This window comes from Triticum urartu, chromosome 2A (genome assembly GCF_056163025.1).
Source record: "Triticum urartu cultivar PI428250 chromosome 2A, HENAU_Tu73, whole genome shotgun sequence".
NCBI lineage: Eukaryota > Viridiplantae > Streptophyta > Magnoliopsida > Poales > Poaceae > Triticum > Triticum urartu.
Genome location: NC_141874.1, coordinates 529,519,362 through 529,591,450, shown reverse-complemented (window position 1 = coordinate 529,591,450; position 72,089 = coordinate 529,519,362). Strand labels below are relative to the sequence as shown.

Genomic DNA, 72,089 nt, shown 5'->3' with positions numbered 1-72,089 from the left:
GAAGACGTGGACGAGCCTCCCAAGCAAGACACTGGGGAACAAAAGAAATTTCCACCAGAAGTCAAAATAGTAAACGTGTTACATGTGATCAAGGGAAAAAATAACGCGGCACTCCCAGGAAAATATACCCAAGTGCCTGTCACCGTGAAGTCTTGCCACTGGTCGTCTCAACCGATCACTTTCGACCATCACGATTACTCAGCAAGTATCCGAGGCGCAGGATGGGCTGCCCTGGTATTAGACCCAGTAATTGGCGAATATCACTTCACACGAGTCTTGATGGACGGTGGCAGCAATCTAAACCTAATATATCAGGATACAATCCGCGGGATGGGGTTAGACCCAACAAAAATTAGCCATAGCAATACTACCTTTAAAGGAGTAACGCTAGGCCCAGGGGATCGTTATACGGGCTCCCTCCTACTACAAGTTATATTCGGCTCCCCCGATAACTTCCGTCGCGACCATTTAACCTTCCACATCGCTCCGTTCCAAAGTGGCTATCAAGCACTGCTCGGAGCGAAGCTTTCGCTCGCTTTAATGCAATACCACACTACGCCTCCCTCACACTCAAGATGCCCGGTCCACATGGCATCATTTCAGTGAACGGAAATATCAAGCGATCTCTGCGCGCCGAAGAGAGTGCGGCTGCCTTGGCAGCCGCACACTAAAGGCGCCCGGACCAGCGAAAGCATCCAATAGGTCGTCAAGACCTCAGACGCAACTAATCAAGTCCGGTGCCGCTACTTATACCGAATAAATGGTCACACCCACATTTGTCAATACAAGGGGCTCAACGCGCGCAAACAAGTGGCAATTTCTTCTCATCTTGAGTTATACATGGTTTCTTTAGAAACTATCTTTTTGCATGACAACTTTTTCACCTAAATTCCTCTCTTTTACACACGATCATCGTGCTACACCCATCCAGGATACGGCGCAACAGAGACACAGGCGCAGACGTGCAGCAGGGACCCGATCCAAGGATTCTTTTTAGATTAAGACCTTGCGTAAACCTTTTTTACTGTCTCTTGTTGATACATATCCACCATTGAGAAGGATGCTGACGTCTTGGCATGTGGCCATGCCAGAACAATGCACGTACCTGGACACAAGGGGCTTCTTACAAAGGCCATTATTTAGGCCCGGTTTATACCACAAAGACCGAACACCTTAGGGAGTGTTCGGCGTCACGAGTTTGGCCCTATATGCATCAACTCCGAATCATTGTCTTTGGTCAAATGTTGGGTTTGCCCGGCTCCTGTGTTTTGGTGCCTTACGTTCCGCTTTACTGGCTAAGGTAGCACCAGGAGAACTACTGCAATTGTGCCCTGGTTCTTCCGGACGAGCACCTCAGTAGAGAAAGCCGAAAACTTACTGTCATGATATAGCGTGAGACTGGTCAACCACTCGATGACCTGTTGGAATGTTAGAATTCCTCCGCCTTAACGAAGGGCCATTTCCCGGCCAGGCATGTACGCACCCCGGGATAGGGAGAGTGCGGAGCCACCAGGGGCTATCTAGTAGCCCCACTGTCAAACTCCTATGGCTAAGTGAAAGTGCTAAAGCATTATAGTCCGGTTGCCACGCTCGCTCCGCTATCACCTCCTTAATAGGACCAAGACGTTGGGTTAAGTGTGAACGCATGTTTTTTGCGAGCACCTTCGCATTATATGCGTGGGGGTTCAAGCCGACGGCTGCAATCTTTCAGGTTATACACATGTATACATAAACGGCCGCCCAGGAGGCATCATATTACTTTCAGGAAAAAGTATAAAAATAGCCTTATAAAAATTTATAACAGCATTTCGCTTACAATGAGATTACATATCACTCAAACATAATATCTTTTTAGCACTGGGTCTCTATCAAACGAGCACCCTCAAGAACTTCTTCAAAGTAGTGCTCAGCAGCCGTTCGACCTATGGCCGAATCCCGCGCTGCAACAGTGGTAGCATCCATCTCTGCCCAGTATGCTTTAACACGGACAAAGGCCATCCATGAGCCCTGTATGCACGCGGACCTCTTCATCGCATTAATGCGCGGCACCACGTCAAGGAGCTGCTGCACCAAGCTGAAATAGCTGTTTGGTTTTGGCCTTTCCGGCCATACAACCTATTCAGTTTGGCCCATTCGGCTAACTGGTCAGTCAATGAAAGCGAACGCTCGGGAGAATGGAATTCTGTCCAAAACAGCTGGTCAACTTCACGGTCCGTCTGACCCTGGAAGTACTTGGCCGCATCGGCAACGCTCCCCGCCAAATCCATATACACATCCTCCGAACTCCACAGCCGATCTAGAGAGGCATACCGTGGATCTCCGAACTTCCTCCGCAACATAAAGGATTTCCCAGCTACAATATCCCCGGCTTCCCGCAGCTCCTCCTTCTTTGCCCTCATAGCAGAGCGGATGTCTTTTCTCGTCGCAGCAGCCTTCTCAAGGTCTGATGCCTTCGCTAGGTTTTCCTTTTCAATAACCCGGCAACGGTCGGCGGCGGCTTTTAATTCTATGGCCATCTTGGCCATCTTATCTCGGCTCTCGCCATGCGCGGCCTTCTCGGCTTTCAACTCTTCGGCCGCCTTCAAAGCAGCCGCATCACCAAACCTCGCTTGTTCCTTGGCTCGGGCAAGTTCTGCCCGCAAGGCTTCAACAGTGGCAGCTCCATCTGTAGTCACAACATATTAAAGATACTGGCATCATGCTGCTCTTACTATGTGGCGTTTACCAGATAATGACACTTACCCTGTGCCTCGTCAAGCCTTTTGTCAACAAGCTCGATGTCGGCGTCCGCCACATCCAACTGCTATTTTAAATGGGAAAACTCGCTAGTCCGGCTAGCCACCGGAGCTTCCATCACCTGCACATCGAGGCAGTATGGTTATTACCTGGGAATATGATCTTCTGTTCGTCGTCGTTTTCGACGACAACCAGAGTCTTAGGGGCTACTATCTACACAGGGCACACCTAGCATGTGCAGGACTATCATACATTATTTTACGTACCTCAAAGCCTGTCAGTAGACTCATAAAATCTTCATGCAATCCGCTTTCGGCGGACGAGATTCTCTTGATCACCGTATTCATCAGCACATGGTGTTCATCTGAGATGGCCGCTCGCCTCACCAGACGGAGCCGGACTCTTTTGTTCGCTCTCTTCGGGAGCCGGACACTGGGGCTTTGGGCGTCAATAGGATTATCTTCTGGCCTCGCCGGACTCGAAGAGGCCCTCCGCGACGACACTTCGGGGTCGCCCGCTTCCGGAGCGGAGGAGTCCGGAGGAGGCGTTTTTCTCTCCATCATCTCTGGAAGAAGATCCCCCGAAGACGAGCTCATTTGATAGGGGCTAAGGCCCGAACTGCAAAGATATATGCAGTGGTTATTTTCTCAGAAGAAAAAGACAGCATACCTGTACTATTAAAGTATTACGGGTCAATTACGACTCGTTGGAGAATCGATCCCCCCGCGGACTTTGTGCGGCAAAGGCACCCCCCAAGGTAGGACCCTCTGTGGGAGACTTCTTCTCCCGTTTGGAAGCTTCGGCTTCCGAATCCCCGGGCGCAGTCCTTTTCCTCCTTCAGTCGTCTTGCTTCATGGAGACGCTCTCTCCCTCGGTTAGAATGGGCAGCATTGGGGGCCCGTGTCCGCCCGCATTATCCTCCCCAGTATCTTCCTTCAAGGGCTCCGGCAAGGTGCGACCTGGAGCCTCTTTTCCAATACCGGATTGTCCAAACCCTTAGGGAGGGGGGCCGAACATCGAATCAAATTCTCCTTTGCTAGTCAGTCCTGGTCAAAAAAGCGAACTCTCAGAAATAACTTCGTAACAAATGAGAGATAGTATCTTTGTCGGCGTTCTGGGAACGGGGGTCCCCAGACTTGCCTGCCTGCGGCCTGCGGCATGGCTCAAAGGGGGCCCAGCACGGCCCATCTTCATCAACACAAGACTCAAGACCCTCGCAAGGGGCCAAGCCTCGCAGGGCGGACGACGTGGAGCTTCCTCAGGCATGGCCTTGTCAGGCTGGCTCGCGAGGAGGCAGAGAAATCAAGGTGGGGTACCTCGCGAGGTGCCCGTGACGCAAGCCATGACGACTCAGGGCGCCAGGCGGGTGCCAGCCCGCGCAACGTCCTCCTTTCCTCTTTGGTGCAAAGGGGGCAAGCGCAGCCGCGGAGTACCGAGACATCAGGCAAAGGTTGCCCTTTTGGTGCAACGAGACCAAGACCAGGAGGACTACGAGACAGAGGTCACCATGGAGCCCAAGACGGCGTCATCACCAGAGCTTTGCGCATGCGAAGACTACTTTTGTCAGGATAGCTGATACTTGTTGTCCCCCTTCAAATTAGCCCACCAATGTTGGCTCCCTTCCCGCTCGATATTTGGGAAGAGGACCAGGGCCTCTATAAATAGGACCAGCCACCCACATAACAAGGGGGTCGAAAAGAGAGGAAGGGGAGGCTCGATAGAGAGGTTGGAAGCATAGAGAGAGAGAGAGAGAGAAAGGTGGCTGAACCCCTCCCAGCAGTTCATCGCCCCAGCCAAGAACAGACCCTCGCGGGGCTGTTCTTCCTTGTATTGTTCATCATCATCAGCACCAAGAGGCAATCCACCCACCACACACTGGAGTAGGGTATTACACCACAACGGTGGCCCGAACCAGTATAAACCCTGTCTCTCTTGTGCAGTTCTTTCAGTAGTATAGATCTTTGCGAGACGGTACGGTAGAAGGCGTAATCTCCGCATGCACCCCAGAGTTCGAACCTTAAGGGTCTGCGGGAACCCGAAATCCGACATTTGGCGCGCCAGGCAGGGGTGCGCTGGAATTCGCCTTCCACCGCTCCGTTCTCCTCCGACCATCGCGCTCATGTCTGACGCTCGTCGAGCCCGCGCGGAGCGCCGGGCCGCCCCCGAGCTCGTCCGCGCCGCAGGGGGCTCTCCTGCGCCGTCCCATCGTGCTACACCAACACCCCCAGTCGTCGCGGCCCTCCTGGGCGGCTCGCAGGCGCCGCCCACAAGTCACCATGTCAAGCCGTTCGTCCGCCGGGTCAGCGCCACTTCCACGCGGCAGAGGGCTCCCCTGGATCGGGTGGCGCCCTAGACCGGCCTGACCTTCAGCTCGGAGGCCACCGCTCGAACTCGGCCTGCTCGAGCGCGCTCCCCATGTTGTGCACCCCCACCATCTGCCAGGTGGCCGTCACCAGAACCCTCGTTGATGGCGACGCGGGCCTCAGCGTGCTCTCGGTCGAGGCCTTCAACCTCCTCCGCATACCCCTGGAACGGTTGCAAGCCAGCTGGCCCTTCTCAGGCATTGGGGGCAAGTCGTCCAGTTGCTTGGGGCAGATCCGGCTCCCAGTGACCTTCAGCACCTACGACAACTTCCTCACGGAGCTGGGTGACTTCGACATCGCCCCCATCGGCCTCCCCTACAACGCCATCCTCGGCTACCCAGCGCTGGCCCGATTCATGGCCGCGACGCACCCGTGGTACAACATCATGAAGATGCCCGGGAGCAGCGGTGTCCTCACTATGCAGGGAGACACCGCGGACGCGCTCCGGGCGCTCAAGCTCGCCTTCAAGACGGCGGCGTCGGCACAGCCCGCCAACTCAGGGACCCCCGAGCCCAAGGGGGCTGCGCCCGCCAAGAAGAAACAGTTGTTCACCCAGGACAAGGCAGAAACCAAGCAGATACCTGTCGACGAGGACGGGTCCTCCAGTGCCACTTTCACCATAGGCTCCAACCTCGAGCCTGGGCAGGAGGAGGCCCTGATCGGGTTCCTACGCGCAAACAAGAAGGTATTCGCTTGGGAACCTGATCAGTTGGCAGGGATCCCCAGGAGCGTAATCGAGCATCACCTCAACGTGTGCCCAAACATGCGCCCTGTGAAGCAGAAGGCTAGGCGGCAGTCCACAGAAAAGCAGGCCTTCATCGTCCAAGAGGCCCGCAAATTAGAGACCGCTGGGGTCATCCGCGAGGTCCGATACCCAGATTGGTTGGCCAACCCTGTCGTTGTGCCAAAGAATGGAGGGAAGGAGCGTATGTGTGTCGATATCACCAACCTCAACAAAGCATGCCCGCAAGATCCATTCCCGCTCCCCCGCATCGACCAGATCATCGATTCCACTGCGGGATGCGACCTGCTATGCTTCCTGGATGCCTTCTCTGGGTATCACCAGATCAAGATGGCGGTAGAAGACATCGAGAAGACAGCCTTCCTAACCCCGTGTGGGGTATACTGCTACACGTGCATGCCCTTCGGGCTGCATAACGCAGTTGTGACCTTTCAGTGGCTGATGCACATCACCTTGGGCCCATAGCTTGGGAAGAATGTTGAAGCTTACGTCGATGACATTGTGGTAAAGTCTCGGGAGGCCGGGACCTTGATACAAGACTTGGAGGAAACCTTCGCGAGCCTCAACGCAGTGAACCTACGGCTCAACCCAGAGAAGTGTGTGTTCAGAGTCCCCTCGGGCAAGTTCTTGGGTTTCCTCGTGTCCCACCGAGGCATCGAGGCTAACCCAGAGAAGGTCAAGGCGGTGGAAGACATGAGCCCGCCAAAGACCCTCAGAGAAATGCAGAAGCTCACGGGGCACGTGACCGCGCTAGGGCGCTTCATCTCCAAGTTGGGAGAGCGAGCCCTGCCCTTCTTCCAGCTAATGAAGAAGAAGCGGCCCTTCGAGTGGACTGAAGAGGCCGAGGAGGCATTCCAGGATCTCAAGAGATACCTGACCAGCCCACCGGTCATGGTGGCTCCGCGCCCTCAGGAGCCCCTGGTGCTTTACCTCGCCACCACTCCCTACTCCGCCAGCGCAGCCTTGGTGGCAGTCAGAGAGGAGCGCTGAATCAAAACCATGGCAGCAGCCCGGGACAAGGCAGAACAGGGACAAGGAAGGCCTACAGAAACCGCCACCGCGGCTGAGGAGGATCAGCCGCCGCAGAGGGGCGCACCAGAGGCGGAAGAGGCCCCTCTTCCACATGGCCAGTCTCAGGAGGTCTCATTGCCTCAAGAGGCGCCACGGTCTCCGGAAGGAGCCACCAGCACTGACGCACTCCGCCTCGTTGAGCACCCAGTGTACTTCGTCAGCACAGTGCTGCGGGATGCAAGAGCATGGTACCCCATGCCTCAGAAACTCCTCCTCGCGCTACTGGTGGCTTCGCGCAAGCTGCGGCACTATTTTCAGGGTCACCCCATCAAGGTCGTCTCGTCATAACCCCTGGAGAGAGTGCTCAGGAGCCCTAATTCAGCTGGAAGGGTTGCTGAGTGGAACATAGAACTGCAAGCGTTTCGGCTCGAATTCAGCACGACCAGGGTCATCAAGGGAGCAGCGTTGGCGGATTTTGTGGCAGAATGGACGGAGGCGCCAGGCCTCAAGGCCGATGAGGATTGGCCCCTATCCCCGGGAAGCAAGGCGCCAGAAGGCTGGGTCATGTACTTCGATGGGGCGTTCTCCAGGCATGGTGCAGGAGCTAGGGCGGAGCTTATATCGCCCACACAGGACAAGCTCTATTACGCCGTGCAACTCTGTTTCCAGCAAGGCGAAAAGGTCTCCAACAACATAGCGGAGTATGAAGGTTTAATAGCGGGCTTGAAGGCCGCGGCTGCCCTGGGAGTGAAACGCCTCACCATCAAGGGCGATTCGCAGCTCCTTGTCAATTTCTCCAACTAGGTGTACGAGCCGAAGGATGAGCACATGGAAGCCTACCTTGCGGAAGTCCGCAGGATGGAGAAGCAATTCTGGGGGTTGGAGTTGCAGCATGTGCCCCATGGCACCAATCAGGAGGCCGACGACATCGCCAAACGTGCGTCCAGATGGTTGCGCTAGGAGCCTGGCGTTTTCGAGGAGCGGCTCTTGAAGCCCTCAGCTCTGCCGTCATTATCAAACATGGCTCAGCCCTGGGAGGAGCTCCCCCAGCCACCTGCCTCAGGAGCTCCGACCTGTGGTCCAGCCTCAGGAGCGCACCTGCTCCTGACGATGGAACCTCAAGAGGGATGTTGGATCACGGAGCTCCGAAGCTACTTAGCGCAAGGGACCTTGCCGGAGAAGGAGGAGGAAGAGGAGCGAGTGGCACGCCAGGCCACGGCATACTGCATCAAAGACGGCGAGCTCTACCGGAAGCGACCAAACAATGTATCCCTGCACTGCATCTCCAGGGAGCAAGGGAAGGAACTACTGGAAGATATACACGGCGGAGACTGCGGACATCATTCATCATCGCGGACCCTCGTCGGCAAGGCGTTCCGCAGTGGGTTTTATTGGCCCACCGCGCTCAATGACGCCGTGGAACTAGTGAAAGCTTGTGAAGCCTGCCAGTTCCATGCCAAGCAGATCCATCAGCCAGCAGGAGGCTTGCAGACTATCCCCCTTTCGTGGCCATTCACAGTCTGGGGGCTGGACATCGTGGGCCCGTTTCCTCGGGCGCCGGGGGGCTACCGCTACCTCTACGTTGCCATGGACAAATTCACCAAGTGGGCTGAAGTAGAGGTTGTCCGCACCATTCCCGCGGGTTCCACGATCAAGTTCATCAAGGGCATCGTGAGCCAGTTCGGGGTGCCGAATCGCATCATCACGGACAACGGTTAACAGTTCACCAGTAACCTCTTCAAAACATACTGTGCTAACCTTGGAATGCAGATATGCTACACCTCAGTGGCGCAGCCCCGAAGCAACGGCCAGGCTGAGCGAGCCAACGCGGAGGTCCTGAGGGGCCTCAAGACCAGGACGTTCAAGAAGAAGCTGGAGGCCTATGGCAGAGGTTGGTACGACGAGCTCCAGTCCATGCTGTGGTCCATCCGCACCACCGCGACCAAACCGACTAGAGAGACCCCGTTCTTCCTGGTCTACGGAGCGAAAGCGGTCCTCCCTCATGAGGTTAGACATCGCTCCGCATGGGTCCTGGCGTTCGACGAGGCGTAGTAGGACGCCATGCGGGGGATGGACCTCGTGCTGGGGGAGGAACGTCACCGAGAAGCCGCGCTGCGAGCGGCGAGGTACCAGCAAGCGCTGCGGCGATATCACTCCCGCAACATCCGTCCCAGGACTCTTGAGGTAGGAGACCTCGTGCTCAGGCGGGTTCTCTCTAGGGAGGGACTGCACAAGCTCTCTCCCATGTGGGAGGGCCCGTTCAAGGTTGTTCATGTTTCCAGGCCCAGCTCCGCGCGCTTGGAGACTCAGGAGCGAGTGCCGGTCCAGAATGCATGGAACATCCAGCACCTCCGGAGGTTCTACCCCTGAAAAGGCCCAGAGCCTGTGAAGCAAGGCGAGTGCCTGTGAAGCTATCGCGTTTTGGAAAAGACCCAGAGCCTGTGAAGCAAGGTGAGTGCCTGTGAAGCTATCGCGTTTTGGAAAAGGCCCAGAGCCTGTGAAGCAAGGCAAGTGCCTGTGAAGCTATCGCGTTTTGGAAAAGGCCCAGAGCCTGTGAAGCAAGGCGAGTGCCTGTGAAGCTATCGCGTTTTGGAAAAGGCTCAGAGCCTGTGAAGCAAGGCAAGTGCCTGTGAAGCTATCGCGTTTTGGAAAAGGCCCGGAGCCTGTGAAGAAGGCCAATGCCTGTGAAGCTCGCCGCCCGTGACACTCTCACGTAATAATGAGTTGGGGCTGTACACGCCCCGGAGTCTCAGGAGCGCCGGCCTCAGGCCCTGGGGCTCCCTCCCACGCTAGTGGCAGCTCTTAGCTCTACGCTGGTGAGAAGACGTCGAAGACTAGATTAGGTGCCGGACGCGGCTTTCTCATTTGCTTTCCGCAGTTGGCTTGTTGTTCGCATTTGAAGTCTTATTGAAGTTATCGCCGTTGTTGGTTTGTGGTTTGTCGATTTTTGCTCCCCCGTTTTGATTTCTCTTGCGCAAGGCCTCATGAGGGGGCAGCTGAACGCCCTCATGAGCGTTCCTATCCAGGTCATTCAAAGAGTTCGCGACCTGGGCCCCTTACAGGAGCACCCCTCCAGTCCGTGCCCCACGGGCACGCGGCACAAACAAAGGGCCTGGGTCGGTCGCCCCCCTCCCCCCCCCCCACGGCTGGGGTCGGGAACTATCCACGCACAGACACACAGCCGAAAGGCACGAAAACGGAATCAAGGTAATGGTTAATAGCAATAACCCTGAACACACCCCCGCGGGGCTCCATGCAGCTGTTTTCTTTTACGCAAGAAACAAAAGGAGAGAAAGGACAAGCCCGGCGCGGCTCACCTCGCACCGGCCTGCAGAGGAAACTCGGGCTGTCTCCGAGGATCAAGCAGACTCCCTCTCGCGCTTCACCAGGGCGCGACGGCGGGCGGACGTACTGCCGCCTCCCAAGCAAGCGCGACGACGTGGGGGCTGACTGCGGCCACCGCTGGAAGAGTGTCTTGAAGAAGAGTCGATGAAGCTTGGGGAGCCTTGAGCGCCGCCAACCACGCGGGCGCTGTCTCCTCCGTCATCGTCGAGGCTGGGTCCTCGGGCACGGTCGTCGTCCCCAGGGCAACACCCTGCGCGGCGACCATCTTCCCCAAACACCCTCACATAGAGGGTGGCATCACCGTCAAACTTAAAGTGCAGGGTGCACCGGCGCACCAGGCCGTGAGCGCAGGAAAACGCCTGCCAACCACGGGTCGGGGCCAAGCTCCCAGTGGCGGAGACCTCTAGTGCAGCCCATGAGGCCCAGCTGCAGCAGCCATCCGCCTGAAGCCAGAGGCCGCCCGGGGCACATGCCGGGAGCTCACCAAGGAGGAAGCGAGGGAGTTGGAGCCGGGCGCTAGTCAGCTCCGCCGACCATGCGACGAACTCCGGCAGCACCTCCGGAACGCGAGAGCGTGGCCTAGGGGAGCGCGCAACCAAGGCGCGTCCTCCGGCCACAGCAGCTTGCCCGTCACCACGCTGGGAACCATCTCCACGACCGCGGGAAGCTGCTGTGGCGACCACGGGATGCTTCCGGGGGCGCCCTCGGCCGCGCTTGGGTGCGGGAGAGGTAGGCTCGACCTGGTAGGCCTTTCCCTTCTCCGCTGCAGAGAACCGGCGAATCGGAGCCATCGCGGCAAGACGGAGCAAGGATCGGGAAGAAGGAGAAGCAAGGAGGGATGGACTGGAAGGGCACGCACAGTTCCGTACTTATAGCCGGCGAAGGCCAACCGCCGGCCTCCACGATCGCAGATAATCATGACACGATTTGCATGCAGGGACTTGTCCAACCCGTCCGACCACGGAGGTGTCGTGGGGAAGCGGAGACGCCCACGTCCCATCAACCGCCACGTGGCGCCCAAGGCCGCAGGCTGTTAGGGCCCATGGCGCTTCGCCCTTGCCCTTTTGCCTCTCAGCACGGCCAAGTCCGGGCGCGCCTTGGGCCCGGGGGCTACTGTCGGCGTTCTGGGAACGGGGGTCCCCAGACTTGCCTGCCTGCGGCCTGCGGCGTGGCTCAAAGGGGGCCCAGCACGGCCCATCTTCATCGACACAAGAGTCAAGACCCTCGCGAGGGGCCAAGCCTCGCGGGGCGGACGACGTGGAGCTTCCTTAGGCGCGGCCTCGTCAGACTGGCTCGCGAGGAGGCAGAGAAATCAAGGCGGGGTACCTCGCGAGGTGCCCGTGATGCAAGCCATGACGACTCAGGGTGCCAGGCGGGTGCCAGCCCGCGCAGCGTCCTCCTTTCCTCTTTGGTGCAAAGGGGGCAAGCGCAGCCGCGGAGTACCGAGGCATCAGGCAAAGGTTGTCGTTTCGGTGCAACGAGACCAAGACCAGGAGGACTACGAGATGGAGGTCACCGTGGAGCCCAAGACGGCGTCATCACCAGAGCTTTGCACAGGCGAAGACTACTTTTGTCAGGATACCTGATACTTGCTGTCCCCCTTCAAATTAGCCCGCCAATGTTGGCTCCCTTCCTGCTCAATATTTGGGAAGAGGAGTAGGGCCTCTATAAATAGGACCAGCCACCCACATAACAAGGGGGTCGAAAAGAGAGGAAGGGGAGGCTCGATAGAGAGGTTGGAAGCATAGAGAGAGAGAGAGAGAAAGGTGGCTGAACCCCTCCCAGCAGTTCATCGCCCCAGCCAAGAACAGACCCTCGCGGGGCTATTCTTCCTTGTATTGTTCATCATCATATGCCCCAAGAGGCAATCCACCCACCACACACTGGAGTAGGGTATTACACCACAACGGTGGCCCGAACCAGTATAAACCATGTGTCTCTTGTGTAGTTCTTTCAGTAGTCTAGATCTTTGCGAGACGGTATGGTAGAAGGCGTAATCTCAGTGCGCACCCCAGAGTTCGAACCTTAAGGGTCTGCCGGAACCCGAAATCCGACAATGTTCGGCCGGAAGATTCCTTACCTGTTCGGCGGCGTGGTTACTACTCAGGCCCATGTCCTTGGTGATTTCCGGACACTCTACCTGAGGTCCGAAGAATGACTTGTACATCTCCTCGTGTGTCAGGCCGAGGAAATTTTGAATGACGCGCGGTCCCTCAGGATTGAACTCCCACAAGAGAAGGGGCCGGCGTTTGCAAGGCTGGACTTGACGAACCAGCATAACTTGTATTACCGCAACCAAACTAAGATCTCCATTGGAGAGATCTCGAATGCGGCTTTGCAGTATAGGTACGTCCTTGGCTGGACCCTGGCTCAGACCTCTGCTGATCCATGACATTAGTTGTGGTGGAGGGCCCGAGCGGAAAACAGGGGCGGCCGCCCACTTGGCACTTCTAGGAGCCGTGATGTAGAACCACTCCCGTTGCCACAATTCAGACACCTCTAGAATGGAACCTTTAAGCCATGGAGCTCCCATCATCTTGCGTATTGAAGCACCTCCACACGTTGCATGTTGCCCCCCGATCATCTTCGGCTTTACTTCGAAGGTCTTGAGCCACAGGACAAAGTGAGGGGTAACCCGGAGGAAGGCCTCACACACGACAATAAATGTCGAAATATGAAGAAAGGAGTCCGGAGATAGATCATGGAAATCTGGCCCGTAGTAAAACATAAAACCCCTGACGAAAGGATCCAGAGCAAGGCCTAGACTTCAGAGGAAGTGGGAGATGAACACGACGTTCTCGTTGGGTTCGGGGGAGGGGACGGTCTGCCCTCGGGCAGGTAGCCGATGCAAAACCTCGGCGGTCAGATATCTGGCCTCCCTCAACTTTTTCATGTCTTCTTCTGTGACGGAGGAAGGCACCTATTGTCCTTGAGGGCTAGATCCGGACAGGATTGAAGGTTTGGAGCACCTGACCTGAACTTTGGGCGTTTGAGCTTGAGGTGGGGGAAGGATTCGATAGAGCACGGGAGGGAAAAAAATAAAAGCCTCGTCCCATTATAAAGAGGGTGAATATCAAGCGTCCTCTCCGTGGCCGTTTGGACTTGCCTATAGTCTAGGAGTCCTAAAAGCGGTTGGGTTACCCACACCCGTATGGATGAGATGTCGGCCAGTCAAGTGTTCCGAGCAGTAGTGCTGGGCTAGCAGGACTCCGGTGAACCGGGCTGTAGCAGACTACTATCGCTCAGAAAGCACTAGACTACATTTCCCCATAAGAGAGGCTGCCAAGGATGAACAACTAGATTGTCGGATCCCACACATACCAAGCATTTCAATCATACACACAATATGCTCGATATGTGCAAATACAACATGGCATCACAAAAAGACTCTACGACTCAAAGTATTTATTTATTAGGCTCCGAGGAGCGAGATATTACAAGCATGGGTCTCATGACCCCACATTCAGAGCATACAAGTCAAAGCACATGCGGAAGCTTAACATATCTGGGTACAGACATCTACAAATGGAAAAGGCTGAGAAGCCTGACTATCTACCAAATCTTGCCGAGGGCACAAGATCGTAGCTGAGGTAACAAGCTAAACGTCGAAGTCGAAGCGGAACTACTAGCGGGACTGAAGTCTCTCTGCAAAACATAAATTAAGCAAACGTGAGTACAAATGTACCCAGCAAGACTTACAACAGAACTATCTACATATGCATCGGTATCAACAAAGGGGGTGGTGGAGTTTAACTGCAGCAAGCCAGCTTTGACTCGGTGGCTATCCTAAACTACGACTGCATGCAACTCTTTTGAGGTGGCGCACACGAGTCCACATGTTCACCATATCAATACACCACTATGGATCCGCTCCCGTCTCCCTACGAGAAGGCCATCCATAGCACTCACGCTTATCTTGCGAGTTTTAGAGTATCTAGTTTCACTTGTCGATGAACTATGCAAGGGGTCCAAGTTTCCATATCTGAGGATTTTGGCTATTCGAATAGATAATGATAACCCTGCAGGGGTGTACTTCTTCACACACGCTCTCGCCACTTATAGCCCTGTACGCGTCATGTACCTCGGCAACCTTCAAGCGGAAGCCGGGCGAGGGAGTCGGCCACGACCTGACTAACCAACAAGTCTCTAGTCCAGGTTTATCGCCTATTCGGGTTCCATCCGCAAGGAGATCCGGCCGGGGTGTCGCTCACGGCCCCAAACGATGTGAGCAGGGTTCCCAAGCCCACCATCCGGGTGCCACATGGTACACCGTGCCACGGTGCCTAGTCTGTCCCAAGCCCACCTGTACCGGGTGCCACTTGGTAGACCACTAACACTACCTACAAACACCAGAAACTAGTTGCAACTCCTGGACAGAGGTCGAGTTGATTAATAAGCCGAGAGGGGCCGAGTTACCGGAACCCAATGTGTGGTAGTAACTATTCATGGATCACAAACATAGAACTCAGTTCCTAAGGACGGCTGTAATGAGACAACCCACCATGTACTCCTACATGGCCTCTCACCGCTACCTTTACCAAATCGTGTTCACACACTTAGCTCTCAACGGTTGCACATGTTCACCACGTTCCAATTCATTCCCGATGAATCAGACCAGACTCAACTCTAAGCAGTAGCAGGCATGACAAACAAGCATGAATGAGTAGGCACATCAGGCCTCAAACAATTCCTACTCATGCTAGTGGGTTTCATCTATTTCCTGTGGCAATGACAGGTCATGCAGAGGAAAGGGTTCAACTACCGCAGCATGTAACAGTTGAATCGGTGTTGCCCTAATGCAGTAAAAGAGAGCAGGAGCGAGAGAGGGGGATTGTATCGGAATGAACAAGGGGGTTTTGCTTGCCTGGCACTTTTGAAGATAGTATAGTTCTTCATCGGTGTCATCGAACTCATCGTCGGAACATACGTCTACTGATGGGGAACAAACACCGGCAAACACAAAAGGAACCACAATCAATGCAATGCACATACATGTGAATGAGATGTCATATTAAGGTACTTAATTGACCTAGTGCAACAGTTAGCCATATTAATTGAAGTGGAATTCATACCTATACAAATTCCAAATCCAAAACTAATTACCATTTATTCCATAATCATGAATTGTCTCTATTCAGTGAGGTTAACTTGTTCAAACATGCATGAAAATGGTACAGATGGATTCCTTGAATTTTTCTGATAATTTTTCATATATAAATTATTTCATTTGGAGTTACGGTTGAATTTCTATGATTTTTGGAAGTTTTGGACATTTTCTGAATTAAATAAATCATTTAGAAATAGAAATAATCCAGGAAAATGATTACTGCGTCATCAATGCGTCATGCTGACGTCAGCTAGTCAATAGCGTCAGCCCAGGTCAAACCTGACGCTGGGACCCACTGGTCAGTGACTAGCCTAATTAACAGAGACTATTAGTGCTAATTAAATCCTAACTAAAAGTGTCAGTGGGGCAGGGGCCCACATGTCAGTGGCAGTGAGGTGGTAATTAGGTGAAGGGGTTAATCCTAACGACAGACATGTTGGCAGTCGCCGGAGTTTTGCCGGCGGCGAGCAAAACGACGGCGGCGCGGCTCGGGATTGCGCTACGGGCGGTGGTTTGGCGCGCTGGGGGCACTAGGGAGGAGCTCTTGCTCGTCCGCATCCAAAGGAACGGACGGGAGGCCGCGAGGTGGCCGGAGTTGAGCACGGCGTCGACCTCGGCGGCGGCCAGAGTTCGGCAAAGATGGGTTCGGTGTTGCAGCTCGCAAACGAACCAACTAACGCGTTGGCTAAGCTCTACGTGCGGCCACGAGCTCATTGGAGTCGCCAGGGTGACCAAATGGTCATCGGAGCTACATCGACGGCGAGCTCAGGTGGCGGCGTGCTTCGATCAGCAAGGGGCGACGGCTATGGCGATAAAAGGGCAGCGGAGTTAGGGGGGTTAGATGCAGGAGCTCACAGTGAGTCGAACGGGAGGGTCAGCGAGCTCGGGGAGGCACCGGAGGCAGCTACTCGACGGCGACGATCTTCTGTGGCCGACGAGGGGAACGACGGTGCAGGCAGCATCCAGGGGCTTCCGGCATCAGGCAGCTCGGTGAGGAGGAGGAGAGGGACGCGGCGGAGCTCGTGGGTAGCTCCAGGGGACGAGGGAGAGGCGATGGCCGCGGTGATGCTCATCGGCAGCGGCGGGCGCGTCCGGTGGGGAGAACAGAGGAGGGGGAGGCGTTCGGGGGAGAGAGAGGAACGAACGAGGGGGTCGAGGTGGCGCCGAGGAGAGGACGCGAGGCATCGCGGTGGCAGGGGAGGGCAGGCAGGCAGCTCGAGTGGCACGCGGAGCACGCGCGCGCGTCGGGCACGCGCCCTGTCCGACTGGTGGGAGGACGGCGACGACTGGCACAGGCCAGTGGGCTGGGCCGCACAGTGCTGGGCTAAGTGGGCACCAGGTAAGCCACAGGTAACCTCTCTCTCTCCTTTCAGTTTCTGTTTTCTATTTCTGACATTTGTTTTAATTTGATTCTTGAACCAAACTAATTTTTTTGCTTCTGACAATTTTTGCAGAGACTAAATGGATTATTCCAAAGCCCCTCAACAATTATCAGAATTATTGGACATATAGTTAATATATCACCTATATAAATCCAATGCAATAATTATTGGATTAACTCAAATGCCCAAAATAAATATTTCTATGAATCCAAAAATATTGGTTTGAATTTTACTTCTTGCCAATATTTTTATAGCTTAACAGGAACATTTTATTGGGTTTAATTGAAAAAAAATTTAATGTTGATCATTTTTTTGAAATGATTTCTGAGGCTTTCAGCTTTCCCCAATTCAACTTTCAGAAATTTAAACATGATGCAACAAGATGCAAACACTAGGCAGCACCAAAAGCTAGGGATGTGACAGCTCACCCCTACTAAACAAGAATCTCGTCCCGAGATTCAAGACGTGAGGTAAGAAGACAGAGGGGATACAAAGCTAACACGACCTTCACGATCCGACTGTCCTCCTCGAAGATGTTGATTCATTGCTCCAATTGATCTCGACATCTTTGCTTTCGAGATCTTCACCCAGCATGACAACGAGAAGAATGGGAGAATTTAAGAAGAATCGATCTTCTTGGGGTTCGAGAAACTTAGGATGATCTTAATGATCACAAGATCAATTCATGGAATGAGACATAGAAACATCTCTGGAGCTGAGAGGCAAGATATGCATCAGGAGGGACGGAAGAAACAATTTGACGAGGGTTTCAAAGTAGTAGGGAAAAATTGCCATGATTTCATAACGGAGCACTTTAGGGAAAGGTGACTCGTAGAGCATTTCCCTTAAGTGGCAAAAAGAATTACTTTTGATTCAAAGATCATTGAAAACCCTTCTCACCAGCCTGAGGCAATCACAAATGATCGCGTGAAGGAGCTTGAAGAAATGGCATACTCCTACTAGAATGGATGATGTGGACTACCTTGTTGAAGACAACACAATGGATGATTTTTGCTTATCACCGGAAATGGAAGGGACCCATGGTAAGTCCACTTTTGAAGATGATCCTGAACCACAACTACTGAGGTGCAAGCTGGGAACAAGATGCAAATGTTGGGAATGATTCTGGTAACTGGGGAAGAACTCAATAGTTAAGAGTGAGTCCACTATTTGAAACGGTTATAACACAACCGAGGAAACTAGAAGCAAATCCCAGTTAACGCCAACGGTAAAACCTAGTTCTTGTGCGTGCTCTCAAGAACATGAGCATCTCCATATTCATCAAGGTTTTACCAATATCCGTGTCAAGGATCCTGGCAACACAACATACCACCATGATGAATGGTGATGGATGATGCAGATGCAAAGGAAGATAACACTTTCTCAGATTTCACCTTAGCGAGGCCAAGGGAACAAAATCTGGATGATCGACCGAGGGACATTTATCACTCCACTTCTAATCTTCTCCTTGATGTGCTAGGATAACCCATTTATTGATATGGTTTGGTATCTAGGACATCAAGTAAAAGGTCGGACTTCGGGAGCACAAGAATCCATAAGGAATAACTACGGAGGCAGATCCTGCGAGATCCTTATGGGGAGGTGACTAACTTCTTCAACCAGGATACTACGATAGTAGGCATTCCGACTGGATGTGTTGGCCACGACATCCACTTTATCGGTTACCGAGGGACCAATATTATAGTTCTTGGAAAATGCTCCAACCATCATATCTGCCTGAGATTCAGATCTGGTGGGTGTCAGGATATTCCAGACTCATCGAGTCTAGAAACAAAATGAAAGTTTGCAACACAAATCGACGAGATGACATTGCGAGATTCTCAGGAAATGGACAATGGTAGTAAGCTCCAAAACATGAGCTGGTTCTGCTACAAGCATGTGAACACGTTCTCCTAGACAAGCATGGTCACATGGTAGTCTTAAAATGAAACACTACCGAGTTCGGGTGGGGAACCATCATCAAGGATATTGAAGTCTTTACGCGTGCTAGACTCCTTTTCCATGAACAAGTCAATCAGTGGCTTGGGTGCTAGGAATTCATATGGAACGAAGATGACCAGTCTAACATACCACAGAATACTTTGCACGTGCATGGCTGGCTTGGGGTGATTCCAGGGGAAGCAAAAACAAGCTTTCTCGAATTCACGGCGGCAACTTACATCAGATGCACATGAATTAGAGGAAGTCACATCTTTCAACCGGACATATGCTTCATGATCGGGACATGAGGGCAATGCTTATAAAGTTTCCAACACTAGCTGGATGTTCAACACAATCATGGAGGAGACAAAATGCCGCTGATGGGCTCAACAGCAACTCATCGGAATTTCCATATCACTGGACTTCCACCACTATGTGAACAATGTGATAGTATTGGTCAGACCAAAGATATAATGGTGTATGCTCGAGGGACAACCGCAAGTAGGACAACATTACGAACATCGTTGGTTCTGATTTGATTTGACGATAGCCCACACTCAAATCAAGGTTTGGGCAAGATAATAGATCCAACAACCGATCACGAGGACCAATCGATGGAGATATCATCTTTCTTCAATACACACACACAAAAAGATATCCCTTAACATGAACTAAGTCAGAAAAGCTTTTATCTTCCAACTCTCCAAGTTGTTGTTTAGCTCAACCAACTAGCTCAGGGGTATCCAACACAGATTCTTGGAGAAGGGGTGGTTTATAGGAAACCAACTTGATCACAAACTCAACATAGCGGTCAGGTAAAAACTTGGTAATACTTCCGAGAAGATATTCGAAACATCAAGAACCACCGATATGTTACTAAGCTTGGGAACAATCTTGTTTTTCAGGGCAAGACGAAATGATCAAATAAGCAAGGGATTGAATAATCCTAACTCATTGATCGAAGAGTGCACCAGAAATAAGGACTAGGTAGCACAATCAATCTTAGAGTGCTGATTCAATAACCAACACACTAAGAATGAGAATAGTGTCCATTAACTACCAAGCAACGGAGTTGCTAGGAGTATTGATTTCGCACATCACAGTTCACATGCCCGTGTTCCGGTTACAAACACGGGGACCGAGGAATGAATAATGATGGCGAGAAGTATCACTATATCAAGAATCCATAAGACGATGTGCAATTCCCATGGCATTCTTGACGTAAATATGGTAACACTCCAAGGTAGATCAGAATCAAAAGCTGGATTGGCATTTTGATCTACGGGATACAACTACTTTGACCCAATCCTAGAAATGGATGAGGTACTGGAGTTCGTTTCTCCTAGTCATTCTGGAATAGAATGGCTTGACGGACCACAAGAATAGCAGGCATCGATGAACACGATCGCACAACTACTCCTGACTATCAATTGATAGACGGGGTCAGAATACAACTAAAGAGCGACAACTCAAGGGAACATATAATTTTCTGAGTTGTGGATGCATAGGTTAGCATGTTATTTCTTCCAGATAACCCATGCAGAAATGTTGAACTAGCAGAGTCACAATATAGAATGGAGAACTCATCTGGAGCACTCTGTCGTGACCTTTTGGTTGAAAAGAACTCCTTCCAAGAATGGTCCATGATAATTGGAAGAAGGATGTACCACGAACCTCAAGGACTATCGCAAAGGTTACTACTATCCTAAAGGAACTAGCAACACTATCAACATGAGATAAGCAGGGTGAATCTCGGGTTCAAGAACCCATGAATAGGATACCTACCACTACATGGCATCACACGATGCTTTCGAGAACGATGGCCAGAATCATCACACTGGGAACACAAGACATGGCTGGATTACTAGGTGATCCTCTAAGACACCTAGGGTCATAATACTAGCTCCAACCTATATGCCGAGGCAACAGAGTGCCTCAACTCACCGATTAGTGTGGTTAATCTGGCCCAAAAAGGATATCAGAAATGGAAAGAAAGGATTTGCAAATGCATCAAACTATTTAGAGACCTGGGATGACTCGGACAGCATAACAGCTGTAATTGCTCAAAAGATTTGAGACAACCTGCAAAAATGGTGGCATAACCACTTAACAACATCATAATATCAAGCTTCTGAGGCCAGCTATGAACATATGGAAGTAGTAGGAACTGAACTGAGGCTTGAACTCAACAATCCTAGGCAACTACGGTTAGTAACACGTCATCCTGAGAGATAGAAGAGAAGCCTAGTTCTTAACCCCGTAGAAAAGATAAGATGACTCAGATCAGAAGGCCATGAGGTATAAGAAGTAAAAAGAGCCTTACGTTCCCTTCCACAATCAATTCCCTTATATAACTAAAGCATTTCTAGACACGACTTCGACCAGAATGGCTTGGTAATCCTACAGGCAGTCAGGCTCTGATACCAACGCTGTCAGGACCCCGATCCTAAGCCACATTGATCTAGCATGTAACACATCATATCACTTTGCGGCCTCACGCACGGTATTCCCACGGGTGCCACCTTACCTGGCCCGAGACCGTTTGCGCCTTTTAGCTCACGTATATGATCGTGTCGCTAGCATCCATATGATAGAGAACCCGGGCCGGCATGGCTAGTCGTGAACCCAAAGCGGCGCTAACCCATGAGGACAGGCATACATGAATCACAACGAGCATGTCGGTCATCAACGTGTGAATCCGGGCTGTAGCACTGGGCTAACAGGACTCCAGAAGTCACCGCGTGACATTTCCCCGAAGGGACAGACACGGGAACAAAGTGAAACACATGCCGGCCAGTCAAGTGTTCCGAGCAGTAGTGCTGGGCTAGCAGGACTCCGGTGAACCGGGCTATAGCAGACTACTATCGCTCAGAAAGCACTAGACTACATTTCCCCATAAGAGAGGCTGCCAAGGATGAACAACTAGATTGTCGGATCCCACACATACCAAGCATTTCAATCATACAGACAATATGCTCGATATGTGCAAATACAACATGGCATCACAACAAGACTCTACGACTCAAAGTATTTATTTATTAGGCTCCGAGGAGCGAGATATTACAAGCATGGGTCTCATGACCCCACATTCAGAGCATACAAGTCAAAGCACATGCGGAAGCTTAACATATCTGGGTACAGACATCTACAAATGGAAAAGGCTGAGAAGCCTGACTATCTACCAAATCCTGCCGAGGGAACAAGATCGTAGCTGAGGTAACAAGCTAAACGTCGAAGTCGAAGCGGAACTACTAGCGGGACTGAAGTCTCTCTGCAAAACATAAATTAAGCAAACGTGAGTACAAATGTACCCAGCAAGACTTACATCAAAACTATCTACATATGCATCGGTATCAACAAAGGGGGTGGTGGAGTTTAACTGCAGCAAGCCAGCTTTGACTTGGTGGCTATCCTAAACTACGACTGCATGCAACTCTTTTGAGGTGGCGCACACGAGTCCACATGTTCACCATGTCAATACACCACTATGGATCCGCTCCCGTCTCCCTACGAGAAGGCCATCCATAGCACTCACGCTTATCTGGCGAGTTTTAGAGTATCCAGTTTCACTTGTCGATGAACTATGCAAGGGGTCCAAGTTTCCATATCCGAGGATTTTGGCTATTCGAATAGATAATGATAACCCTGCAGGGGTGTACTTCTTCACACACGCTCTCGCCACTTATAGCCCTGTACACGTCATGTACCTCGGCAACCTTCAAGCGGAAGCCGGGCGAGGGAGTCGGCCACAACCTGACTAACCAACAAGTCTCTAGTCCAGGTTTATCGCCTATTCGGGTTCCATCCGCAAGGAGATCCGGCCGGGGTGTCGCTCATGGCCCCAAACGACGTGAGCAGGGTTCCCAAGCCCACCATCCGGGTGCCACTTGGTACACCGTGCCACGGTGCCTAGTCTGTCCCAAGCCCACCTGTACCGGGTGCCACTTGGTAGACCACTAACACTACCTACAAACACCAGAAACTAGTTGCAACTCCTGGACAGAGGTCGAGTTGATTAATAAGCCGAGAGGGGCCGAGTTACCGGAACCCAATGTGTGGTAGTAACTATTCATGGATCACAAACACAAAACTCAGTTCCTAAGGACGGCTGCAATGAGACAACCCACCATGTACTCCTACATGGCCTCTCACCGCTACCTTTACCAAATCGTGTTCACACACTTAGCTCTCAACGGTTGCACATGTTCACCACGTTCCAATTCATTCCTGATGAATCAGACCAGACTCAACTCTAAGCAGTAGCAGGCATGACAAACAAGCATGAATGAGTAGGCACATCAGGGCTCAAACAATTCCTACTCATGGTAGTGGGTTTCATCTATTTCCTGTGGCAATGACAGGTCATGCAGAGGAAAGGGTTCAACTACCGCAGCATGTAACAGTTGAATCGGTGTTGCCCTAATGTAGTAAAAGAGAGCAGGAGCGAGAGAGGGGGATTGTATCGGAATGAACAAGGGGGTTTTGCTTGCCTGGCACTTCTGAAGATAGTATAGTTCTTCATCGGTGTCATCGAACTCATCGTCGGAACATACGTCTACTGAGGGGGAACAAACACCGGCAAACACAAAAGGAACCACAATCAATGCAATGCACATACATGAGAATGAAATGTCATATTAAGGTACTTAATTGACCTAGTGCAACAGTTAGCCATATTAATTGAAGTGGAATTCAAACCTATAGCAAATTCCAACTTCAAAACTAATTACCATTTATTCCATAATCATGAATTGTCCTATTCAGTGAGGTTAACTTGTTCAAACATGCACGAAAATGGTACAGATGGATTCCTTGAAATTTTCTGATAATTTTTCATATATAAATTATTTCATTTGGAGTTACGGTTGAATTTCTATGATTTTTGGAAGTTTTGGACATTTTCTGAATTAAATAAATCATTTAGAAATAGAAATAATCCAGGAAAATGATTACTGCATCATCAATGCGTCATGCTGACGTCAGCTAGTCAACAGCGTCAGCCCAGGTCAAACCTGACGCTGGGACCCACTGGTCAGTGACTAGTCTAATTAACAGAGACTATTAGTGCTAATTAAATCCTAACTAAAAGTGTCAGTGGGGCAGGGGCCCACATGTCAGTGGCAATGAGGTGGTAATTAGGTGAAGGGGTTAATCCTAACGACAGACACGTCGGCAGTCGCCGGAGTTTTGCCGGCGGCTAGCAAAACGATGGCGGCGCGGCTCGGGATTGCGCTACGGGCGGTGGTTTGGCGCGCTGGGGGCACTAGGGAGGAGCTCTTGCTCGTCCGCATCCAAAGGAACGGACGGGAGGCCGCGAGGTGGCCGGAGTTGAGCACGGCGTCGACCTCGGCGGCGGCCGGAGTTCGGCAAAGATGGGTTCGGCGTTGCAGCTCGCAAACGAACCAACTAACGTGTTGGCTAAGCTCTACGTGCGGCCACGAGCTCGTTGGAGTCGCCCGGGTGACCAAATGGTCATCGGAGCTGCGTCGACGGCGAGCTCGGGCGGCGGCGTGCTTCGGTCAGCAAGGGGCGACGGCTACGGTGATAAAAGGGCAGCGGAGTTAGGGGGGTTAGATGGAGGAGCTCACAGTGAGTCGAACGGGAGGGTCAGCGAGCTCGGGGAGGCACCGGAGGCAGCTACTCGACGGCAACGATCTTCTGTGGCCGACCAGGGGAACGGCGGTGCAGGCAGCATCCAGGGGCTTCCAGCATCAGGCGGCTCGGTGAGGAGGAGGAGAGGGACGCGGCGCAGCTCGTGGGTAGCTCCAGGGGACGAGGGAGAGGCGATGGCCGCGGTGATGCTCATCGGCAGCGGCGGGCGCGTCCGATGGGGAGAACAGAGGAGGGGGAGGCGTTCGGGGGAGAGAGAGGAACGAACGAGGGGGTCGAGGTGGCGCCGAGGAGAGGACGCGAGGCATCGCGGTGGCAGGGGAGGGCAGGCAGGCAGCTCGCGTGGCACAAGGAGCACGCGCGCGCGTCGGGCACGTGCCCTGTCCGACTGGCGGGAGGACGGCGACGACTGGCATAGGCCAGTGGGCTGGGCCGCACAGTGCTGGGCTAAGTGGGCACCAGGTAAGCCACAGGTAACCTCTCTCTCTCCTTTCAGTTTCTATTTTCTATTTCTGACATTTGTTTTAATTTGATTCTTGAACCAAACTAATTTTTTTGCTTCTGACAATTTTTGCAGAGACTAAATGGATTATTCCAAAGCCCCTCAACAATTATCAGAATTATTGGACATATAGTTAATATATCACCTATATAAATCCAATGCAATAATTATTGGATTAACTCAAATGCCCAAAATAAATATTTCTGTGAATCCAAAAATATTGGTTTGAATTTAGTTCTTGCCAATATTTTTATAGCTTAACAGGAACATTTTATTGGGTTTAATTGAAACAATTTTTAATGTTGATCATTTTTTGAAATGATTTCTGAGGCTTTCAGCTTTCCCCAATTCAACTTTCAGAAATTTAAACATGATGCAACAAGATGCAAACACTAGGCAGCACCAAAAGCTAGGGATGTGACATGAGAATCCCGGAATAAGGGGACACGATCTCTGCTTCGACGAGACGTGCCAAGGAAACCGCCTCGCATGACACGTTGAGGTGGAACAATAAAGGCTTGGCCGTTGTCGGTGTCAAAACCGGCGGATCTTGGGTAGGTGGTCCCGAACTGTGCGTCTAGGCCGGATGGTAACAGGAGGCAAGGGACACGAAGTTTTACCCAGGTTCGGGCCCTCTCGATGGAGGTAAAACCCTACGTCCTACTTGATTAATATTGATGATATGGGTAGTACAAGAGTAGATCTACCACGAGATCGGAGAGGCTAAACCCTAGAAGCTAGCCTATGGTACGATTCTTGTTGTGTATGTTGTTCTACGGACTAAAACCCCCCGGTTTATATAGACACCGGAGAGGGTTAGGGTTACACAAAGTAGGTTACAATGGTAGGAGATCTGCATATCCGTATCTCCAAGATTGCCTTCCACGCCAAGGAAAGTCCCTTCCGGACACGGGACGAAGTCTTCAATCTTGTATATTCATAGTCCAGGAGTCCGGCTGAAGGTATAGTCCGGCTATCCGAACACCCCCTAATCCAGGACTCCCTCAGTAGCCCCTGAACCAGGCTTCAATGACGATGAGTCCGGCGCACAGATTGTCTTCGGCATTGCAAGGCGGGTTCCTCCTCCAAGTACATCATAGAAGATTTTGAACACAAAGATAGTGTCTGGCTCTGCAAAATAAGTTTCCACATATTGCCATAGAGAGAATAATATTTACGCAAATCTAATCCGCTGACGTATTCCGTAGTGTGACACACCAAGGCCAAGACTTTATCCGAGTCGTTTCATTATCCCACCTCAGCGCGTCATGCGAGGCGGTTTCCTTGGCATGTCTTGTTAAAGCAGAGATCGTGTCCCCTTATTTCGGTATTCTCATCAATACGGGCATGGGTAACCCAACCGCTTCTAGCAGACGGATATGGAGAGGACGCTTGATATTCACCCTCTTTATAAAGGGACAAGGCTTTTATTTTTCCCTCCTGTGCTCAATCGAATCCTTCCCCCACCTCAAGCTCAAACGCCCAAAGTTGAGGTCAGGTGCTCCGAACCTTCAGGCATGTCCGGATCTGGCCTTCAAGGCCGATGGGTGCCTTCCTCCGTCACGGAAGAAGACATCAAAAAGTTTAGGGAGGCCAGATATCTAACCGCCGAGATTTTGCATCGGCTGCCTCCCTGGGGGCAGGCCGTCCCCTCCCCTGAACCCAACGAGAGCGTCTTGTTCGTCTCCAACTTCCTCCGAGGTCTAGGCCTTGCTCTAGATCCTTTCGTCAGGGGCTTGATGTTTTATTACGGGCTAGATTTCCATGATCTAGCTCCGGACTCTTTTCTTCATATCACGACATTTATTGTCGTGTGCGAGGCCTTCCTCCGGGTTACCCCTCACTCTGGCCTATGGCTCAAGACCTTTGAAGTAAAGCCGAAGATAATCGAGGGGCAACATGCGGTGTGTGGAGGTGCCTCAATACGCAAAATGAAGGGAGCTTCATGGCCCAAAGGTTCCATTCCAGAGGTGTCTGAATTGTGGCAACAGGAGTGGTTGTACATCACGACTCCTAGAAGTGCGAAGTGGGCGGCCGCCCCCGTTTTCTGCTCGGGCCCTCCACCACAACTGATGTCATGGATTAGCAGAGGACTGAGCTGGGGTCCAGCCAAGGACGTGCCTATACTGCAAAGCCGCATTCGAGATCTCTTCAATGGAGATTTCAGTTTGGTTGTGGTAACACAAGTTATGCTGGTTTGTCAAGTCCAGCCTTGCAAACGCCGGCCCCTTTGCTTGTGGGAGTTCAATCCCGAGGGACCGCGTGCCATTCAAAATTTCCTCAGCCTGACGCATGAGGAGATGTACAAGTCATTCTTCGGACCTCAGGTAGAGTGTCCAGAAATCACCGAGGACGTGGGCCTGAGCAGTAACCGCGCCGCCGAACAGGTAAGAAATCTTCCGGCCGAACATACTATCTCTCATTTGTTACGAAGTTATTTCTGAGAGTTCGTTTTTTGATCAGGACTAGCTAACAAAGGCGAAGTTGATTCGGTGTTTGGCCCCCCTCCCTGAGGGTTTGGAAAATCCGGTACTGGAAAAGGTGCTCCAGATCGCACCTTGCCCGGAGCCCTTGAAGGAAGATACTGTGGAGGATAATAAGGGCGGACGCGGGCCCCCAATGCTGCCCATTCTAACCGAGGGAGCGAGCGTCTCCATCAAGGAAGACGACCGGAAGAGGAAAAGGACCGCGCCCGGGGATTCGGAAGTCGAAGTTTCCAAACGGGAGAAGTCTCCCACAGAGGGTCCTACCTAGGGGGTGCTGTTACCGCACAAAGTCCGCGGGGGGATCAATTCTCCCACGAGTCGTAAGTGACCCGAAATACTTTAACAGTACAGATATGCCATCTTTTTCTTCTGAGAAAATAACCACCGCATGTACCTTTGCAGTTCGGGCCTTAGCCCCTCTCAAATGAGCTCGTCTTCGGGGGATCTTCTTCCAGAGATGATGGAGAGCGAAACGCCTCCTCTGGACTCCTCCGCTCCGGAAGCAGGCGACCCTGAAGTGTCGTCGCGGAGGGCCTCTCCGAGTCCGGCGAGGCTAGAAGATAATCACGTTGACCCCCGAAGCTCCCAATGTCCGGCTCCCGAAGAGAGCAGACAAAAGAGTCCGGCACCGTCTAGTGTGCGATCGGATGTTCTGAGGGAGTTGGTGGGGCGAGCGGCCATCTCAGATGAACACCATGTGCTGATGAATACAATGATGGAGAGAATCTCGTCCGCCGAAAGCGGATTGCATAAAGCTTTTATGATCTACTGATAGGCTTTGAGGTACGTAAAATAGTGTATGATAGTCCTGCACATGCTAGGTGTGCCCTATGTAGATACTGCCTCTATGTGCAGGTGGTGGAAGCTCCGGTGGCTAGCCGGACTAGCGAGTTTGCCCATTTAAAACGGCAGTTGGATGCGGCAGACACCGACATCGAGCTTGTTAACAAAAGGCTTGACGAGGCACAGGGTAAGTGTCATTATCTGGTAAACGCCACATAGTAAGAGCTGCATGATGCCAGTATCTTTAATATGTTGTGACTGCAGATGGAGCTACCACTGTTGAAGCCTTGCGGGTAGAACTTGCCCGAGCCAAGGAACAAGCAAGGGTTGGTAATGCGGCTGCTTTGAAGGCGGCCGAAGAGTTGCAAGCCGAGAAGGCCGCGCATGGCGAGAGCCGAGATGAGATGGCCAACATGGCCATAGAATTAAAAGCCACCGCCGACCGCTGCCGGGTTCTTGAAAAGGAAAACCAGGCGTAGGCATCGGACCTTGAGAAGGCTGCTGCGACGGGAAAAGACCTCTGCTCTGCTATGAGGGCAAAGAAGGAGGAGCTGCGGGAAGCCGGGGATATTGTAGCTGGGAAATCCTTTATGTTGCGGAGGAAGTTCGGAGATCCATGGTATGCCCCTCTAGATCGGCTATGGAGTTCGGAGGATGTGTATATGGATTTGGCAGCGAGCCCTGCCGATGCGGCCAAGTACTTCCAGGGTCAGACGGACCATGAAGTAGACCAGCTGTTTTGGAGACAATTCCATTCTCCTGAGCGTTCGCTTTCATTGACTGACCAATTAGCCGAATGGGCCAAACTAAATAGGTTGTCCGGACTCTCCATGAGGTTTGTTGTGGATCAGCTATGGCCGGGAAGGTCAAAACTGAACAGCTATTTCAGCTTGGTGCAGCAGTTTCTTGACGTGGTGCCGCACATTAATGCGATGAAGAGGTCGGCGTGCATAGAGGGCGCACGGATGGCCTTTGCCCGTGTTAAAGCATACTGGGCGGAGATGGATGCTACCACTGTTGCAGCGCGGGATTCGGCCATAGGTCGAAGGGCTGCTGAGCACTACTTTGAAGAAGTTCTTGAGGGTGCTCGTTTGATAGAGACCAAGTGCTCAAAAAATATTATGTTTGAGTGATGTGTAATCTCATTGTAAGCGAAATGCTTTTATAGATTTTTATAAGGCTATTTTTATACTTTTGCCTGAAAGTAATATGATGCCTCCTGGGCGGCCGTTTTATGTATAGATGTGTATAACCTAAAAGATTGTAGTCGTCGGCTTCAACCCCACGCATATAATGCGGAGGTGCTTGCAAAAACACGCGTTCACACTTAACCCAACGTCTTGGTCCTATTAAGGAGGTGATAGCGGAGCGAGCGAGGCAACCGGACTATAATGCTTTAGCACTTTCACTTAGCCATAGGAGTTTGACAGTGGGGCTACTAGATAGCCCCTGGTGGCTTCACACTCTCCCGATCCCGGGGTGCGTACATTCCTGGCCGGAAAACAACACTTTGTTAAGGCAGAGGAATTCTAACATTCCAACAGGTCATCGAGTGGTTGACCAGTCTCACGCTATATCATGATAGTCAGTTTTCGGCTTTCTTTACTGAGGTGCTCGTCCAGATGAACTAGAGCACAATCGCAGTAGTTCTCCTGGTGCTACCTTAGCCGGTAAAGCGGAACGTAAGGCACCAAAACACAGGAGCCGGGCAAACCCAACATTTGACCAAAGACAATGATTCGGAGCTGATGCATATAGGGCCAAACTCGCGACGCCGAACACTCCCTAAGGTATTCGGTCATTGTGGTATAAACCGGGCCTAAGTAATGGCCTTTGTAAGAAGCCCCTTGTGTCCAGGTACGTGCATTGTTCTGGCGTGGCCACATACCAAGACGTCAGCATCCTTCTCAACGGTGGATGTGTATCAACAAGAGACAGTAAAAAGGTTTACGCAGGGTCTTAATCTAAAAAGAATCCTTGGAGCGGGTCCCTGCTGCACGTCTGCGCCTGTGTCTCCGTTGTGCCGTATCCTGGACGGGTGTAGCACGATGATCATCTGTAAACGAGAGGAATTTAGGTGAAAAAGGTTGTCGTCTAAAAAGATAGTTTTTTAAAGAAACATGTATAATTCAAGATGAGAAGAAATTGCCACTTGTCTGCGCGCGTTGAGCCCCTTGTATTGACAAATAGGGGTGTGACCATTTATTCGGTATAAGTAGCGGCGCCGAACTCGATTAGTTGTGTCTGAGGTCTTGACGACCTATTGGATGCTTTCGCTAGTCCGGGCGCCTTTAGTGTGCGGCTGCCAAGGCAGCCTCACTCTCTTCGGCGCGCAGAGATCGCTTGATATTTCCGTGCACTGAATTGATGCCACGTGGACCGGGCATCTTGAGTGTGACGGAGGCTTAGTGTGCATTAAAGCGAGCGAAAGCTTCGCGTCCGAGCAGTGCTTGATAGCCACTTTGAAACAGAGCGATGTGGAAGGTTAAATGCTCGCGACGGAAGTTATCGGGGGAGCCGAATATAACTTGTAGTAGTAGGGAGCCCGTACAACGATCCCCTGGGCCTGGCGTTACTCCTTTAAAGGTAGTATTGCTATGGCGAATTTGTGTTGGGTCTAACCCCATCCAGCGGATTGTATCCTGATATATTAGGTTTAGGCTGATGCCGCCGTCCATCAAGACTCGTGTGAAGTGATATCCGCCAATTACTGGGTCTAATACCATTGCAGCCCATCCTGCGTGTCGGATACTTGCTGAGTAATCGCGATGGTCGAAAGTGATCAGTTGAGACGACCAGTGGCAGGACTTCGCGGTGACAGGCACATGGGTATATTTTCCTAGGAGTGCCGCATTGTTTTTTCCCTTGATCACGTGTGACAAGTTTACTGTTTTGACTTCTGGTGGAAATTTCTTTTGTTCCCCCGTGTCTTGCTTGGGAGGATCATCCTCGTCTTCACTTGGTGTATCCTCCCCCTTGTGTACGGCGTTGAGCTTGCCGGACTGCTTGAAGACCCAACATTCTCTGTGGGTATGATTAGTAGGTTTACCAGGGGTACTATGGATCTGACATACTTGGTCCAGAATTTTGTTGAGGCTGGACAGTTCATCCCTAGTGCCTTTAGTGGGCAGCTTTTGACCAGGCCGAGAGCTTTTGAATCCGGCATTTACTGGCATGCCCTTCATGTTGTCTTCTTTATTCCGGCGTTTGTTATTGCTGTTGCGCCATGATTTCCAGTTTCCATCTCTAACTTTAGATGTACTGGGGTCGCTGGTGGTGCATCTGGCTAGCCAGCTGTTCTCACCCGCGCAAAAGCGGGTCATGAGGTTTGTAAATGCGGCCATCGTTCTCGGCTTATTTTGGCCGATGTGTCTGGCGACCCATTCGTCATGGACGCTATGCTTGAAAGCTGCCAAGGCTTCGGCGTCCAGACAGTCGACAATCTGGTTCTTTTTAGTAAGAAACCTGTTTCAAAGCTTTCGGGCTGACTCTCCGGGTTGTTGAGTTATATGACTCAAATCGTCCGCATCCGGAGGTCGAACATAAGTCCCTTGAAAAATTGCCCGAAAGGCGTCTTCGAGCTCTTCCCAACTTCCAATGGAGCTTTCGGGGAGGCCTTTAAGCCAGTGACGAGCTGGCCCTTTGAGCTTGAGGGGTAAGTACTTGATGGCGTGGAGATCATCTCCTCGAGCCATATGGATATGAAGGATGTAGTCCTCAATCCAGACCCCCGGATCTGTTGTTCTGTCGTATGTCTCTATGTTTACGGGTTTGAATCCCTCTGCAAATTCATGGTCCAGCACCTCATCGGTGAAACATAGGGGGTGTGCGGCACCCCTCACTACAAGGATCCGGGTCTACTGCAACAAAACCGTTTGTTGCAATACATGTTGTTTCGTGGCAATAAGTACCTATTGCCACGAAACAACATTCGTTGGCAGCCGTTGCGACTGGACACATGGTAATAGGTTATCACCACAAAAAAATAATTGTGGCAACAAAGTGTGCTATTGCAACATCCATGCGGGAAGTTGCCACATGTTTTCCCGTGGCAGCACTCACCTGATGCCACAATTTGATTTGTGGAGATAGCTTTAATGCAACATGTAATGAATTGTGGAGACTGATATGTCGTAGCGATAGACATTTGTGGCAACAACCTATGCCAACGACGGCCATTTCGTGGCGCATTACTCTTTCGTGGCAATAGTCAATTGTGGCAACAAACTATGGCAACAATCCTTGTTTTTGTGGCTTTAGGTATGTTGCCACGACCCACTATAATTGTGGCAATAACCTATGACAACAATTCTTGTTTTCATGGCATTAGGCATATTGCCACGACCCACTGCGCTTGTGGCATTAACTTTTGGCAACAAATATTCCAATCGTCGTAACAGGAAATTGCAACATACTTGTTTTGATGGTGACAAATAGGTATCACCACAAGTAACATCTTTGTAGCAAGAAATTATTGCGACAATTTAAACTTCCCGTGGCGATGCTCTATTTCAACAAACTTACTTTGGTGGCGCCAAACTGTTATCGCATCATGAAATTTTTTGTGGCGCCAAACTATTACAACAATATAAAGTGCTCCATTGCAACATCCTAGTGCAACAAAACAGATAGGCGTAGCAACTGAGATATGATGCAACACTATATTTTTAGTGGTGGTAGCATGTGGCAACCAAAAGTGGGTTGTGGTAATAGTCTATTGCAACCGTAAAAAATACAAGCTTTCAATTACAATATTCAAAACCATACGTATAATATGTAGATTCATATAATTCATAATTCTGATAGAAAATATCCATCAAATAAAACTGAAATGTAATTTAGCCATCCTAATTAACTTCGAAGACTAAACTGCCCGTGATCTAGAGTCCAGTCCAGCTAGTTCTTTGGATCCTGCAACCAAGAAATAAAAAAAGTTATAGTTAATGAGTCGAACATAACATACGCCATACAATTATGCCAGCTCCATTGTTAAAAACTATTGCTAGACTAACTAGCTAATACTGTGTCAGCAAGCATGTAACTAAGGCATCAGAACAACTATACAAGTGTGAATGGCTAAGGCATAACCACAAGTACATCTACTAAAAGTTTTTTTTTCAGAAAAAAACATTGCTTTTAACTTAACAGTGCTGGGCTGAATCACCCAAAGCACGGAGCAGCCACAAGGGCTGGTACATCAGCCTCCCCATTCCAGTTAGGTTCTAACATCCTATCAAGTCTAGCAAGCGCATGAAAAACAGAGTTTGCCGAGCGACAACATACATTTATTTCATAATAAGAAAACCATAATTTGAGCGGGTACTTGGTATCCTCAATAACAGCAGCATAGGCCGACGAGTCCACCTTATTGATATTAAGTGCTTCCATCAGGAGTTGCGAGTCCATTTAAAAAACGACCCTCACAACCCCTATATCAGCGGGAAGAGATACTTGTAACACCCCGGATGTAACTTTCCCTATTTGTACTCCAACTCTTGCCGTTTCCGGTGTTAAGTTATATTTATTTCTCGGGTTCGGGTCTTTGTTTCCGTGTGTTGTTTTTCTTTTTCGTGCATCTCTTATCATGTCATCATGTGCATTGCATTTGCATACATGTTCATCTCATGCATTCGAGCATTTTCCCCGTTGTCCGTTTTGCTTTTCGGCGCATCGTTCTCCTCCGGTGGCCATTTCTAGCTTTCTTTCGTGTGTGGGGATTAAACATTTCCGGATTGGACCGAGACTTGTCATGCGGCCTTGGTTTACTACCGGTAGACCGCCTGTCAAGTTTCGGGTCATTTGGACTTCGTTTGATACTCCAACGGTTAACCGAGGGACCAAGAAGGCCTCGTGTGTGTTGCAGCCCAACACCCCCCAAATTTGTCCCAAAACCCACCTAACTCTGCTCCATGTCCTAGAGCGTTCGATCACGATCGCGTGGCCGAAAACCGCACCTCATTTGGACTCTCCTAGCTCCAATTATGCCTATTTAAACACCCCCCCATTTCGGATCTCGTCTTCCTCCCCGTCCTCCTCCTAAAAAAAACAGATCTCCTTTCCCGCGCCGGGCCGGACGTGTCCGCCCGCGCTGGACGTTGTCCGCCCCGCCGCCGCAGCGAATCCCGCGCCGCCACGTGGGCGAGGCCCACATCGCCGCCGCCGAGGTCCGGGAGCCCGAGGCCGGCCCCCGCGGCCCGTCTCCGCGCCGCCGCTCCCCGCGCCCGACCCCGACGCCTGCGCCGCCTCCTTCCCCGACGCCGATGACCGGCGCCGCCGCGGCCTCCACCGCCGCCGAGCCGGACCTCGCCGCCCGCCGCCCCGGGCGCCGCCGCCCGCGGTCGCCGCCCCCTCCTCCGGCGCCGCCCGGCCTCGCCCCGGCTTCTTCTTCCTCCATCCCGACCGGCGACCCCCGCGTTCTCCGGCGAGCTACAGTAACTCCTGCGCCACCTCGGGAAGTGTGCCGATCCAGATCTGGATCTGGGCATCGGTTGACTTTTTCCCCAAACCCTAGCTCATGATGCATTCTTTGACTGCTCGTATCTCCGCAACCGTAGCTCCGTTTTGGGCATATGATATATCAAAATCTTCGACTCGACATATACATCATTTCATTCCATTGCATCATTTGCATTTGAGTTCATCTTGATGCCCTAAATGCTGTTAGAAGGAGGCTTCGTGAGTTAAATTGCAGATCCGTTAGTTCATCATGCACTTTTGTCATTTTTGCCATGTTTAATTCGTGCATGATATGCCTGTGCCCCTTTGGGATGAATTGTTAAGCATTTTGTCTTCTTTCCAGATGTGCCACCCATGCATTTTTAGGATGTGTGTGTTGTATTGTGCAAGCTTGCGAAGAGAGGTACCTGAGATTGCTGATTTCAGGGACTTAGTGATTTTCACAAAGTCTGGGATATTTTAGTTCGTGATGCTATATGTCCAGCTGGTTTCCTAGTGATCCGTGCCTCTTTTGAGGATGATAAGTAAGGGAGTTTTGATATTTATGTTATGATCTATCCATCCATGTCTTTGTTTGCATATGTGGAGTGCTCTAGGTTGACTCAATCGAGCTCAACTTTTGCTTCGTTGTTAATCTGGGCAGATCGTCAACTTGTTTGCGTTTTTGCCATGCTTGCTTGAAGCCCTTAATGGATGATTTTGCCTATGGATCAGTGCTAGTGATTTGTTAACCATCTTGTGTACATCACTGCCATGTATTTTGTTTTCATGTTTGGTGGCTGTATCATGTTCATTTCGTTGCATTTAGATGCCTACTTGCTGTAAATCGCAGACCGGTGTCATATCTTAAAACGCTTGCCATTTCCAAACCGTAGCTCCGATTCCAATGATCTTTATATCGTTTTCAAGCGATTTCATCCCCTCTATCCAGTGGCACCCTTGGAATTCCAATTTGAGGCCAGGTTCATGCATTTCCTGTCATATCTTGCATTTTGCATCCTGCATCGCATCCCGCATAGCATATCATCATTTCATCATATCGCTTGGTCTTGCACGTGGTTGATTGTATCCTTGTTGCTTGTTTGTCTTGTTGGGTAGAGCCGGGAGACGAGTTCGCTACCGAGGAGCCCGTTGAGTTTGCTTGTGAGGATCCAGTCAGTTTTGACAACTGTGCAGGCAAGATGATCATACCCTCGAAATCACTACTATCTTTGCTATGCTAGTTTGCTCGCTCTTTTGCTTTGCCACTGCTACGATACCTACCACTTACTTGTCAGCCTCCCAATTGCATGATTGAACCTCTAACCTACCGTTGTCCTAGCAAACCGTTGATTGGCTATGTTACCGCTTTGCTCAGCCCCTCTTATAGCGTTGCTAGTTGCAGGTGAAGATTGGAGCCGTTCCTATTGGAGCACCTTTTATTTGCTTGTTGGGATATCACTATATTGCTATGTTATCTTAATGCATCTATATACTTGGTAAAGGGTGGAAGGCTCGGCCTCTCGCCTAGTGTTTTGTTCCACTCTTGCCGCCCTAGTTTCCGTCATATCGGTGTTATGTTCCCGGATTTTGCGTTCCTTACGCGGTTGGGTTATAATGGGAACCCCTTGATATTTCTCCTTGATTAAAGCTTTTCCAGCAATGCCCAACATTGGTTTTACCATTTGCCACCTAGCCTTTTCTTTCCCTTGGGTTCTGTAGACTCAAGGGTCATCTTATTTTACCCCCCCCCCCGGGCCAGTGCTCCTCTGAGTGTTGGTCCGAACTGGGCAGCCTGCGGGGCCACCTCGGGGAAACTTGAGGGTTGGTTTTACTCGTAGCTTGACCTATCTGAGTGTGCCCTGAGAAAGAGATATGTGCAGCTCCTATCGGGCGGTGTTGCTGGTCTTGTTTTAACCTGTCGAAGTGTCTTGAGTTACCGAGATACCGAGTCTGATCGGAACGTCTTGGGAGGAGGTCTTATCCTTCATTGACCGTGAGAGCTTGTCATGGGCTAAGTTGGGACCCCCCTGCAGGGATTGAACTTTCGAAAGCCGTGCCCGCGGTTATGGGCAGATGGGAATTTGTTAATGTCCGGTTGTAGACAACGTAAACCTTAATTAATTAAAATGAATCAACTGAGTGTGTTACCGTGATGGCCTCTTCTCGGCGGAGTCCGGGAAGTGGACACGGTGTTGGAGTAATGCTTGCGTAGGTTGTTCCTCTAGTTTCTCGCTCGCGCCTTACCTCCTCTTCTCGCTCTCTTTTGCGTATAAGTTAGCCACCACATATGCTAGTCGCTTGCTGCAGCTCCACATATACTTGCCTTATCCATTCCTATAAGCTTAAATAGTTTTGATCGCGTGGGTGTGAGATTGCTGAGTCCCTGTGGCTCACAGATACTACAACTCCAGATGCAGGTCCAGGTGATTCCGCTCCAGGTGACGAGTACGAGCTCAAGTGGGAGTTCGACGAGGACTCTCAGCGTTATTATGTTTCCTTTCCCGATGATCAGTAGTGGTGCCTAGTTGGGGTTCAATTCAGGGCCTTGTCGCATGTTGGGTTCTTTTCCATTTTGGCGCCGTAGTCGGGCCATGAGTGATTGCTTGATGGATGTTATTTATGTACTCTGATGTGACGTGGCGAGTGTAAGCCAACTATGTTATCTCCCCCTTTTATTATGTATTACATGGGATGTTGTAAAGATTGCCTGACTTGCGACATTGCTTTCAATGCGGTTATGTCTCTAAGTCGTGCCTTGACACGTGGGAGCTATAGCCGCATCGAGGGCGTTACAAGTTGGTAATCAGAGCCTTCCCCGACCTTAGGAGCCCCCATTGCTTGATCGTTTTTAGCAGCCGAGTTGTGTCTAGAAAAATGTTTTGAGTCACTTAGGAATTATATATCGGAGAGTTAGGAATTCTTTTTACTTCCCAGTCTCCTCATCGCTCTGGTAAGGCATCCTGACGTAGAGTTTTGACTCTTCTCTTCTCAAATTTCACTAAAAAAAAAATTTTTTAGGATCACGCGAGTATCTTGGTTTTGTTCCGATGGTTCTGTGACGAGAACATTGTTCTTGGTGCCTCCTGTCTTTAGGGGTTGTGGCAGTGTCCCGGGGAGTTGAGCTCCGAGGTATTGTCGTCACAATTTTATCGTTGCAATTCTGTTATACTTGAGATTTGTGCGCGACATCGAAAATCTCTTTTATGCAGTTCGTTGGTGAGATAACCTCGACGCCACCCAGTACTGGGGCGGGAGTTCGGGAGTATCGCCATAACTTGTATAACGAATGCTTTTCGAAGGTTGAGATAGATGGTTTCCGGAGGTTTCTTGGTTATGTGTTGAAGGATGGATACAGCTGGATGTAGGATTTGCTAGCTTGGGTGAGTTATTATGCTTCCCCTGTATCCCCAACACCTGATTGCATAACCGGGAAAATTTCGGGAATTTCATAGGTGGGAATTCTAGTAGCCTTAGGATATCTTTCCGACAGATGTATGATATGAAATTGGGGTTTGACGTCTAGTGGTTTGCCTATTCACGGTCGATTTTACAGTGGTCTCGTTGTGTCTTAAAGAGTCCTTGGCTATGCTGACTCGGGGACGCTTCGTATGTCATGTGCACTGCCTTGTACATGATGGTGCTGTACGATCGAGCCCGTGTAGGTCCCACCATGAAAACTTCGGACGAAATTTCTATCATGTATTTGTTCCCGCTTATTCCGCAAGCCAACCCTTGGTTTTATTTCGAGTTGTGGCATTCGTTTTGCTTCGACGTCATATGATGATTCCATCCCTCGTTGTTGTACCCCTTCTACCTGATTCTTCGTGGCTTCGCAATTTAGGAATATGTGACCACTTCAAGAGAAATACATTCGTTCATTTTGTTCGGATGTGAAGACTATATGTTACAATTTTCATTCCGTTGGATTCAGCTTCAATATTTATCTGTCATGTGCTAATGGTGGTCAACCTCTTCAGGATGGCTCCTCCAACGCGCATGACTCCGAATCCTGATCCGCCACCGCCTCCACCTCCTCCAGAGGCATGGCAAGCTGTGATGGCCGCAACCAATGCAAACACTCAGCTGATCATGCAAATTCTCCAAGAGCGCAATCAAGGCAGTCAAGGGAATCAAGGCAGCAATCAGAGTCACTTTGCTACACTCAACCAGTTCCTTGCTAACGGGCCAAAGACTTTCAGCAATTGTGTTGAGGCAACCGATGCTGACGATTGGCTAGTGGATCTGGGCCAGCATTTCGAGTGCAGCAACGTCAGGCCTGAGGACTTTGTGAAATTCGCTTCCTTCCAACTCAAAGATCAGGCTGCAGAGTGGTTCCAGCAGTACAAGGATTCCAGAGGTGGACGTTTGATCACTTGGGATGATTTCTGTCAAGATTTCCGTGCTCATCACATTCCGCAGAGCATGGTTGAAAGCAAGCGTGAGGAATTCCGCAATCTGAAGCAAGGCTCCTTGTCTGTCTATGACTACAACAAATTGTTACAGAAACTTGCCCGCTTTGCCAAGCAGGACGTGCCTGATGAGAAGAGCATGATCTATCAGTTCAGGGGTGGTCTTCGTGAAGAAATTCAGCTCGCTCTTGTCCTCTTTGAGCCGTTGAGATACGATGAGTTCTACAACATGGCACTGAAGCAAGAGGCTGCTCAGTTGAGGTGTGATGCTTCCAGGAAGCGAGTCAGAGATGTTACTCCGTCTTCCTCTACTCAAGTGGCCAAGCAGCAGAAGTTTTGGCTTCCTCCTCCTCCGTTCCGTCAGCCGTATCAGCAGAAGAGCAAAGGTGGCAGTGGTTCTTCCCACCCACCCAACCCAGGCTTTCAGAACAAGGCTTCGTCTCAAGCTCCAAGATCGAGTGCTCCGTATCACCGTCCGCTTTCAGAGGTCACGTGCAACAAGTGCCAACAGAAGGGTCACTATGCCAACAAGTGTTTCAACCAGAGGCGTCTTCCTCCTCCTCCTCCTGTGAGATCGGCAAGTACAGCTGTGGTCAAGCATAACCCTAAGCACGCCAAGGTCAATTTGATGAATGCAGCTCAGGCAGAGGATTCTTCAGATGTCATCATGGGTAACCTTCCTGTTAATGATATTCCTGCAAAAGCTCTTTTTGACACGGGTGCATCGCATTGTTTCATGTCAAAGCCATTTTTTACCAAGCATGAGTTCGTTTCTTCTCATTTGGGTAAACAAATGGATATCGTTTCTCCTGGCAAACGTTTGAGTGCAAGTCTGGAGGTGCCAGATGTCTCTATCACGATGGGCGATTTCAAGTTTCTTGCTTCTCCTATGGTTCTTGGTAACTCGGATATCGATCTTATTCTCGGGATGGACTGGCTCTCTAAGCATAAAGCTCAGCTTGATTGTGCAGCCAGGCAGATTCAACTGACTCATACGTCTGAGGATGTCATTGTCTTTGCCGCTCGGGATAATACCATCCGGTTGTTTTCTCTCAATGAGAAGGGTGAATTGGATGCTATTTCGCAGATTCCGGTTGTTTGTGAGTATCAAGACGTTTTTCCAGAAGAACTCACAGGGATGCCTCCAAACCGGCCGGTTGAATTTGTTATTGAACTTGAGCCCGGTACGGAACCTGTGTGCAAACACGTCCCTACAAGCTCGGCCCCGAAGAGTTGAAGGAGTTGAAGAAACAACTCGATGAGCAAGAAAGATTGGGTCTCATCCGGCCTAGTACTTCTCCGTGGGGTTGTGGTGTTCTTTTTGTGAAGAAGAAGGATGGATCGAGTCGACTTTGTGTTGATTACCGTCCAGTGAACAAGAAGACCATCAAGAACAAATACCCACTTCCCAACATCAATGAGCTGTTCGAACAACTCAAGGGTGCCCACGTATTCTCCAAGCTTGATCTTCGTATGGGTTATCACCAGATTCGCATTCGTGAAGAGGATATTCCCAAGACAGCATTCAGAACAAGCTTTGGTTCATATGAATACACTGTCATGTCTTTTGGCCTCGCCAACGCTCCTCCGACGTTCTCTCGCATGATGAACTTCATCTTCAACGCCTACACCAATGACTTCGTTTTGGTCTATCTCGATGACATTCTGGTTTTCTCGAAGAACAAGGAAGATCATGCCAAGCACTTGCGTTTGGTTCTTGACAAGCTCAGGGAACATCAGTTCTACGCCAAGTTCTCCAAGTGTGAATTTTGGCTCGATGAGGTTCTTTATCTTGGTCATATCATCTGTGCCAAGGGCATTTCCCTGAATCCCGAGAAGGTATCCGCAATTGTGAATTGGGAACCTCCTCAGAACGTGAAGCAACTCCGCAGTTTCCTCGGTCTCGCAAGCTATTGCAGAAGATTCGTTGAAAACTTTTCTAAGATTGCGAAGCCTCTCTCAAATCTTCTTCAGAAGCATGTCAAGTACGTTTGGTCTCCGGAGTGTGATATTGCTTTCAACACTTTGAAAGAGAAGTTGATCACTGCTCCAGTTCTGACTCCGCCTGATGAATCCAAGCCGTACGAGGTCTTTTGTGATGCCTCTCTCCAAGGTCTCGGTGCAGTTTTGATGCAAGAGAAGAAAGTTGTTGCTTATACATCTCGCCAGTTGAAGCCTAATGAGAAGAACTACCCCACTCATGATCTCGAGTTGGCGGCAGTTGTGCATGCTCTTTTAACTTGGAGACATCTTCTATTGGGAAGAAAAGTGGACATTTTCACTGATCACAAGAGTCTCAAGTACATCTTCACTCAGCCTAATCTCAACCTAAGGCAAACTCGATGGGTCGAAGTGATTCAAGAGTATAACCCGAGTATTGAGTATACTCTTGGCAAGGCCAATGTGATTGCTGACGCTTTGAGCAGAAAAGCATATTGCAATAGTCTGATTCTCAAGCCTTATCAACCCGAGCTTTGTGAAGCTTTCCGCAAGCTGAATCTTCAAGTTGTTCCTCAAGGTTTCCTCGCCAACCTTCAAGTTTCTCCTACCTTAGAAGACCAGATTCGCCAAGCCCAGCTTCTTGATGCTATGGTGAAAAAGGTGAAGATTGGGATTGCAAAGAGTCAGTCCAAGTACAAGTGCTACCTCCTTGATGACAAGGACACTCTCTTCTTCGAGGATCGTATTGTTGTGCCCAAAGGTGAACTTCGTAAAGTGATCATGAACGAGGCTCACAACTCTCTCCTCTCCATCCACCCTGGTAGTACGAAGATGTATCAGGATCTCAAGCAAGCTTATTGGTGGACTCGAATGAAGCGCGAGATCGCTCAATTCGTGAATGAATGTGATGTCTGCAGAAGAGTGAAGGCAGAACACCAAAGGCCAGCAGGTCTCCTCCAACCTCTTGCCATTCCAGAATGGAAGTTTGACCACATTGAAATGGACTTCGTGACTGGGTTTCCAAAGTCCAAGCGTGGCAATGATGCTATATTTGTTGCCATCGACAAACTCACCAAAGTGGCTCATTTTCTACCTATCAAAGAGTCGATCACTGCAGCTCAATTGGCGGAACTCTATACCTCTCGCATTGTCTCTCTGCACGGTATTCCTCAAGTGATCTCTTCAGACCATGGCAGTATCTTTACCTCGAAGTTTTGGGATTCTTTTCAGAAGGCCATGGGCACCAACATCCGCTTCAGCACTGCTTTCCATCCTCAAACGAGCGGTCAAGTCGAGCATGTCAACCAGATTCTCGAAGACATGCTTAGGGCTTGTGTGATCTCTTTCGGCATGAAGTGGGAGGATTGTCTTCCTTATGCTGAATTCTCCTATAACAACAGTTTTCAAGCAAGTTCGGGCAAGGCCCCTTTTGAAATTCTGTATGGCAGGAAGTGTCGTACCCCTCTCAACTGGTCTGAAACCGGTGAACGTCAGCTGCTGGGTAATGACTTAATCACAGAAGCAGAAGAAACGTGCAAAGTCATTCGTGATAACCTCAAAGCAGCCCAATCCCGCCAGAAGAGCTACTATGATAGTAAGCTCCGTGATTTGGCTTTCGAGATCGGAGATCATGTTTACCTCCGCGTCTCTCCTATGAAAGGTACTCGTCACTTCGGTATCAAAGGGAAGCTTGCCCCTAGATACGTGGGACCTTTCAAGATTGTCAGCAAGAGAGGCGACCTCGCCTATCAACTTGAGCTTCCTTCAAACTTTGCAAATGTTCATGATGTGTTCCACGTCTCTCAGCTTCGAAAGTGCTTCAAGACTCCTGACCGCACCGTCAACTTCGAGGACATTGAGCTCCAAGAAGATCTCTCCTATCGTGAGCACCCAGTTGCTATTCTTGAAGAGACTGAACGCAAGACTCGCAACAAGTCAATCAAATTTCTCAAATTCAAGTGGTCTCACCATTCCGACCGTGAAGCTACATGGGAACGCGAGGATCACCTCCGTTCTGAGTACCCGGAGTTCTTTCAGTCCCAGATCTCGGGACGAGATCTCTTCGTAGTGGTGGAGTGTTGTAACACCCCGGATGTAACTTTCCATATTTGTACTCCAACTCTTGCCGTTTCCGGTGTTAAGTTATATTTATTTCTCGGGTTCGGGTCTTTGTTTCCGTGTGTTGTTTTTCTTTTTCATGCATCTCTTATCATGTCATCATGTGCATTGCATTTGCATACATGTTCATCTCATGCATTCGAGCATTTTCCCCGTTGTCCGTTTTGCTTTCCGGCGCTTCGTTCTCCTCCGGTGGCCATTTCTAGCTTTCTTTCGTGTGTGGGGATTAAACATTTCCGGATTGGACCGAGACTTGTCATGCGGCCTTGGTTTACTACCGGTAGACCGCCTGTCAAGTTTCGGGTCATTTGGACTTCGTTTGATACTCCAACGGTTAACCGAGGGACCGAGAAGGCCTCGTGTGTGTTGCAGCCCAACACCCCCCAAATTTGTCCCAAAACCCACCTAACTCTGCTCCGTGTCCTAGAGCGTTCGATCACGATCGCGTGGCCGAAAACCGCACCTCATTTGGAATCTCCTAGCTCCACTTATGCCTATTTAAACACCCCCCCATTTCGGATCTCGTCTTCCTCCCCGTCCTCCTCCTAAAAAAAACAGATCTCCTTCCCCGCGCCGGGCCGGACGTGTCCGCCCGCGCCGGACGTTGTCCGCCCCGCCGCCGCAGCGAATCCCGCGCCGCCACGTGGGCGAGGCCCACATCGCCGCCGCCGAGGCCCGGGAGCCCGAGGCCGGCCCCCGCGGCCCGTCTCCGCGCCGCCGCTCCCCGCGCCCGACCCCGACGCCTGCGCCGCCTCCTTCCCCGACGCCAGTGACCAGCGCCGCCGCGGCCGCCACCGCCGCCGAGCCGGACCTCGCCACCCGCCGCCCGACCGCTCCCCGCCACCGTCCGCCGCCCCGGGCGCCGCCGCCCGCGGTCGCCGCCCCCTCCTCCGGCGCCGCCCGGCCTCGCCCCGGCTTCTTCTTCCTCCATCCCTACCGGCGACCCCCGCGTTCTCCGGCGAGCTACAGTAACTCCGGCGCCGCCTCGGGAAGCGTGCCGATCCAGATCTGGATCTGGGCATCGGTTGACTTTTTCCCCAAACCCTAGCTCATGATGCATTCTTTGACTGCTCGTATCTCCGCAACCGTAGCTCCGTTTTGGGCATATGATATATCAAAATCTTCGACTCGACATTTACATCATTTCATTCCATTGCATCATTTGCATTTGAGTTCATCTTGATGCCCTAAATGCTGTTAGAAGGAGGCTTCGTGAGTTAAATTGCAGATCCGTTAGTTCATCATGCACTTTTGTCATTTTTGCCATGTTTAATTCGTGCATGATATGCCTGTGCCCCTTTGGGATGAATTGTTAAGCATTTTGTCTTCTTTCCAGAGGTGCCACCCATGCATTTTTAGGATGTGTGTGTTGTCTTGTGCAAGCTTGCGAAGAGAGGTACCTGAGATTGCTGATTTCAGGGACTTAGTGATTTTCACAAAGTCTGGGATATTTTAGTTCGTGATGCTATATGTCCAGCTGGTTTCCTAGTGATCCGTGCCTCTTTTGAGGATGATAAGTAAGGGAGTTTTGATATTTATGTTATGCTCTATCCATCCATGTCTTTGTTTGCATATGTGGAGTGCTCTAGGTTGACTCAATCGAGCTCAACTTTTGCTTCGTTGTTAATCTGGGCAGATCGTCAACTTGTTTGCGTTTTTGCCATGCTTGCTTGAACCCCTTAATGGATGATTTTGCCTATGGCTCAGTGCAAGTGATTTGTTAACCATCTTGTGTACATCACTGCCATGTATTTTGTTTTCATGTTTGGTGGCTGTAGCATGTTCATTTCGTTGCATTTAGATGCCTACTTGCTGTAAATCGCAGACCGGTGTCATATCTTAAAACGCTTGCCATTTCCAAACCGTAGCTCCGATTCCAATGATCTTAATATCGTTTTCAAGAGATTTCATCCCCTCTATCCAGTGTCACCCTTGGAATTCCAATTTGAGGCCAGGTTCATGCATTTCCTGTCATATCTTGCATTTTGCATCCCGCATCGCATCCCGCATAGCATATCATCATTTCATCATATCGCTTGGTCTTGCACGTGGTTGATTGTATCCTTGTTGCTTGTTTGTCTTGTTGGGTAGAGCCGGGAGACGAGTTCGCTACCGAGGAGCCCGTTGAGTTTGCTTGTGAGGATCCAGTCAGTTTTGACAACTGTGCAGGCAAGATGATCATACCCTCGAAATCACCACTATCTTTGCTATGCTAGTTTGCTCGCTCTTTTGCTTTGCCACTGCTACGATGCCTACCACTTACTTGTCAGCCTCCCAATTTCGTGATTGAACCTCTAACCTACCATTGTCCTAGCAAACCGTTGATTGGCTATGTTACCGCTTTGCTCAGCCCCTCTTATAGCGTTGCTAGTTGCAGGTGAAGATTGGAGCCGTTCCTATTGGAGCACCTTTTATTTGCTTGTTGGGATATCACTATATTGCTATGTTATCTTAATGCATCTATATACTTGGTAAAGGGTGGAAGGCTCGGCCTCTCGTCTAGTGTTTTGTTCCACTCTTGCCGCCCTAGTTTCCGTCATATCGGTGTTATGTTCCCGGATTTTGCGTTCCTTACGCGGTTGGGTTATAATGGGAACCCCTTGATATTTCGCCTTGATTAAAGCTTTTCCAGCAATGCCCAACATTGGTTTTACCATTTGCCACCTAGCCTTTTCTTTCCCTTGGGTTCTGCAGACTCAACGGTCATCTTATTTACCCCCCCCCCCCGGGCCAGTGCTCCTCTGAGTGTTGGTCCGAACTGGGCAGCCTGCGGGGCCACCTCGGGGAAACTTGAGGGTTGGTTTTACTCGTAGCTTGACCTATCTGAGTGTGCCCTGAGAAAGAGATATGTGCAGCTCCTATCAGGATTTGTCGGCACATTCGGGCGGTGTTGCTGGTCTGTTTTAACCTGTCGAAGTGTCTTGAGTTACCGAGATACCGAGTCTGATTGGAACGTCTTGGGAGGAGGTCTTATCCTTCGTTGACCGTGAGAGCTTGTCATGGGCTAAGTTGGGACCCCCCTGCAGGGATTGAACTTTCGAAAGCCGTGCCCGCGGTTATGGGCAGATGGGAATTTGTTAATGTCCGGTTGTAGACAACGTAAACCTTAATTAATTAAAATGAATCAACTGAGTGTGTTACCGTGATGGCATCTTCTCGGCGGAGTCCGGGAAGTGGACACGGTGTTGGAGTAATGCTTGCGCAGGTTGTTCCTCTAGTTTCTCACTCGCGCCTTGCCTCCTCTTCTCGCTCTCTTTTGCGTATAAGTTAGCCACCACATATGCTAGTCGCTTGCTGCAGCTCCACATATACTTGCCTTATCCATTCCTATAAGCTTAAATAGTTTTGATCGCGTGGGTGTGAGATTGCTGAGTCCCTGTGGCTCACAGATACTACAACTCCAGATGCAGGTCCAGGTGATTCCGCTCCAGGTGACGAGTACGAGCTCAAGTGGGAGTTCGACGAGGACTCTCAGCGTTATTATGTTTCCTTTCCCGATGATCAGTAGTGGTGCCTAGTTGGGGTTTGATTCAGGGCCTTGTCGCATGTTGGGTTCTTTTTCATTTTGGCTCCGTAGTCGGGCCATGAGTGATTGCTTGATGGATGTTATTTATGTACTCTGATGTGACGTGGCGAGTGTAAGCCAACTATGTTATCTCCCCCTTTTATTATGTATTACATGGGATGTTGTAAAGATTGCCTGACTTGCGACATTGCTTTCAATGCGGTTATGTCTCTAAGTCGTGCCTCGACACGTGGGAGCTATAGCCGCATCGAGGGCGTTACAATACTACATGGGACATTGCAGTGGACTCATCAGCGAAGGCATCACGCGCATGATCATGACATCCTGCTCGTGCATACAGAATGGTACCATCATCCGATCATACATCTACTAAAAGCTCCTGCTATTGATTTAAGTTATGACTAGATGTATAGTTTCAGTTAAGTTCATGTCCCTAGCTATCACATATTCGTTTTTTGTTGAAGTTGTGACTCGATGCAGCAACAACACATGGTAAAAGAGAAGAAGCAGCTAGCTAATTATGAAGACCAATGACGTATAAAATGCAGGTGAACATGAAGAGAAAGCAAGGTTGTGACTTACCATTGCTTTAAACATTCGAGATTGCCTTGTTGCAGCTTGTATGAGCGCATTTGAAGAAATAGCAGTCAGCCTTGAACCTGGAGTCTTATTAGGACTAGATGTCTATGAAAGAATATTTTGCAAGTTTGGATTACTATTTTCTTTGTCAATCCTCTTCGTAGGCACCTGTAAATAGAAGTGCACTTTTAGCAATGCAAGTAAGCAACATAAATCTTACAAGGTCGGAAGCATATGACTGTAATAACCATCACCTGTTGGGTTCCCATCTGTTTGCTCAATTCTACAAACTTTGCCATCATGTTTTTTTCCAATTCCAGCCTTGATGTTCGCTCCTCTTGCAACAATCTTTCCCTTTCAGCACGCTCTTCTTTTAACCTCTCCTCAAGTTGTTCTCTCTCAGCACGCTCTAAGTTAATCCTCTCTTGTGTGTTAGCACGTTCAGCTTGTAGTTGATCTTCTAAGTCATTGACCTGCTGGCTGAGCTGAGAGTTTCGCTCCTGGGTGGCTGCTGTAGCACGAGCTTGCTCTTCAATCTGGATACGGAACTTTTCAGAACTAGTTGAAGTTTTGGCCATGTATCCGTACCCACGAGGCTGCAATGACTTGCATTCCAGAGTGTCTTTGCATGCGGTCTGGAAAATATTGTTTTTCTGCTCACTTGAAAGTGGACCTTCAGTTTCAGCTTGTTTGTTTTTAACCTCTTCAAGTGCTTTGTCCTAAAATGAAAGGAACAATTATAGGTGCAGCATCAATATTGACACTATAAAAGATGAAACAAGAATAACACGGTCCAACACATGAATAATCGCATCTGATGATGAAACATGCCGAATTCACATCATTGACTAACTATAGAATAACCAAAAGTCAGTGTACTCACGTAAACTTTCTAGGAATCTATGTTAGACCATGTTCCATCGTTTGTGTGGGTGAGTTCCCATAGAGCAATACAATCTGGCTCTTCTCCAGTTTCCAAGTTTCTCTGCAAGTAATATAACAATGAGATGCTTGAAACATGACACCATATTTAGCAGCAAGGCATACATATTTAGTTGGACTCATACCTTCTCAAAACTAACTTGCGAGTAAGATTTTGATCCCATTATGTGTTTTGTCTTCTGTTTCTTACGGTTATCGGCGTTGATTTGGCTGCGTTCCTATCAATTCATTGAAACCAGATATAACCAGTGAGACTAGCCATTTGATCTTAACACATAATAGACAAACCGTGATCTTAGAGATAACCTGAAATTTTGAATCAGTGCCAAAGTACTCAATCATCCATTCCCACTCTTCTGGTTGTAAATCTTCTGGCAGATTAGCCAATCTAGCTGCATCTGTTTTGTATGCCTTGTAAGTGGAGCTTAGAGTTGATCGCCAGCCTCTATATCTCTCTTTCGCAATTTTGAGAACTTTTTCTTCTGTTTCTGGTGTATCTTCTAGGTCCCATTTGTCCTGTAAAGCATACAGCAAATAAATATACATAAGCACTGCATTATCGATGGTAAAATAAGATAACACATGTGAAAAATGTTGTACGCACTATCATATCTGCAACAATGAGTCGATGAATGGTAGGGTGAATGTCCGACCACGTCCTCACTCCAATGAGTGGTAACTTTCTTTTCATTATGACTACCACGTCATCCTTGAACGAACGATAGTTCATTCCTACTGTACCACCCAATTTTTCAGAGAATGTAATATTTAGCTTTGCAGATCCATTGGCAAAACGCTTCTTAGATGCTTTAAAACCTTTTAGAACACCTCGCCCTTTCTTCTTCTGTCCACCAGCTTCTACAGCCCAGATCATACAAGAAAAATTGTATTACTCAGCATTAGATTGTAAAAATGATGACATAAATGTAAACGAAAGCAAGTACCATCCTGTAGTAGCGCACGGTTGCGGCGAGCATGGGATGGCCATTCAGCAAGGGAACACATGTCATTAGCAGATACTGGAATGTCAGATTGTTCTGGAGTTCCTGTAAAACATTTTGTAGTCTTGAAGGTTTAGCTATTTAACCCACACCAAGATTTTATGCATTATAGCAAATGCTAAACAATTTACCAGATTTGGGTTGTCCACGTTGGTTTTTGTATGCCGTTATACTTTCCATCCTTGTTAAGAGAACAGAGCCTTTCTTTACTGCACACAAAAACAATCATGGGACTTAGCATTAACAAAGTATTGATATTTTGCACCATTCAGATAGGTGATTATGAAGTAAGGATGTTGTGTACCCGGAGCATCCTCCGTAAAATTCATCATTGTGCCCTTGTGTAGGTAAACCAGACATATGTGAATGGACATGAAAGGCAAAGTATCAGTGATAGGTTCATGAAAATACTACTCTGAATCTATAGGGAAAAAATCCAATGTGACTCGTGTAAGACCAAATATCTATTAAAAATCATCTTATGGTAATCTGAATCAAATGCAATGCAGAGGATGACTAAACCTGGATATGCAGCGGCAAAGCTGCTCATACAACAATCAATTAAGCTGCTTGTATTAGCTAGCTAGCTAGATTTGTACATACAGAGTACGTCTATATCTTTCAGTTAATGGATCTAATGGATCTAATGTTCAAAAACCAATCTAATGCTCACGACCCCCTTTGGCGTCCAGGAGGAAACAGAGCGAACCAGGAGCAGAGATGGTGGAGAGGTCTGCAGGCATCTCGGGCACGCTGGGGTCGGGTGAGGCAGTAACCAGCGCCTGGCCACCACGTCACGACACCGGCGTGCACAGCCAAGACGGCTGCGGCCATGAACCGGGCTGGGAGGCCCCGTCGAGCCCCAGTTCAAGGCCGAGGCGAGCTCCATGGCGGCCAGCCTCCAGGCCAAGGTGAGGCGCTGCACCGACCCTCCAGGCCGCGAGCGCCTCCGCCGAGGCGGCCAAATTGAGGCGCGATGGGAAAATTCCACCGGCGGCGGCATGTCGCCTGCCCTGACTTCTTTTCTACGGCCAAGCGGCGAGCGGAGGAGAGAAGGGGCAGCCCCTCTGAATGGATCGGGATCGAGAGAGCCGCACACCGAGGAGGAGCTCGTGGGGGTTTGATCCCGGACAGATGCGGGCGCAGAGGAGAGGGAGGAGGGGGAGATTGAGGAGGACTGGATTTTCAGCGATGGAGGAGATCAGGAGGAGGACTAACCTGACGCCGTGCACCTGATGTGGTTCGTTCTGTTGACGCCGTCATGACGCCAGCAGCACAGATGAACCGAGACGAGAGCTCAGATCCAATCGCCCGTGAAGACGCCGTCGTTTGGTCTAGAATTATATATTCGTGGGTTGTTAGGAAGGTATTTAGCGGGAAGCTAATTTTTTGGTGGGAACAAAGATGCTAATTTGGGACCTTTTAGCGGGAGATTAAAAAATATTGGCGCGTACACCTAAATTAGGTGGTGGGAAAGTAACTCTTTCTGTTTAAAAGAATGCAAATTTGCCATGATGTAAAATGTTTGCCATGGCACAAACATACTGCATGTTAATTGACATGGCAAAATTACCTGGGTGGATTTGCAGTAGTAAGTACAAAAGCAAAATCAAATCTCTTAAAAGTTGCAATGCTTAATGTGGTCATCATCAATCCTACAAAGTCAAAAAAAGGGAAACAAACACATATTTCTACAATCAACTCAAATTTGTTTTTTTACTACTCCATGTGAACATGGCCAAAGTTGTAGTGGTGACATGGCGAAAACTATATTAGAGGCATGGCAAATAGATTAGCAAATTTGCCATGGTAAAAAAATATGTGTATGTCATGCCAAAAGTTATAGTGGTGACATGGAAAAAGCTATATTAGAGGCATGCCAAAAGCTATAAAATCCTTTTTGCCATGGCAAAGCAGTGTTCAACAATATATACTTTTGATTCATGGAAAAATCTAGAGAAAATCCGATTCATGATTCATTTCAAAGCTAGAGTTTGTATGTACTGATCACATGGCAAGTTTACAAAATTTGCACTACAGACTAAATACAGGAGGACAAATGCCATGGGAAATTACTGAATATAATTCTCGCAGGAGGACAAACAACACTAAACAGTGCTAAACACTACACACTAGTTGCCAATTTGCCATATTGTACTAAATATCATGTTCTACACAATTTGCCATGCTCAAAAGAAACTATTCCAGAAAAAATATTGTCAAGATGTACCCAATGTGTACCCATGTGAACCAGAAATCTAAAATCTGCTCGATGCACATATCCTATCCCCGATACTCCAACTCCCTGTACAACAAAAGTGCAAAGTTTCAGTGTACATTAAGCTGAACCTGAACCATTCTTTGTGACGAAACTTCCTGTTCTAACTAAATCTGCACGCATGTGCTCTGCTGTTGTGCTCGTCCCAGGTCAGTAGCAGTAGGAGAGCTCAGCTAACGGCAAGGCACATAAGCACAGCTCGGGCGGCTACTAGGAGGCGGCGGAATACCTGGGCTCGGGGTCAATCCCGGTGAGCAGTTCACCATCCGCACATCACTAGAAGAAAATGGCGTCCCCGCCGGCGAGCAGATCCCTATTGGCGCATCGGCGAGCAGGTCGGCTACGAGCCGCAAGGCCTCGTCCACCTCCTAGTTGACCTCCATGAAGCGCCGCGGCGTCAGCGTCAGCACCTCCACTGCTCTCTCCCTCCGCGCCCCGCCTCCTCGAACAACACCGCGCCCGTCAGTACCTCCATTGCTTCTCCCCCTTCCGCGTCCCGCAGCCTCGTGCGCCACCAGGCCCCGCCTCCCGGTGTAGGATGACGGCGCCGCCGCTTCAGCTGGTCGCCAACGCCTCCCTCACGCCCAGGGCCTCGCGGACATCGCCATCGCCGCCGGGTTGGAGGTGGGCGCATCGCAGGGATGGTGCGGGCAGCGTCGCCCCGAGCGCGGCGGCCTGGTGCTCGCGGCGGCGCTCGGCCTCGGACCGCGACGGCACCTCGCTCCGGTCGGCGAGGAGCTGAGTCGTAGCGCGGCAGTACCTGGTGCTCGGCTGTAGCGAACGCCAAATCCCTGGCCCCCTCCGCGGATCCCTCGACCCCTGCCGCCGCGACTGTGGCGGGATCTGGTCAGGGAGGAGCCTCGTCGCCGGCGAAGGCCACTCCTCTCTGTATTGCGTGGCGGAGACAGAGCAGTGTGCTCTGAGCGGTGGAGCAAGGGGAGAAGAAGATAGGATTGATGCTGGCGTTCGGGATGAAGCCTGTTTTAGACTGTTTTACCGAACGAAAACAAAACGTGACGTGTCGGACCTCAGTTTCTATGAGATTCGTGCCTGTAGTCAATGGCACAGAGATTCTAAATTACGGTTTTTTCAGGAGTTAGGAGTTATAGATTCCGAAATTTATTTGTAAAAAGTTATATCATGGTGAAAAAAAACACCAAATACGAGTACCAAGCACCTATAAGATGTGCAAAAAAATCACTTAGTGCCGATGGAGAACACTGAAACCTCATTTAATATTGAGATTTATCGTCTTAGGAATGTGTTGTTTCATCTTGGATCTGCACTTAGGTTGGGATATGTCAAAAATTTGTGCCTTGGTCAGTTGGCCAAAGCAGCAAAAAAATGGCTAGTTTAGAACTACAGGTCACAGAAACCTCATGCGACCCTCACTTTAAACTATTAGGTTATACTCTTGTCTCGAAACATAAGTACTGATGGGATGGGTTGATGAGACAGTCGATCTATGTCGGTCCCGATCTAAAATTCCGATCTTGAGATGGGGTGATCTCAGCATCATTCATCTTATCGGACAATCCGTGGAGGGTTCGTCCAAGCCAGAGTAGGTCGAACATAATTATGTCGCTTTTGTTCAAATGATAATCATAGAGATTCAACTATGTAAATCAAACAACCAAACCAATTTTGTTTTGAGATTTATTGTGTTAGGACCGGGTCGGAACACCACTGGTCTAGGGGTCGCCGCCACCAACGACGGCGGCGGGGAGGAAGGGAAGAGGGAGGGCTTGGTAGGAGGGGCCGGGGGTGGATGGACGGAGAGCTCGAAAATGGATCGCACGGTCTTGGAAGCTTTCGACGGAGCCGCCCCCGGATTCGTGGGAGACGAGTTGCCCTGAGCCTCAATAGCGGCGGGGAGGCGTCGATGGGAGGAATTGAACAGCCAGGTGACTCTCCGGGACACATGGACGGTTAAGGGAAATTGGCTGGTGCCAGGACCCGGGTTGTACTTGAATAGAATTACTATCTTCTTTCAAACAGAAAAATAAAGGGGTGAAAAAATATCCAATTGCCTGTGAACATATTTCAGTAAAAAAAATTGCGTGGACATATTTCAGTAATATACGTTATCCGACCTTAAAAGAAAGTATATACGGTAGAAGAGCGTGTCTGGTCACCCGGGCGATTGAAGCACCCAATGGCGCGACCGACCAGACGACCGGTCTGATGCCACGCGCCCCGGGCGATCGAAGCACCCAGTGGCGCGACCGACCAGACGACCCGTCTGATGCCACGCGCGGCTGAACCACAAAGGAGGGGATCGAAGGAAAGAAAAGGGGTGCGACATCATTTCTGTCACCCCTCAAAAAAGAAAAAAAATCAAAGCAAGAACAGAGACAGGGGAGACACCAAATCGAACCCAGAAAAGAGAAAGGAGAGAGACAGGTCGAAGGAAGAGGGAGGTGAGAAGAGGGTTTCGGGAGGCTCGTGTAACATCCCAAATTTCAATTTGGAATGTTATACATTAGATCATGCGTATTTTATTTATTGCATTTTAGGTCCGTAGAAAAGTTCATTTTGTTCGGCTCATTTTTAGGAGTCGAGGAAAATTTACTTCATTAGTTTTGGAGTTCGGTAGATTTTGTTTTCTGTGTTTTTCCGAGCGCGGAACTATTTAAAAAAAAACTAGACCAAGGCCGGCCAGGCCAAGGCCCAGCCGGGCCGAAGGCCATCGCCCCAGGGAGCCGCGCGTGCCTAGCGCTGGCGCAGGAGGCCGCCGCCTCTTGCCTCGCCTCTAATCCGTTTTGGACTAGGGTTAGTCCTTTTCCTTGTTTTGTTTTTCCTAGTCCTACTCCGTTTGCCTTTTTCTTTTAGGATTCCTATTCCTAGTCTATTTCTTGTCTCCTACCCCAAGTCTCCTCACCCCTCCCCAATATAAATACCCAAGCACCCCCCCCTCTAAATCATCAAACTCAAAGCCTAGAGCTCCACCACACCCCGCGCCGCGCCATTCCTCACCCGCGCCGCACTTTAGCCACCGCACCGCGCTGCCCTACACCACCGCCGCTGCCGCGCCCTGCGTCACCGCCGCCGCCGCCCTTGTGCCCGCACCGCCGCCCCTTGCCCAACACCCACGCCGCCGGAGCCCCGTTCGCCGGACCTCGCCGGAGGTAGCCCCGCGCCGCATCTATTCTTTTCATCGGATCGTTTTCTTCTAATCGTTCCGATTCTTTTCTTCTAAACCGTTCCGGATTTCGTTCTTCTTTCGGACCGTTCGTCTCAACGAACGTGATCACCGATTCTTTCCCGGTTAATGACGTCCGTTCGTTTAACCGTTCTTCGTTTTCTTTCTCGTCGGATTTATTCAGCGATCGTGATCTCAGATCCGATCTTCTTTCTAGTTTTTCTTCTCGCTCGTTTATCGGAATCAGGTGATTCAAGCGCCTGGAGTTTCGTCTTGAAACCGCCGTTCCGTCTAATCAATTTGAACAAGCTTTTGCCACAGTAAAAATTTGACCTAGTTTCAACTTGCTAGAACCGAGTAGTTTTCCGCCGTTTGTTTTCTGTTTCTTTGTTCGGTTTGTTCTTTCTTTGCAGCCGGAGTTCTTAAGTTGAACTTTCTGGTTCGTTCTCTTGTTCGAGTTTTCCTGTGCGTTAGATGAGTGCTTATTGTGTGCTTGCTTGTTTGTCTGCGATAGATTGACCGGAGTGTGACGAGTAGGTCTATCAAGAGTTTTGAGTGCGAATCATCTTCATCAACATTGCAGGCAAGTTCACACTTTGATCATACCTTTTCTGCAACCCAGTTTTATTGCATTAGATCAATCCTCACACATTGCATGATTAGGATCTAATTAAAATGTGGGATGGGAAGTAGATGAGGTAGTACCTATTACCTGGTTACCATGAAACCTTTGGGAGTTACTTCTACGTTTGCTTATTATGCCATGCTATGCTAGTAGACGTGGATTGGGTGAGTGATATCCATGACAGATGTGAGTTTGATAATTTTTAATGGTTTATCTAAGGTGGCAACTTAAACACACATCTGGGTGGATTGAGGCACCTGATGTCTATCAGGACTTGCCTATTTTTTTTGGACCGCCACCAACGACCTGAACAACAATAGTATGATTATCCCCTCATGTTTCTCTCTGTTTTTTTCATTGCAAGAGCAGCAAATTTAGATTGAAAATACATCACATGAGCATTAGTACTGTGCTATACATACAACATAAGGATGCTGATTTTAGTTTGAAAGTAGCAAACTAATTTTCCCTTGCTTGTTGTTTTATCGGTAGCTACTTTCATGTTCTTCCACATCTGCAATAATAAGATGGTTCAAGCAAATAATAAGATAGAAAACCCACGCAAATTTCAAAACTGAATCTGATGAACATGAATGCCGTTCATATACTTCAGTTCAGTTCAATTTGTTCCCCGCTCATGTGCTTATATAATCGCAAAGCTGCTGTCTCGAGCTCCTTGGCTTAAGATGGTGTCTTCTTAGTGATGTTGCTCCAAAACATTTTGGCTGCTTCACACTGAACCTCAAACCAAAGGGAAATTAAACAAAAAACACACTGAATGGAACTTAAGCAGAAACACACAGGAGCTTTAATTGAGTGAATCATTCAAATTAAACCATCTATAAAAATTAATATATGGCTGCAACCATTCAACTGAAACTCCTAAAGTAAAATTGCATGACAAGTATCATACACTGAATCAAGTAAAGAATCAAGCAAGTATCTTGAATCTGATATGTAGCGTGAGGTATGTAGAATAACACATTCGTGGAGATCAGTAGCATAAAGGTATGCTATGTTCTTCAGCATAAGTCAAACAATCTGGTTATTAGTTTTGAGCCGTGATCTCTTCACTGTCCCTGAATTTCTGTTTTTGCATTATCTAGCCAACTACTAAACTAAAATTATTTAAACTCATGTCACATATACTACCATGTGATAGTAGTACTATTTCTTCTTCCATCAACCAAATTTTGCTTTACAATGTATAGATAAATTTTGCTTTACCATGTGACAGTAATATTTGTATGTATGTATCCCTGTTGTCTTGTCTTGTAATGCAACTAGTGATGCTGTTGGCTATAATTTAGCTACTAAAGCAGCTGTTATGTTTTTTTAACAGGACTGGCTTTACGGAGATAAGGCAAAAATGACACGAGATAAGAGCTGGATGGACAGGGAAAGAAATTCTGTTGAGTGGCAAACTGGCATGAAGGATTTCTTGAATTTTGCCTTCGATGGTGCTCACCCGGACTCAACAGTCCCATGCCCATGTAGGAGATGTCTCAATGTTGTTCCAAAAACGAAAAAGGATGTTCATACTGACTTGTTGTTCAATGGGATGGATCCAACCTACACTCACTGGATATACCATGGTGAACAATCCGATGAGGGAAGCATGTCTGAAGATTCTGAAAATGAAGACGCTGGAGATGATGGTGCTGGGGTATGTGACATGCTCAATACTCTCATAAGGGGCACAAACATGCAAAGCAATGCAGACATTGGTGAAGGTGCGGGAGACATTCATGTGGATGCTTCCAACGGTGATGAAAGGAACCAGGAGCCAAATGCAACAGCCAAGGTATTCTTCGAACTATTGAAAGAGGCAAAAAAAGAGTTGTACCTAGGTTGCAAGGATTTCACGAAGCTATATTTCATTGTGAAGCTTTACCAAATCAAGTGCGCGTCTGGGATGACCAATAGAGCATGTGACTTAGTTCTGCAGATGTTCACACAGGTGTTGCCAAAGGGTCACTGCATTCCTACTAATCTCGCTAAAGTAAGGAAGGTGATCCGAGATCTTGGGCTGGACTACAAGAAGATACACGCGTGCGTTAATGATTGTGTGCTATTCCGTAATGAACATGCTGATGCAGAAGAATGCCCTGTCTGTCATGCGTCTCGATGGAAATCTACTCCGGCTACTGATGAAGACAATGCATCAAGTCGTAAATCAAAGAAGCTAGTGCCACAGAAAGTTCTAAGGTATTTCCCGCTCATTCCAAGACTGCAAAGGCTGTACATGACAGAACATATGTCATCACATATGAAATGGCATAAGGAGGGTCGGATGGATGATGGCGTAAAGAGGCATCCTGCAGATTCCAAGGCATGGAAGCATTTTGATAGGAAATATTATAAGAAATTCTCAAAAGATGCTCGCAGTGTTCGGCTTGGCCTTGCTTCAGATGGATTCAACCCCTTTGGGCTCATGAGTATATCACACAGTACATGGCCTGTCATTCTTATTCCATATAACTTGCCACCTTGGATGTGTATGAAACAAGAAAATTGGATTATGTCAATGATTATTCCAGGACCAAAGTCTCCAGGAAATAACATAGATGTGTACTTGCAGCCCTTGATTGATGAACTGAATGTTCTATGGGAGGATGGTGCTGAGACATATGATGCTGCAACTAAAAAAAATTTCCAGATGTATGCATGCTTGTTGTGGACCATTAGTGACTACCCAGCTTACGCAATGCTGAGTGGTTGGAGCACAAAAGGCAAGCTAGCATGCCCGTATGGCCACAAACATACAGATTTTTTATGGCTCAAGTATGGTCGAAAGCATTGCTACATGGGACACCGACGTTTTCTGCCCAGGACCCACAAATGGCGTCGAAACAAGTGTTTGTTCAACAACAAGGCAGATAATAGAGAAGCTCCAGTGGCACTTACAGGTGAACAAGTTCTACGGGAACTTGATAGCATTCAGCATGCACCATTTGGACGGTCAAATAAGAGAAAGCGACCGGAAACTAGTAGCTGGCATAACTGGCGGAAGAAAAGTGTATTTTTCTAGCTCCCATATTGGAAGAACTTGCTCGTAAGGCACAATTTGGATGTTATGCACATCGAGAAGAACATTTGTGACAGCCTTGTGGGGACTTTGCTTGAGATGGATAAGAAATCAAAGGATGGTGTGAAGGCTCGTCTTGATTTACAGGACCTGAAAATTAGGAAGGACCAGCATCCAAAGCCTGGTAAGCATAAGTATGACATAAAGAAAGGTTGCTATACTTTAAAAAAGGAAGAAAAGATAATGCTCCTCAAGTTTCTGCAGAGCATTAAGATGCCTGATGGCTATGCTTCACACATTAAGCGATGTGTAGTCCTCGATCAGTGCAAGATTAGTGGACTCAAAACTCATGACTGTCATGTTATATTTCAGAAACTTCTTCCTATTGCATTGCGCAAGCTTTTGCCAGAGAATGTTGTTAACCCATTGCTTCAGCTGAGTAAATTCTTTTCCGATTTATGCTCCAAGGAGTTAAGGGATGAAGATTTGGAGAGGTTGAGCAAAACAATTCCAGAAACTCTATGTCAGCTTGAGATGATCTTTCCACCAGCATTCTTTGATATTATGATGCATCTCCCAATTCATCTTGCTGAAGAGGCCCGATTGGGAGGGCCTGTCTTGTACAGATGGATGTATCCAATTGAGCGATACTTGCGTACGCTCAAAGGATATGTGCGTAACAAGGCTCAACCAGAAGGTTCTATAGCAGAGGGGTACATACTTGAAGAGTGCATGACTTTTTGCAGTCGATTCGTTGATGGAATGCCTACCAAGCTAAGTCAGTCCGAACATCATGAAGACGGGGGTACAGATCAATCACCAACAGGGATTAGCATAATGAGTACAGTTGATTACTCCAAGAAAGGTTTTGTTTGTGAATCATTGTCTTCGGTTGAGATTAATCAAATGCGGCATTTCATAATAACAAACTGTGAGGAAACCGCGCCATGGATTGAGTAAGGATACTTATGTATTTAATTCACATCATGATATGCTTTAATACTTTCCTGTTCAACTAATAATCATTTCTCTTTGAAGTGAACATCGTGAGGAGCTCAGAAGGAACAATTCTCCTAATCCTAAAAAGCAGCACAAGGAAGAGTTTGTTGGTTGGTTTGAGAGACGGGTAATTTTCTTTCGCATTTTCACTAATGTTCCTTGTAATAACGTACCAACGCTGTACAATACACTCACACATATTCTATTTCATGAAACAGATTACAGAACTCCACAATGATGGGAACGTCAACAATCTTATTTATGCACTAGCTAAAGGACCTGATCATCTAGCTCGGGTATACAACCGTACAATTCTGAATGGATATTTCTTTCGGAATTCCTATATAGAGCAGGACTTGAGTACCCAAAATAGTGGCGTCATAGTCAAGGGCGATGCAAACACAGGAAATATTGATTATTACGGGGTGATCAAGAAAATCATATTTCTTGACTTTCCTCTTGATAAGGAGGTTGTTCTTTTCCAGTGTGACTGGTTTGATGTGCCTCCTGCCAGCCAACAAAACTGAAAGTAAGGGGTATAAAAAGGACAAATATGGAATTATTGACCTTGACACTACTCTACACCAATTCCAGGGAGACCCTTACATTCTAGGCCTCCAAGCTCAACAGGTTTTCTATGTGAGAGATGTGAAGAACCCTGATTGGGCAGCTGTTATTAAAATGAATCCACGAAATTTGTTTGCTCCTTCTGTTTTAAATGGTGTAGGCCTTGATGAAGTTGTTGAAGCCGATGAGGGTGGTGAGGCAGATGTACTGGATGTCGTTGATGCAGAAATTACAGTGCCAAAAATTACAGTACCTGAAGAGATCACTAGTTGGTGTAGAAATGATGACGAAGGATCCAGCATTGATGTTTCAGTCATAGAAAATATAAAACCTATTGAGTTTGAAGATGTCCAATTTGAATCTCATGATGATACTGATGATGATGAGGCTTACGTAAATGATGGCCATGTTGCTCCTTTGGGACAAGAAGAATTGGATGATGACCAGGGGTTCTTTGTATAGTTTTTAATTTCTTGGTAAGGTGCTTTTCACATGTGTAAGCCATAATTATAAGTTCCTAACTGTTATGATGGTTACCTACGAGAAATATCTCTCCTGAAGTTTAATCTGATATAAAACAGGTTGAAACAAGGCATGCCTGCATAGGGTCATATGTTGTGGCAAATGGGAACAAGAGCTAGTGCCCAGCACTAACAATTTGGTGATGAAGAGAAGAGAAGAGTACTTGCTGTTCTTTTAGTGTTGTTGCTATTTTCCTTTTGACAGTGATGCTATGTACACACTGTTGCTACGAACTTATGGTCTTTTAGTGTTTTTGCTATTTACACTACTTTGCCTTGAACTTATGGTCTTTTGTGTGAACAATCTATACAAGTATAGCTGCTGAAACTTGTGTGCTGTCATTTTGAAACATTTGTTATATATCTCGCTAAGATGGTTTGTTATATCCTACTAAAATCGTGTGTCATATGTCCTTATATATATATATATATCTTGATGTAGTGTTGTTGATCTGGTGATGAATTCTTGCTGAAAATTACTCTAGGATACAACTGTTATGCTGCTCAATTGGTGGTAGAAGAGCTGTTCAAATGAAGCCTGGGAGTGTTTAAAAATAGCTAGAATGCAGCCTTGCACAATTTCTCTATTTAACACATAATTTTATATTGAATCTCCTTTTTTATTAAGAGCACATATAAATACATCACATCAAGCAAGATACAGAAAAATTAGGAAGAGTGTGTGGTGCTCAGTTCTCATGACTCACCTTTGTGAGAAAGGGCACTGAGCTTGCCGTCTTTCGGGTGCCGAGCACGACCTTGCTACCGGAGGAGGTCAGTAGGGTCAGTGGAGGAGACCCTGGCGGTGCAAGAAACCCTAAAGTGAAGGGCGCCCGCGAGTGTGCAATGCTTCGCACGCGCGTAGAGCACTCCTCCAAGTTGTGGTACCACCGATGTCCACTTTGCAAGATATGTGACTAAAATGGAACTTAGGTGCAAGTTGTGGTACCTAATGTGTTAATACCTCTGTAAACTAGTACGCCCCTTTAGTCAGATCCTGCAAAATAGTATAATAAATAAAGGAAAAAATCAGGAGCACAGTAGAGAATATCGTTGCAATATCCTGCTCCTTTTTGGCAACACTAGAGGATTGTTGCATTATGTTGTACGTATTACCATGGATGCTCAATTTGTCGCAATATGTAACAGTTATTGCAACGCAACGAAGGTGAGGCAAAAAGTCACCCTATTACAACCAATACATGCTTTGTTGCAATAGAATCTCTGACTAGCGCCACATGTCACAGGTGTTGCAATAGTATCAATGTACTTTGTTGCAATACCTAGCCTTTATTGCAACAAGATGACCAATTCACGCAACGGGACAAGGCTGTCACAATATCACTACCATATTACAACGACGATGCAGCTTGTGGCAATACATGGCTTCTATTGCAACAAAACGAGTACTTAACGCGATGAAACAAAATTGTGGCAATATGTAGATCCTATTACCACGGACTGGAATTTTGTGGAAATATAGCATTTTATTGCAACAAAAGATAGTTGTAGCAATAATTTTTGTTGCAATAGACCGGAATCCTTGTAGTGCCTGTAGCTGGGTGTACCACGTTGTTCGGATGTTTGTTCTGTTGCATTGTATGCTGGGGCACGCTTGCGTGGTCCATAGATGGATCTTGTTGCGCTGTCCTTTGGGTGCGAGCCCTCGCATAGGTCACGTGTTGTATTGTGAGTGGCGTTGTATGCCGCTCTGTGTTGATAGAGGGGTCGTCTATCCAACCAGGTGGCTTCTTTGATATTTGGTTGTGGGGGGTCTGAGGCCTCCTCATCGAATTCAGGTAGCAGCTTCCGCTTTGGGTAGCTCTTGGAGGGGCGATTGTCGCCGTACATCGCTGCTGTGTTGAGTATTTTACTCCATCTGATTTGGAGTGTGTCTTGTGCAGCCTTGAGCCTTTGCTTCTGCTTTTTCAGACTCCTCGCGAAGGTAACAAGCCTTTTACGGGCATTCTGCTACTCCGGGTGCCTGTCCGGCGTTATGTCGTCCGGACCATTATCCTTAATAGAATTTGTTTGTTCGGTTTGATTATCCGGATTGTCGTTGTCTGGCAACGGTTCGCCTTGCTCTAGCGCTGGGTCTGTCTGATCGCTATTTCTGTCGAGGCGGGATTTGGGGCGGCGCTTGCGTCACCGCTTTGACTTCTTTTCGAGGGAACAAGCCTTCGATGCGTCCTTCCGCTCCCCGTAGTCATCTTTTGGTGCGTCCACCATGTATACGTCATATGACGAGGTGGCGTTCCAGGGCCCAATAGGCGCTGGTTCTTCATCGTCTCCTTCATCGGCGTCCATACCGTCGATGTCTTCGGAGTCGAAGTCGAGCATGTCGGTTTAATCGTCGACAGTGGCTACAAAGTGGGTGGTGGGTGGGCTTTGAATTTCTTCATCGTCCATATCCCAATCTTGCTGACCGTAGTCCGGCCAGGGCTCTCCTGATAAAGAGAGAGACTTTAGTGATTTCATAATATCGCCGAAGGGCGAGTGCTAAATGATGTTCGCGGCAGTAAACTCCATGATCGGCGCCCAATCGGATTCGATCGGCAGAGTGCGAATGGTTCGGAGTCCGGAGAGGAGTCCAGCTCCTTGGAATCACGAGTCTCGCGGAGTGCGGGGCGGGAGTTCGGCTCGATCGCCGTTGGGATCGCTGCCCCCGAGGCGGCGTCCAACCCACCATCCTCGGTCGGCGCAGCTGGCTCCGAATTAAGGGTCGAAGCCGATGCGGGTGCGGCCTCCAAGGCACTGTTCGGCGGCAGACCTAGATCATGCTCGTCGGGACTGTGCGGCGCGCTCGGCAGTGGCTCGAATCCGTCGAAGATCAAGTCCCCACGGATGTCAGCCGTGTAGTTTAAACTTCCAAATCTGACCTGACGGCCAGGGGCGTAGCTTTCGATCTGCTCCAGATGGCCAAGTGAATTGGCCCGCAGTGCGAAGCCGCCAAAGACGAAGATCTGTCCGGGGAGGAAGGTGTCACCCTGGACTGCATCGCTATTGATGATTGTAGGAGCCATCGAGCCTGACGGCGACGACACAGAGGAACTATCAATGAAAGCACCAATGTCGGTGTCAAAACCGGCAGATCTCGGGTAGGGGGTCCCGAACTATGTGTCTAGGCCGGATGGTAACAGGAGGCAAGGGACACGAAGTTTTACCCAGGTTCGGGCCCTCTCGATGGAGGTAAAACCCTACGTCCTGCTTGATTAATATTGATGATATGGGTAGTACAAGAGTAGATCTACCACGAGATCGGAGAGGCTAAACCCAAGAAGCTAGTCTATGGTATGATTGGTGTTCTATATGTTGTCCTATACGGACTAAAACCCTCCGGTTTATATAGACACCGGAGAGGGTTAGGGTTACACAAAGTCGGTTACAATGGTAGGAGATCTGCATATCCGTATCGCCAAGCTTGCCTTCCACGCCAAGGAAAGTCCCTTCCGGACACGGGACGAAGTCTTCAATCTTGTATCTTCATAGTCCAGGAGTCCGGCTGAAGGTATAATCCGGGTATCCGAACATCCCCTAATCTAGGACTCCCTCGGTCGTGGTGCGATGTCACGCTACGGAATACGTCAGCAGATCAGATTTGTGTAAATATTATTCTCTCTATGGCAATATGTGGAAACTTATTTTGCAGAGCCGGACACTATCTTTGTGTTCAAAATATTCTATGAAGTACTCGAAGGAGGAACCCGCCTTGTAATGCCAAAGACAATCTGCGCGCCGGACTCGTCGTCATTGAAGCCTGGTTCAGGGGCTACTAAGGGAGTCGTGGATTAGGGGGTGTCCGAATGGCGGGACTATACCTTCAGCCGGACTCCTAGACTATGAAGATACAAGGTTGAAGACTTCGTCCCGTGTCCGGAAGGGACTTTCCTTGGCGTGGAAGGCAAGCTTGGCGATACGGATATGTAGATCTCCTACCATTGTAACCGACTTTGTGTAACCCTAACCCTCTCCGGTGTCTATATAAACCGGAGGGTTTTAGTCCGTAGGACAACATATAGAACAACAATCATACCATAGGCTAGCTTCTAGGGTTTAGCCTCTCCGATCTCGTGGTAGATCTACTCTTGTACTACCCATATCATCAATATTAATCAAGCAAGACGTAGGGTTTTACCTCCATCAAGAGGGCCCGAACCTGGGTAAAGCTTCGTGTCCCTTGTCTCCTGTTACCATCTGGCCTAGACGCACAGTTCGGGACCCCCTACCCAAGATCCGCCGGTTTTGACACCGACAGCGGGCCTCTACACCTGGTATGACTCCTTTAAAGGTAGTCTTTGTGGGCTTGATCCTTGAGGGATTAATACCCATTTTGCGCACTGTATCCTGATAGAGCAGGTTCAGGTTGCTGCCACCATCCATGAGGACTCGTGTGAGATGGAATCCATCAATGATTGAGTCAAGGACCAGTGCGGCTAAATGGCCATGACAGATACTGGCCGGATGGTCACTGCGATCGAAGGTGATCAGGCGGGAATACCATGGGTTGAACTTTGGGGCGATTGGCTCCATCGTGTAGACGTCCCTGAGCGCGTGTTTGTGCTCCCTCTTGGGGATATGGGTAGCGTATATCATGTTCACTGTTTTAACTTGGGGGGACTTCTTCTGTCCCCCTGTGTTTGGTGGACGGGACTCCTCGTCATCGTCCTCGCTTTGCGACCCCTTCTCTTTGTTCTCAGCATTTGGCCTGTTTAAAAACCCAACAGTCTCTATTGGTATGATTGGCTGGTTTGTCTGGGGTGCCATGGATCTGGCATGGACGATCGAGTATGCGGTCCAAGCTGGATGGGCCCTGATTGTTTCTTTTATATGGCTTCTTCCGCTGGCCGGACTTGGAGCCACTAAATTCGGCGTTGACCGTCCTGTCGTTGGTATTGTCTCCATTGCTTCAATGCTTGTGCTTGTTGCGTCGTGGCTTGTCTTTGTTGTTTTTGGTCTCAGAGGTGCCAGCCTCGCTTACAGTGTTTTTGCTACGGGCAAGCCAACTATCCTCGCCCGTGCAAAAGCAGGTCATGAATGCCGTGAGGGCTGCCATGAACTTCTGCTTTTCTTGGCCAAGATGACGGGCGAGCCATTCGTCGCGGATGCTATGCTTAAAGGCCGCTAGGGCTTTGGCATCCGGACAGTCGATGATTTGGTTTTTTTAGTTAGGAACCTGGTCCGGAATTTCCTAGCTGACTCCGGGTTGTTGAACTATGTGACTGAAGTCATCCGCATCCGGAGGTCGTACGTATGTACGGTGGAAGTTGTCGCGGAAGGTGTCTTCCAAGAACTCCAAACTGCCAATAGAGTTTTCAGGCAGACTATTTAACCAATGTCGAGTTGGCCCTTTGAGTTTTAGTGGGAGGTATTTGATGGCATGGAGGTGATCACCGCAGGCCATATGAATATGGAGAAGAAAATCTTCAATCCATACCGCGGGATCTGTTGTTCCATTGTATGATTCGATGTTCATGGGTTTAAACCCTTCAGGGAATTCATGCCCCATTACTTCATCAGTGAAGCAAAGAGGGTGTGTGGCGCCTCTATATCGGGCCATATCGCAATGTAGCTCGGATGGAGTCCGTCCGCGGCATTCGGCCCGGGCATGATTAGGTTTGTCACGTCCGAATAGATAGCCGTCGTCATGTGTTGGGGCATGCCCACGCGATCCGTAGATAGATCCGGTGTGTCCTGCTCTGCTATCCAGGTCCTGCCGAAGGTCGTATGTATATGCCCGAGCTCTTTTATCCCTGCCTTTACGGCGAGGTAGTGCGGGCTAGTGTTCGGCTTGGGTTGCCGCTTTGTCCCGACCACATGGTGGTCGGTCAGCTGCATTGTGCGCTCATGGCACGGGATCCAACGCCTCGTCCTCGAATTGAGGTAGTAATTTGCGCTTCAGGTAACTTTTGGGTAGTTACTCGGGGCCGTATTCCTCGGCTGCCAGGACGTTAGTCCATCTATCATTGAGCAGATCTTGATCAGCTTGAAGCTGTCGCTGCTTCTTTTTCAGGCTCCTTGCAGTGGCTATTAGCCGGCGCTTAAAGCGCTCCTGCTCGAGAGGTTCCTCTGGCACGATAAAATCCTCGTCGCCGAGGCTCACCTCATCCTCGGAGAGTGGGAGATAATTACTGTCCTCTGAGTCTTCATGCATGGCCTGTTCATCAGGGCTGACCCGCCCATCTTCCCATTCATCCTGTTAGGAAATTGGCTCAACGGGGTCTTCATTGTATTCGGCGTCGTCTAGAGTATTGTTTTCTCCTGTGCCGGTATTGTTGTCTTTTTCACGGGGTGACTTAGAGCGGCGCCGCTGTCGTCGGCGCTTTGGCTGTATCTCAGAGGGTTATCTTCCACTGGGTCTTTTTTGTCATCACCGTTAACTTCTTTGGGTGTGTCCATCATGTATACGTCGTAAGAGGAGGTGGCCATCCAGCGCCCGGTAAATGGCGGGTTTTGAGCCTGCTCCTCTTCGCCATCGTCGTCCATACTGTCCATGTCTTCGGAGTTGTAGTCGAGCATGTCGGTTAGATCTTCGATAGTGGCTATTAAGTTGGGAGTGGGTGGGAAGCGAAATTCCCCGTCATCAACCCCCAGTTCAAACCGGATGTAATTCAGCTCTGACTCCCCTGCTAAAGAGAGGGTTTTAATGAGTTTAGCACATCGCCTAAAGGTGAGTGCCGGAAGATGTCCGCGGAACTGAATTCGATGATCGGCGCCTGATAAGGCTCGACGAACGCGGATGCATGTACTTGGAACCAGTGACCAGAGATGAATCCGGGGGTCCGGTGATGCAGACCCCGCTTGAAGTTGAGTCTGTGTGCGGCTCCAACGCCGATGAGTCTGCGGCTTCCGTGCCGGGGTTAAGCTTCCCGTCTTCGGATGGCAGCTGCTCCGGATCTAGGGCCAGAGCGCTTACAGGTGCAATCTCCTGGGTATGGTCCGATGACAGATTTAGGTCATGTTCATCGCGATTGCAGGGAGTGGCTGCCATGGGCTCAAATCCGTCGAAGATCAAGTCTCCGCGGATATCAGCGACGTAATTCAAGCTTCCAAACTTGACCTGACGGCCAGGGGCTTAGCTGCCAATCTACTCTAGATGGCCAAGCGAGTTGGCCCGTAGTGCGAAGCCACCAAATACGAAGATATTGCCAGGGAGAAAGACATCTCCCTAGGCAGTGTTGTTGTAGATGATGGATGGAGCCATCGAACCTTCTGATGACGGCACAGCGGAACTCTCAATGAAAGCACCAATGTCGGTGTCAAAACCAGCGGATCCTGGGTAGGGGGTCCCAAACTGTGCGTCTAAGGTTGATGGTAACAGGAGACATGGGACACGATGTTTACCCAGGTTTGGGCCCTCGCTATGGAGGTTATACCCTACTTCCTGCTTGATTGATCTTGATGAATAGTAGTATTACAAGAGTTGATCTACCTCGAGATCATAATGGCTAAAACCCTCAAAGTCTAGCCTATATGATTGTGATGATCTCTATGGACTAAACTCTCAAGTTTATATAGACACCGGAGGGGACTAGGGTTATACAAAGACGGTTACAGAGAAAGGAATCTTCATATCTGAACACCAAACTTGTCATCCACGCCAAGGAGAGTCCCATCTGGACATGGGTGAGAGTCTTCGGTCTTGTATCTTCATAGCCCATCAGTCCGGCCCATGTCCAATAGGTCGGCCGCCCGAGCACCCCTTAGTCCAGGACTCCCTCAGGCGCGAGATCACCGCGCCATTGGCGGCACGCCGGCTGCTGGCGGGCCCAGCTGCGTAGGCACGGTCCGACAGCACGGCGCTGCAGTTGCCAGCATGTTTGGGGTAGACCGCCCTGTCTACGCCACGCCCATGGAGAACATACGAGCTGCCCAGACGACAGCAGATGAGCTAGACCAGTTGGAGGGCGACGATTGCCACTACATGATGGAGCATGTTCAGCAACTCATCGACGCGGCCGTTGCGCAGCAAGAGGCTGGTTGCCGCTTGGAGGAACCCGGCCAGCATGCCGAAAACCTCCCCCCTCGCCGAGAGCATGGCGCGACCTCCCAGTCGCCGACAGGCGGCAACCGCAACCGTAGAGACAGAGAGCCGGCTGCAAGCCGCAGTCGGACGCACATCACCATCGAGCGCGACCAAGACGGCCGCCCTCCAGCGGTGGAACGACGGGACAATCTTCCGCCTCCTCCCCCTCCTCTTCGTGAGAGGTGTGCTTCCCCGCCACCTGTTGACCACCCGACACTCGGTGACCGGCTAGGCCGCCGTGAAGGAGTCGGAGAGAACGATGCCCGCCACCGGATCGACCATCTGGTGTGATCCCTGGCACTGGAAGAAGAAGATGCAATCGGCCCGCCCTACTTCAGCCCCTGCATTCACGATGAGCCCTTCCCCAAAGGGTTCTTGCTCCCAAGAGACACGCCCAAGTACAACGGCTCCGTGAAGCCGGAGAATGGTGGATTACTCCACAGCCGTCAGCATAGCAAATGGCAACAAGTGTGTTGTCGTGAAGTACGTTCCGCTTGTGCTCTAGGGCATGGCCCGGACATGGTTGAAAAGCCTGAAGCCCCGCACCGTCAACAGCTGGGTAGATTTCACTGAATTTTTTATCCGTAACTTCACCAGCACCTACAAGCTGCCGCCCAAGCCTCGCCAGCTTTCTCTGCGCGTCCAAGGCCCCACCGATTCCACACGCGACTACTTGACGCAGTGGACCGAACTGCACAACTCCTGCGAAGGGGTGCACGAGGTGCAAGCCATTGAGTACTTCACTATCGGGTGCCGAGAGGGCACCTTGCTCAAGAACCGACTTCTCTATGACAAGGCGGCTACCCTCGACGAGCTGCTGATCATAGCAGACAAGTACGCCCTGGCCAACTCCTCCATGAAGTCGGAGCTCCAAGTGGACGTGACCTGAAAAATGCTCCCACTGGCTCCCCGGATGCTGGCTGGTGATAACAATCAGCACCAGCAGCAAAACAACAACAAGCGCAAAGCCCCGTGGCTAGCTTCCACCAGCCAGCAGGTGGCGACAGTTGAGGACCAGCAGCCGGAGGGACAGCCCGGCCCCAAGCGTCAGAAGGGCGGAAAGCCTGCTTGGGTGCCCGTTTTCTCCTATGAGCAAACCCATGATGCTCCCTGCAAATTCCATAGCGACGCGAAGCCGTCCAACCACACCACCCGGAAGTGCCACTGGCTCACTCAAATATCCAAGGGCAAAGGACTGCTGCCACCTCCGCCGGCTGGCCAGCCACCGCCGCCTCCTCCCCAGCAGCCGGTGGCTCGCCCAGCCATTGGCACGGTCCAAGACGAGTACCCCGAAGAGCATGGAGCTTATGTCATCTTCACCAGTGTGGCCGGTGACTGGCACAGCCGACGTCAGCAGCACCGAGAAGTAAACGCTGTTGCCTCAGCTGCCCCAGAGTTCATGCACTGATCTGAGAGGCCCATCAGCTGGAGCCGTGCGGAGCACCCGAAAGTAATGCCTTCTCCGGGTTCATATGCCCTTGTGTTGGATGCCACCCTTGCAATGGAGAAGCGAGCTGCTTGTTTCTCTCGGATTCTGATAGATAGCGGTAGCAGCATCAACATCCTGTATCGTGCCACCATGGAGAAATTGTGCATCAAAGAGAGGTAGCTCCAGCCCAGCCGGACTGTTTTTCATGGCATTGTTCCCGGCATGTCCTGCTCACCAATCGGCAAGATCAAAATAGGTGTCATCTTCGAAGACAAAGATAACTTCCGCCGCGAGGTAATTTGGTTCAAGGTGGTTGACCTAGAGAGTCCTTATCATGTGCTCTTAGGTCGGCCAGCCCTAACCAAGTTCATGGCGGTGCCACATTACGCCTACCTCAAGATGAAGATGCACGAACCAAGGGCATTACCACGATATCCGGAGACTATGAGAAGTTGGCCAACTGTGCTGCAGCTAGCAGCCGGTGATACGTCCCCAACGTATCTATAATTTTTGATTGCTCCATGCTATATTATCTACTATTTTGGACATTATTGGGCTTTATTATCCACTTTTATATTATTTTTGGGACAAACCTATTAACCGGAGGCCCAGCCCAGAATTGATGTTTTTTTTGCCTATTTAAGGGTTTCGAAGAAAAGGAATATCAAACGGAGTCCAAACGGAATGAAACCTTCGGGAACGTGATTTTCTCGCCGAACATGATCCAGGAGACTTGGCCCCTACGTCAAGACACAAAAGAGGAGACCACGAGGTAGGGGGCGCGCCTACCCTCCCCCCCAGGCGTGCCCTCCACCCTCGTGGGTCCCCTGTTGCTCCACCGACGTACTCCTTCCTCCTATATATACCTACGTACCCCCAAACGATCAGATACAGGGCCAAAACCCTAATTCCACCGCCGCAACTTTCTGTATCCACGAGATCCCATCTTGGGGCCTGTTCCGGAGCTCCGCCGGAGGGGGCATCAATCACGGAGGGCTTCTACATCATCACCATAGCCCCTCTGATGAAGTGTGAGTAGTTCACCTCAAACCTACGGGTCCATAGGCTTCTTCTCTCTTTTTGGATCTCAATACAATGTTCTCCCCCTCTCTTGTGGAGATCTATTCGATGTAATCTTCTTTTTGCGGTGTGTTTGTTGAGACCGATGAATTGTGGGTTTATGATCAAGTCTATCTACGAATAATATTTGAATCTTCTCTGAATTCTTTTATCTATGATTGGTTATCTTTGCAAGTCTCTTCGAATTATCAGTTTGGTTTAGCCTACTAGATTGATCTTTCTTGCAATGGGAGAAGTGCTTAGTTTTGGGTTCAATCTTGCGGTGTCCTTTCCCAGTGACAGTAGGGGAAGCAAGGCACGTATTTTATTGTTGCCATCATGGATAAACAAGATGGGGTTTTCATCATATTGCATGAGTTTATCCCTCTACATCATGTCATCTTGCTTAAGGCGTTACTCTGTTTTCATTAACTTAATACTCTAGATGCATGTTGGATAGCGGTCGATGAGTGGAGTAATAGTAGTAGATGCAGGCAGGAGTCGGTCTACTTGTCTCGGACGTGATACCTAGATATTCTCATAACTATGCTCAATTCTGTCAATTTCTCAATAGTAATTCGTTCACCCACCGTAGAATACTTATGCTCTTGAGAGAAGCCACTAGTGAAACCTATGGCCCCCGGGTCTATCTTCATCATATTAATCTTCCAATACTTAGTTATTTCATTTCCTTTTTACTTTGCATCTTTATCATAAAAATACCAAAAATATTATCTTATAATATCTATCAGATCTCACTCTCGTAAGTGGCCGTGTAGGGATTGACAACCCCATATCGCGTTGGTTGCGAGGATTTATTTGTTTTGTGCAGGTACGAGGGACTCGCGCGTAGCCTCCTACTGGATTGATACCTTGGTTCTCAAAAACTAAGGGAAATACTTATGCTACTTTGCTACATCACCCCTTCCTCTTCGAGGAAAACCAACGCAGTGCTCAAGAGGTAGCAAGAAGGATTTCTGGCGCCGTTGCCGGGGAGTCCACGCAAAAGTCAATATACCAAGTACCCATCACAATCCCTATCTCCTGCATTACATTATTTGCCATTTGCCTCTCGTTTTCCTCTCCCCCACTTCACCCTTGTCGTTTTATTTGCCCTCTCTCTCTCTATCCTCCCTCTCTTTCTCTATTTGCCTCTTTTTGCCCGCTTGCTTTTTGTTTGCTTGTGTGTTAGTTTGCTTGCTTGTCATGATGGCTCAAGATAATACTAAATTGTGTCACTTTACCAATACCAAGAACAATGATTTTATTAGCACTCCGATTGCTCCTCTTACCGATGCTGAATCTTGTGAAATTAATACTGCTTTGCTGAATCTTGTCATGAAAGATCTGTTTTCCGGCCTTCCTAGTGAAGATGCCGCTACCCATCTAAATAGCTTCGTTGATTTGTGTGATATGCAAAAGAAGAAAGATGTGGATAATGATATTGTTAAATTGA

General features: G+C 49.3%; 1 long non-coding RNA gene and 2 pseudogenes across 2 annotated transcripts; 1 reads left to right on the top strand and 2 right to left on the bottom strand.

The window, feature by feature from the left end:
• Positions 1-32,709: 32,709 nt before the first annotated feature.
• Positions 32,710-50,296, bottom strand: LOC125538466 (uncharacterized; annotated as a pseudogene). The gene is made up of 11 exons (XR_015616860.1): positions 50,181-50,296; positions 49,267-49,300; positions 49,094-49,171; positions 48,906-49,007; positions 48,566-48,819; positions 48,268-48,477; positions 48,087-48,179; positions 47,903-48,004; positions 47,274-47,738; positions 47,023-47,187; positions 32,710-32,919 (listed from the first exon to the last, which is right to left on the bottom strand). The product of XR_015616860.1 is annotated as an uncharacterized LOC125538466 (transcript).
• A 620-nt stretch (positions 50,297-50,916) lies between these two features.
• Positions 50,917-52,236, bottom strand: LOC147985749 (uncharacterized). Its single transcript, XR_015616861.1, has 2 exons — positions 51,470-52,236; positions 50,917-51,267 (listed from the first exon to the last, which is right to left on the bottom strand). It is a non-coding gene; the product is annotated as an uncharacterized LOC147985749 (long non-coding RNA).
• Positions 52,237-56,355: 4,119 nt separating this feature from the next.
• Positions 56,356-60,063, top strand: LOC147985748 (uncharacterized; annotated as a pseudogene).
• Positions 60,064-72,089: the final 12,026 nt, after the last annotated feature.